Source organism: Chiloscyllium plagiosum, unplaced genomic scaffold, assembly GCF_037043375.1.
Source record: "Chiloscyllium plagiosum isolate Xiang-an unplaced genomic scaffold, Cpla_swu_hap1 HiC_scaffold_45, whole genome shotgun sequence".
Taxonomy (NCBI): Eukaryota; Metazoa; Chordata; class Chondrichthyes; order Orectolobiformes; family Hemiscylliidae; genus Chiloscyllium; species Chiloscyllium plagiosum.
The window spans coordinates 103,762,272-103,834,360 of record NW_028270183.1 but is presented as its reverse complement, the minus strand read 5'-3'; the positions used below and the strand labels follow the sequence as shown (position 1 = coordinate 103,834,360).

The 72,089-nt window shown below is 41.9% G+C and overlaps 1 long non-coding RNA gene and 1 gene segment (V, D, J or C); both read right to left on the bottom strand.

The window, feature by feature from the left end:
* Positions 1–8,116: 8,116 nt before the first annotated feature.
* On the bottom strand, positions 8,117–8,844 carry LOC148136846 (uncharacterized). The gene is made up of 2 exons (XR_015754492.1): positions 8,722–8,844; positions 8,117–8,582 (listed from the first exon to the last, which is right to left on the bottom strand). It is a non-coding gene; the product is annotated as an uncharacterized LOC148136846 (long non-coding RNA).
* A 2,763-nt stretch (positions 8,845–11,607) lies between these two features.
* Positions 11,608–66,844, bottom strand: LOC148136845 (Ig heavy chain C region-like). The segment is given in 4 exon segments: positions 11,608–12,008; positions 12,482–12,790; positions 14,758–15,069; positions 66,766–66,844. Coding segments are annotated over 4 exon segments (1,092 nt in total).
* Between the last annotated feature and the right edge of the window lie 5,245 nt (positions 66,845–72,089).

Here is a 72,089-nt window from a genome sequence, read left to right as displayed (position 1 = left end):
GAAAAAAAATGATGTCTGCTAGAAGACAACTACAAAGCTCTCTTGCGATAATGTGACACAGAATCAAGTGAAATTTGGAGTTCTCCTTATGGGGCTTCTTTCATCCTTTCAAGTGGCAGCTGAATTTGGTGATCAGGTGTCAGTTACTATCAAATTGGATGAAATCTTGATAGTGATTCCTTTATTTACATTTCCCTATCTCTGAGGTTTGCCCCATTTCTTTATTAAAGGGCCAATGTGTGTGAGATCTCTTTAGTGCTGTCCCTAGGATAGCCGTGCTCCTGCCACTGTTCAACTTCATATTGATATCTGCCTTTAAAAACAATCTGAATCTATGGTCAAATACTGGTGTTGGAACTAACCGGGGTTCCTAATAGAATGACTAATTCTTCAACTGCTGTAAACCAATATGGGCTAGATTTTCAAACTGTCATTATCACAAATGTGCTTTTGGTGCCACATTCAGTATTCAGAATGAAAATTAGGTTTTCTGTTAGTGTAGAATTTCTCTCTATTACTTTAAATAATAGTGTGCTGTGTGTATGTGCATGTGGTTTGTTTCTATTTATTTCTGTTTCCTCAATGACATTGAAATTGCTGCTGTATAGGATCAAAGGCAAAGTATTGTCTCCACAAGGACATTGTTGCTGGTTTAACTCTGAGACCAGTGCAGAACTTTACCAGTTCATTGTAGGCCTGATACATTATCGTTAAGTGTCACCTCTGCCAACTTATACAACATGGACATTTGAGCATTGATGAAAATAAAGTTATTTTATTTTAGTCTTTAATATTGTACTTATCAGGACACTCTCAAGAATTCCAATGGAAAGGGAGAAAGCATTTAATCTATCTGGGTAATGAGTGCTGATTGGTAAAGGTATGGAGAGTGGACCAGGTGATGGTTGGCAGTTAACTGCCAATGCTTGTTGTGATTCGACTAAGTTGGTAATGGCCATTCTCTGCATCATTTGGCATGACAATAGCTTGACCACTCAGGTAACCTGCCAATTGAAAACATAACAAAGTTCGGTTGTCAACTGTCCATCACCATCTGACCAGTCCATTTTTCCATTGGGAACATCTCGATCAAGCATTGTGCACTTTCCAACGCATCAGAACTCTTTTCCTGTTCAGTATAAAATGTTGTTTCCCTTTAGGTCAAAATATTTCTGTATTTGCAAACAATCGTTTGAATTTGGGAACCTTAGGTGAATGGAGTATCCAACATCCAGCTGATATGATTAAAATGGAATCTAGTTTTCGAATTTGAAATGATTTAACCCCCTGACAAGCCCATTTTGTTCATGAAGATCCTCTTTGAATATTGTATCAGTCTGGCTGTTGAAAGACAGCTTTGGAAAGTTGTTTACTTTGGTCAATTTCTATTTAATGAATTGCTGAAACGGTGCAAAATGCATTCTATTGCATTTACAAAACTAAGATATCTTGTGAAATCAGGAGATGTGCACAGTGCAAATAAAAATCCAATTTAATGCTGGCCTGGACAAGACTGGTAAACTTAAACTTGTACTTACAGAGAAAGAACTGAGATCGTAACTTGCTCATTATCAACTAATGTATTGAGTTTAAACTTATGTCTATCTCTAAATTCTTCAAGTCCTTGATCCACGCTGACTCTTGTACCCCTTATATACACACTCTGTTCTTTGGTTCTCTGATTGCTTTATATGTTTTTGTCCATGGGTATTGCCAAGCCCCCTTAATTAGCTGTACTTTACTGATAAACTTACTCAGATGCCCTCTGGTACTCATTCTTTCTTTGAAAGCTTGCTTAAAAGCCGGTTTCATGTTTTTGGCATTGGTCCTAACTCTTCTGATACATGCCAGTAAACTTCTCCTGTTTGGCATTCGTTGCATCCTTTTCTCGTTTGGAAGGTCGGACTCGAATAAATATAGGGTTAAAGACAGGATTCTTGGCAGTGTGGAGGAACAGAGGGATCTAGGTGTGCAGTACATAGAGCCCTCAAAGTTACCACCCAAATGGATAGTGTTGTTAAGAAAGCATTTGGTTTTTGGCTTTCATTAACAGAGGGATCGAGTTTGAGAGATGCGAGGTTTTGCGACAGCTCTACAAGTCCCTGGTGAGACCACAGTTGGAATATTGTGTCCAGTGCTGGTCGCCCTACTATAAGAGAGATGTAGAGGCTTTGGAGAGCATGCAAAGAAGGTTTACCAGAATGCTGCCTGGACTGGAGCTGAAACTTTATTGCTGGAACAGCACAGCAGGTCAGGCAGCATCCAGGGAACAGGAGATTCGACGTTTCGGGCACAGGCCCTTCTTCAGGAATTGGAGAAGGGCTGGACTGGAGGGCTTACCTTATGAAGAAAGGTTGAATAAACTGAGACGTTTCTCTCTGGAGAGAAGGAGGAAAAGAGGAGACCTGATTGAGGTATACAAGATAATGAGAGGAATAGATAAAGTCAATAGCTAGACACTTTTCCCCAGGACAGGATTGACTGGTACAAGGGGTCATATTTTTAAGATATTAGTAGAAAGGTATAGTGGAGACGTCAGAGGTAGGTTCTTTACGTAGAGAGTTGTGAATGCATGGAATGCATTGCCAGTGATGGTGGTGGAAGCAGAGTCATTAGGGACTTATAAGCGACTGCTGGACATGCACATGTTTAGCAGTGAGATGAGGGGTGTGTAGGTTGTTATTATATTTTACATTAGGATTAAACCTTGGCACACCATTGTGGGCCAATGGGCCTGTTCTGTGCTGTACTTTTCTATGTTCTATGTTAAAGCATCTCATAAATGTGAGTATTTAATGTCCACTTTGGCAGATTTAATTGATTCTAATTGGAATGTATCTGCCAAAGCTTTAGCAAAACTGAATCAGCAAACAGATTCAAACTGTGCACACATCCACCATGTAATATTGCTGCTCCACATTAACGTTTCAAATGCACTGCTACATTCCAAATAGCGGACCACCCGTTCCCATTCATAGAAATTTGTTACTGATGGATGGAAGTGGTTGTTTCGATACTTCTGCCATTTTTATTGAACTCATCTCAAGTTACACTTTAGAATTTAACACTGAGGGCAAGACTGTTTGTGTTAAGCTTTATCAATTTTGACCAGTTTGCCAGCTCTTCATGTTCTTGAATATTGCAATGGGACTGGGTTCTATCAGCCCTCTCGGGAGAGGCTGCAAGGTCATTAGGTGGATAATAATAAGGGAAGGAAGGAGTTTCAGTGGCTCTCATATTTCCACCTCCGTAGTATTTTATTGATCCAAAATTAGGGAAAGGATGGCCACTCAGGTGGTCAATGTAGAGCCTGTTCGCCAATGCTGGCAGTTTGTTAGCAGTAGGTGGGTACTCCATTGTGTGGGAGACCTCCTCCTGCATCCTAGAGACACACCTGCAGGATGTTCCTCCTAATGAAGTACCTTATGGCTCATAACAGGGTATCCCATCTGCATACTGGAACAGTCTTCTGTCCATGGTGGCGATCATCACGGGAACTGGAAATCAGAGTAAGTGAGTGAAAGAAGCCGTGAGGGCTAGAGTGTTCATAACATTCCCAGGACCAGGTTAGCAGGTCCTACTGAGACCATTAATAAGTCATTAAGATCCCCCAATTGGTGCATGGACACTGGGTTACTCCTACTCCTAGTAAGAGTACTGTGATTACTGCTGTTTCAGTGCTAGCAAGCAAATAGTGAAGTGTGGCCATCTGATAAAATCATTTTCATTCAGTGCTGAATACTTGAGACTTTTTTGTGAGAAACTTTGTAATTCTTCTTGATGTTCTTAATACACTTTTTGTTTCATACAATGGCGTTTTTCTACATAGGATTACAGAGGAAAAACAGACCATTTGGCACAATCAGTTCATGCCAGCGCTTATGTTCCACTCAAGATGTTTCATATCTTTCCTCATCTAAATCGCCCATTGTAATTCTCTATTCCCATCCCTTCCAAGTGCTCGCCTTGAAATACATCTAAACAATTGATTTCTACTATTCCGACTGGTCACATATTCCCCGTTCTCATCATGCTTTCAGTGAAGAGGTTTCTTCTGAATTCCCTTTTGGATTTCTTGAGGTACTGTCTTATATTGACAGTCTGCAGTTACGTTCTACCCCGTCGTGAAATGTTTTCTCTGTACCTTCTCTTTTCAAAACCTTTCATAATTTTAGAACTGTCATCCTTCTTTTCAAGAGAGAAGTGAACAGCACAACAATTCTTCCTTGATATACACAGCCAGAAACTTGTGTAGCATTCTTATAAATCTTCTCTTCACTCTCTCTCATACATTCTATAATATGTCAACTCGAACTGCATGCAATACTCTTTATTATAGTCAACCAAATTTCTATAGTGACCCTACTTTCAAATCTATGCCTTTAGAGATAAAGCTTAGAGCCTTGTTTGCATTTTTATGGCCTTTGGAACCTGTGGTGAAATTGTTAGTGACTGATGTAATTGTCTGAAATCCCTTTGTTTGTCTCCCTCACTTAGCCGTGCATCTTTGAATAAATGACCTGCACATTATTCCTACCAAGATGTAACACCTTACGTTTATCTGTGTGGATATTCATTTGCTAATTATTTGAACATGCCATAAATTAATTAATGATCTCTTGCAACTTCTTGTAGTCCTCCGAATTGGCTACATTTCAACATTCCTTTCCAATTTGGTGTCATTGAATTGCTAATTATTTTTCTCGGAATTATATACAATATTAATTTGCCGTTTTACATTATTTTGTTTTGAATTTTTAGAGAGATGCAGTAATCCACACGGTAACTATAACAACTAAATGAAGAATGACAGATAGATGAAAAATATTACACACTCAGGACTAATTAATAGACTCTATTAACTTCAAGGTCAAAACAGGGAATTATTTTTTACACGAATGATATGGTGAGATTATCCGTAGTGCAATCACTTTTGTCCATTTTTTTTTGTTGCAGTTTATTTCCCCAGGTCTTTCTGTGCTACTGGTATGAAATTGAAAAGGCACCCATCCTCCATTTTAAACTCAATGATAATAAAAAAAAACAGCGTTTATATAAATTGTAACATGATTTATGAAACCATCCCTCTCGGCTTATACATATTCACAGCCATGTAGAGTTATATAGGGAGATGCTGAATGAGCTGGGGCTGATTTCCCTGGAGCGTTGGAGGCTGAGGGGTGACTTTATAAAGGTTTATAAAATCATCAGAGGCATGGATACAGTGAATAGACAAGGTCTTTTTCCCTGGGGTGGGTGGAGTCTCATCTAAACCTATACTCGTGAGTATAGGTTTAGAGTGAGAGGGGAAAAAGTTGAAAGTACCTAAGGAGTAACTTTTTCATGCAGGAGATGATGTGTATGGAATGAACTGCCACAGGAAGCAGTGGAGGCTGGTGCAATTTCAACATTTAAAAGGCATCTGAGTGTGTAGACGAATAGGAGGGTTTCGAGGGATATGGGCCAACTACTGGCAAATGGGACTAGATTAGTTTAGGATATCTGGTCAGCATGGGCAAGTGAGACTGAAAGATCTGTTTTCAAGTTGTACATCTCTATGACTCTATGATCTACCCCTTTGCTCTTAATGTACTAGTCGAATCTCTTTGGATTATCTTTAACATTATCTCCCAAGGTTATCTCATTTTCCTTTCTTGCCCTCCTCACTTCCCTCTTTACAATGTCCCTGCACCTCTTCGGGATTCACTTGATCTTATTTCTCTATATCTAATAAACGATTCATTCTTAATCTGAACCAGAGCCTCAATATCTTTATTCCTCCAGTGTTCCCTCCTCTTACCAGCATTATCTTCATACTAACAGGAACATCACGCCTCCGAACTCTCGTTATCTCACTTCTGAAAGCCTCACTCTTGCCGGCCGTTCCTTGAGCTGCAAACAGTCTACTTCAATCAACTCTTGAAAGATTTTGTCTCATACTATCAAAATTTGCCCTCGTCCAATTAAGAACTTTAACTTATATATAATGCCAATCCTTTCCATAAATATTTTACAACTAATCGAATTATGACCCCGGCCCCAAAAAGCTCCCCTACTAACCATTCAGTCCCTTGCCCTGCCTTATATTACAAGAGTAGGTCAAGTTTGCTCCTTCTGTGATAGTTACATCTGCATATTAATGAAGAAAATTGACTTTAGCACTTACCAAATTTCCCAGGTAAGCACTTACCAAATTCCTCACCATCCAAGCTCTTAAGACCATGGCTGTCCCACTTTATGTTCGGAAGGTTGAAATTTGCTATTATTACAATCCTATTATTCTCACGTATAAACAAGATCTTTCGACATATTTGATACTCAATTTCACTCTGACTACTGGGGGGACTATTACAATCGCAGCAAAATAATCATGCTTTTCTTATTTCTGAGTTCCATCCACATAGCTTCACTAGACCATCCCTCAGAAATACCTTGTGTGAGAAGAGTAGTAATGTTTCACCACAAGAAAAATTGACTCCAATCTCCTTCTAGCTCTTCCTCCTTCTGCCGTACCTTTGATGGTGGGAGGGGCTTTGAACATAAATTATTCAATTTACTGGTGATGGTTAGTAGCTGAAAATAAAGATACTATGGGTGACTTGGGTGATGGGAAATATAAGGTTACATTGTATGGAAGGAAAATTCTGGATAGAAACAAGAATTTTAAAAAACGAACTCCATTCAGTGTTTGGAGTCCTTGTTGGTTCAACCTGTGCTTTGGTCTATAATGCAAAATTACAGAAAAATATTAGTATCAATTTAAAATAAAATGTTAGGATATTGGAAGAACAGCTAAGAGCTTCAAAGCTTGACAGACGGCTTGTGGGAAAGGGCATGGAAAGCAGTCGGGTTTCCAGAACTTCTCATCTCTGCCTTCCGTAATCGAAATCAACCTGTGATCTATAATTTTTGAGGATTGTTATTCGTTAATATCGGTGTGTCAGATAGATCTCAGTCTCAGGGAGCGGTGACCTGCTTCTTTGTTTTGTTATGAACTCAGGGGAACATACAATAGTAAGGGGTTAAACCCAAAGGGGTGCAGGAGCAGATGATCCCCCGTGTGTACGTGCACAAATCAGGGAATGTACCATGACACGTGGACAGAAGAGCAAACAAGCCCTACTTCATCACCCTACGCTGTAGAGAACAAACACACAGCAATTATGTTAAACTGAAATAAAGCAGTCTCTTGTCTCACCTGGAATGTTGCATCTAGTTTCAGGTGCCATGTTTTTGAAAAAAATGCAAAGTTATGAGATTGGGTGCGTGACTGATTCACAACATTATTCCCGGGATGATACACCTCACCAACTCTGAGAAATTGAGAATGTTCTCCTCTGCTGATAGTTTCCCGACTCTGTGAACAGTTGCTATGATTGGTTCTCAATTCTGTCTTGCGTCATATAGATCTCAATGGCTGAATATTTCAAGTACTCATGAGCTGTTCCTTGCCTGATCACAGCGGCCTCTGATTTATTATTTTTGAGGGTTGCTGTTCAGTAATATCCCTGTATCAGACAGATCGCAGTCTCATTCCCTGGGATTTGACAGGTGTGCTGTGACAAGTAGATCCCAGGAATTGTGCTCCATGAGATTTATGTGTGAGAAAAACTCCAGTTCTGAGAATCCGCCCTTGGATTGTGCACGTGTTGTTGTCTGAATACCTGACTGAATGTAGACATTTTTGGCTGATGAATGTTTCGTTGGGCGCTTTAGGTGGCGATTTCTGCATTACTAACCCAGGCTGCCCTGACATTGGGAGTACTTTTAGTTTAGACAGTGTAGAGTAAACTTTCAAACTCAGTTGGCTGCCTTTTATAAGCTTCTGGTGGAGCCTATAAAATTATCATTAGGTGACCCGAGGCCGTGACCCTTGGTGCATAAGCGGAAATGTTCTCTAATCTTTCTGTCTCTGGAGTGTTCCATCAGGCATATCGTGTGAAAGATATATTTACATTAGTGGGCTGCATGGTAGCGCAGCAATAAACTAAATGACTGGATGAAACACAACCAAACAGAACAAGTGAAAGTATTTGGCTGGGAAAGGAGGAGGATGTGGGAAAATGTATTATTACTGACTGGCCTTGAAGAAAGAATTAAGCAAACTCAAGGTTAGTGCATATTCAAACGAGATTTATTAACCATTTCAGAAAGCATTTTTATCCAAAAGTTGATGTAAAAGCTAACAGAAGTGAATATAATGGCTGGATGCCACATTGAGACGAGAACACATGCGCTGTGAGCTGGGAATTGTCTGTACTTCAGTAACAGTCACAAGAAAGGGAATACAAAGGCTCATCAGAAAGGGTAGGCAACCATTCTGAGTAAGGAACAAATAAAAACAAAACAAATGGGCTTCAAACAACTGGGAAGCTAAAAATTCTCCAACCACAACCATCTCAAAGATATCAAAGTAAAAAGGAAAATCCATCAATAATTGTCTCAGTTACACGCTGACAAACTGAAGTAATCTCAGAAGTAATGTTAGAGTCAGCAACCCCAGGACAGATTGGAGATTGGGAATTCAGACCTTGATAAGCAGATCAGGAAAATCATAGGGGTCCACAACTCATTCACTTAACCTGGAAAAGAGAGAGAAAGCAATGACGCAGATATTTATGATCAGGGACTTTCAGATATAATGTTTATTCAATGGCACACTTAGAGATTTCACAAAACATATTGAGCTGCTTGGCGTGAGAAAGATGTGATTATTCTCACCTACACCAGAGTGACGGCAGCGCTGTAGAAAATACTCAGGAAGAACAAGGTGATGAACGTGGAAGTTGTCCAGATGTTGCTGTTATCATCCTCATAGTCTTCAATCCAAGTGCGATCTATTGAATCTGTGAATATAAAGCCGAGAGAACGCATTTAGATTGTATATTGATCCAGATAGATCTATCTGCATCCAAGTCATGTAATTTGAGAGCATTACATCTTCATAAAGCAGTCAGGTATTTCTCAAGTGTGACTCTTATCTGTATCTATTAGTACGTTATTGACTCTCAGCAAGAAATTACAAATACTACCTGCATATGTTCTTTCTTCATTGTCCATGTCAGAACGTTTTAAATTATTTTTCTTTTCATCTATTATTTAAGGATATTATTATTTGAGGAATGCTTATTACGAATGATGATTTTAATTATATCATTATATTTTAAATATAGGCTGTGACAGCACTATAGTTGAAAATTGTGGCCATCACTGAATAAAAGTTCAAATGTGATTCTCATCTTTTGTATTGGTGACCAATTGCTTGGCAAATCATGAATATAAGTGACATCACAATCAGGACATTGCTTCATATTTTAGTTTGTAGGATCTGTATATTTAGGAATACGTTTTTGTACGTGTGTCCCTTAATTTATTTGATCTACTGCTTGGTGTGTTTGTTTTCCCTTTAATGTTTGTGTATGTGGTTATAAGAGTCTCTTACTTCACTCTAGCCCATGTTGGAGTCTGTGCATGAATAAACATATTCCTGTTCCTTTACTGCTGGTGTGCTCATGTGTTTGTGCACCTAATATTTTGTCTTTTCACAGTGTGTAAGCATCATCATGCTAATATGCCACTTCGTTGCTGCCTATGCTTATCTTGTAATGTCTTTGTGAGTGTTCACTTTTCATGAGTGCTATCTAAAATGTATGCTTATGTGTCTGTTTCAGATCCTACATACTCTGGGTTATTTTCATGTTTATGCTGAATAAATGTTAGCATGCAATGTTATGTTTTGATGGATGTTTATATTTATATGATGATAATTGCTTGTGTGGCAATCTTTCCCAAACCATCTCCTGATAAGCTTGTTTGTACTATTGTTTGTGGATGCTTGCTGATCCTTGTGCCCATTATCCTTTTTGAATGAACGCCCCTCTATTTGTTCATCTATGCACTTGTGTGTCTGCATGTGAGACTCTGAATTTGTGTGTGCGTGTGATATTGTATACATGCTGATCAATGTGGTTTAAAAATAACTAATTAAGCTGCTTCTGTCATCGTATGTTTGTGATTCTGAAAATGGGAAAGTAATGATATTAATGTTTATCTCTGTGCACGTACGTGCCTGTGTGAGTTGACATGTGGGAGGAAATTTTTCGGAATTTGTATCTGTGAGTTCATGTGTGTATGTCTGTACGCATTGTGCTGTATGAATGTATATGTATTCATGCCCATTTGTGTGTTACCGTGTGTCGATGTTTCTCATGGTTATATGTGAGTCCTCCTGTTCATTTGTGCAAATGATTTTCTTTTGGTGTATGTGAGTTTTTGTATGAGCTTAGGTGAGTGTTCAAGTACCACTTGCATGTGTGGCTCTGTGCGAGTATGCGTGTGTGACATCTTATCTATATGCACATTTGAGTGTGCACATAAATATGTGTCTTTAGGTGAGAGCCCGTATATGTGTCATTGCGTGTGTATTTGCGATCATCTCTCTGCATCTGTTCTTATACCAGACTGTAATTTTCATTATTCTAATTTATTGTTCTAATTTTAATGCATTGCCCATAATTAGATTTGACCTTGGTGTTGCAGGAAACGTTTCCCATCGTCGTGCAGAGATAAGCGTTTTATGAGCAACTCTTCTGTTGCAGTAATAGAACTTCTGTCTATGAGAGAAAAGGCATGAGTTCAAATCCCCACTGCCCCAGAGATAACATTTCTGAATATGTTTATTAGAAAATATCTACTTGGGTTCTGTATGTGAAACAAAATGATATCAGGTATTCGAATACCAGAATTGATCCCATGTGCTCCAGAAAACTGAGACAAAACTATGGAATTCAAACTGGGACGATGCAAACACCAGTTTCGGATTATGGGAATCAATGTTAATCATTTGTTAACAGAGCCAAGCGTGTCTAACATGCTTCAAAGGTATTGTTTTGCATGGAAATGTTAAATCTTTGGACAGTAAGCAAGAAGCTGACTGTCCCTGTTAGCAACTGGGTTACATTACTGAGGACATCTACCATGAAAACTCTGCACAGGGAGCAAGAGGACAGACCATTCATTGTTCCCCTCCCTCTGCTCCACAACAACTTAACTGTTGATTCTCTTTGGTGTGAAAGTGAAGATACATTCTGTCAACTCATGCGCTGGCGCAAGATCCCTGGCAGTTCCCCAGAAACAAAGGTTACATTCAAACTGTTCTGCACTCTTTACGATTCGTATGTTCCAATCAAATTTAATTTTAAAATGTCTTAAATTTACATTTCCAATTGGTGCAATTTGGCAGTTTAAAACTGACATGAATTTTGTAAGAATGTCAAATGGGGGGAATCAAAAACATCAAGTTAAAAACTCGTGCCCTACCCTTGACATAAAATGGACATTGTCAGATTTTGACACAGAGGGATTTAGGATGGATAAGGTACTTGGTGGAATCCTGCAATGAGTGAGCTTTACTCTGTCTCTGACCCAGGGTGCATCTGAGCAGGGAACATTAACTGCACAAGACACTCGTCCTAGACCTGTTAATAATCCACTTTAACTACACAGATGGAATGTAAGTCAAAGTGAGAAACAACTAATTCAGTATTTAACTCACAGCTGGAGGAAAAGAAACACTTCATTACTTCCGTTCAACTATTAAATGCAACTTTGAGATTTTTATTGACATGAATTCACAGTGTCCATCAGTGCAAGTGAAATGTTTACGAAACTCGGTTTACCGCTGGATTTATCGACTGTTCTGTTGATGATCTTCAATGGAATCGCTTCATGTCCCACCACACAGGAGTAAGAAGCACCGCTGGCCCACTCCTCCGCTGTAATGGATAACAGGCTGTAGATGAAGAAGGAGGTGTTGTCGCTCTCCGCCATCATTTCGGTGTTCTTGTAGTTACTGGGATTCACCGGCTTGTCATTGATTGTCCACTTAACGAAGATCTCTCGGTGGGAGAAACCTCTCACTAAACAGGTGAGGGAGAGAAACCTCTGAGCGGAGATTTCTTCTGTTGGTGGCAGGAGGACCGACACTGATGGCTCCAGCGGATTAATCACTGCAGAATATTGGAGACAAATATAAACTCAACCGAAACATCCTGAACCAATATCACAATTTCACTAAATATTAAGATAAGCCATTTTTAATTTGGGATTTATTCACTTTCGTTTTCTAAAGGAGCAGTATGGTTCAGTCTGCTCCTTTAGAAAACATTCTGTTCAGTAAAAAAAGTAAAGTTTAATGTGAAAGTTGCCTCCATGTTTTCAGCCCACAACAAGGGCATTCTGCCCAATTGTCATTGCTGATGGTGACGTCACGGCCCAGGCTTCTTCCCATTATATCTGACTTAATCAGAATACAATATCCTTTGGTCCATCTTCTTCTTAATCAGCTACTTAGCTACCCTGCCTTCAGATGCATCATTAATGCCCCCAATGGTGTTTGTTCATTCCCAATCAAAGCCTGCCATTGATGTAACTGGATCTGGATTACACATGGGATCCTTTGTGTTTTAATCTCACCGCTCACCTTTCTCCTTGTGGATGGAGTCTCTCAGCGGAGTCGGCAGATTCTGATGGTACACCACACATTCAAAAGTAACGCCACTCAGCCAGGCTTCAGTAGAAATGTCTAATTTGCTGATCACGCTGTCGGGATTCTGTCCATGCTGCTCAGCAATCTCTGATTTCAGAGGCTTCTTTTCTTGTTTCCAGGTCACGTTGACTCCAGAAGGAAGATTGGACACAACGCAGGTTAACGTCACCGTCGCCTCCAGTAAGACTTGTTCTACTGGCGGTGGGAGGATTTTAACGGTGTTAGGGTGGCACTCGGTATCTTCTATGAAACAAAAATCAAAGTCAATGAAAAATGCCCCTTTATGATATAAACACCCAATCTTCAGATTACTTCTTCACAGGGTGAAGACACCACCTTCAAAATGGCAACTCCAACTATTGCTGAAACGATGCTTACTATTGTTGATGTATTTTGATCTGTGAAACATTTGTGATTACCTATGCCATACCCTGTGTAAGTATTCCGAAAGAACACTGGCTTTGTAACAAGCGAAACCTGTGAAAAAAGTAAAATCATCAAAGATACCATTATGTAACCCATGGAATGACCATTCTTTCGGAGTTTGTCTCTCACTTCAGACCATCTATTGATACTTGTGACAAGAGTAATCTGAATATAATGAGTCCATTTCCATGTTCATAACCCTTAGGTGCAAGTGCTGCTGGTCACGTTGAATGCTAAATCACATCCCAAATTTTGGACAAATTATAATAAATAATAATTATTCTCTTTGCAGAGTTCTAAAGTGTTACAGGAGCGGTGAACAGCCATGGCAATACTGTTCATTATATTTAACGTGATCAAAAATACTTTGCGTTATTGGTGTGATGTCATTCTCGAATTTATGTCATTGTTCCTCGTGGGCTGTGTTTCGAGTAGATCTGAAAACAAGACATTGAGTACAGCATTGGATATCGAGAAGGACACCCATCTCCTTAAGTCTTTCCCTCTATTCAGTTAGTTCATAACTGGTCTGTACTTTCACTTTATTTACCAAGCTGCATTTTTTAATTTCTTCATAGAGCAGGGGAGAAAAAAAACAAACAAAAGCGTCTTAAATTAATCTACAAACGCGATGGAAATGTACACTAATTTTATAGACACCCACTACTCACCGTGTAAACATCGCCACCCCAAACCAGGCAAAATCAGTATGTTTCGAGTTCCTAGTTCATTCATCCCTATTGTAGCATTCTTAGCAGAATTTGTTCTCCTGCCGCATCCACTCATTACAGAGAGCATCTTAAAGCAGCTCAGTGAGATCACGTTTATCCCAGTTCATCAAATGTGATACCCACTTGGTCTGTGGTCTGATCCCATAAATGAAGTTAAAGAGCTCAGTATCAGATAAAAATTGATGTCGTACAATGTGCAAAGCCAACAGGTCATTCCTGAGCATGGAATGAAGCATTGAACGCATATTGATTTATTTTCAAGTAAGGGTCACTGCATATTTTAACCACGTCATTTTGAGACCCCAACATCATAAGATAGAGGATCAGAATAAGGCTGTTCGGCCAATTCAGAGTTTAGATCAGAATGATGCTGGAAAAGCACAGCAGGTCAGGCAGCATCCGATGAGCAGGAAAATCGATGTTTCGGTCTAAAGCCATTCTCCTACCTTCTCCCCGTACTAAACAAGAGCCGATCTCTTTCTGGCTTGAGTACACACAATGGCCTGGCCTCCAATGCCCTCTGCAGCAACAAGGTCCACAGACTCATCACCCTCTGGGTGAAGAAATTCCTCCCCATCTCAGTTCTATAGGGTGCAACTTTGACTTGGAGACTGTGCCCTTGGGTCCTAGTCTCGCCTACCAGTCAAAACATCTATACCACGTTCACTCGACCTCAGTCTCTCAGTATTTTCTATGTTTCAATCATATATCTATCCAATATCCCCCTCCACCCCCAAACTTATCCTTGAAGCGGCTATTAGGCAAGGATTCAGCACTGTGAATGCCTCTCCCAGCATGGTCAGGCAACAAACTATTTAAAAAAGCTCACTGTCTATATATCTATCTTCAACAGAGAGGAAACATGCTTTTCTGACTTGCCAAAATGTTGAATTATAAGCAATGCTAATGTAACACTCAAACTGAAATGAGATCCGTGGCATGTTGGGAAATGTGAAGCTGTACTGTGCTGTTTACTACGCCTGATAAATTCGTGTGTTTGATTCACATCAGAGTTCAGAATGATTTGTAGCTCTCTCAGTATGTGTCTCTTACCCTGGAGTGCGGTGATGTTTTTACTTTGAATGTTCTCTCCATGAGTGACCTGGCAGGTATAAACCGCGCTGTTGAACCATTCACCATAAGGGACCATCAGCCGACTCGTCACCGAGAAGTTCCCGTTCGCCTCACACACGGGAGACGTGAAGAAGCCAGAATCCAAGGGTCGGCCATTTTTCAACCAACTCACGGTGATTGACTTCGGACGGAACTCGATGATTGAACAGACGACGGTTGCAAACTTGCTGCTTGCGATTTCTTCACTGGAGCTCACAGTTAGGAGAAGGGTTGCTGGGAGAATATTTGGACCTTTAGGAAACACATCGCATACATTATCCGACGAATTTCATAACAAAGAAATCAGTTCTCATATATCATGGTTTCTTGTGGTTCATGGATACAAGAATCATAATTGTGCAGAGTGCTGGAGAAGCTGGGATCCACACAGAAAGATAAGCAGGACAAATGTGAAAGGCTAAACTTAGAGGACACAGCAAGGGAGTCAAGGAGGCACAGAAACAACAGGCCGGTAACATCAGAAGAAAGATAGCAACGTTGGATGGTATTCGTTTTAATGACAGAGTATGATGAACAAGGCAGACGAATTACTGGCATAAATGAAGAAATGATGCTGTTGCTATCACGGAGACATATTGAGAGCCTGGCAGGAGTGGCTATTCAATATTCCAGGATTTAGTGCCTTCAGGCGAGACAGGGAAAGATGGAAAATGATGGGGGCGGGGGTGAGCGGTACAGAATGTTGCGTCTGTCGCAATTCTGACAAGAGTATTTTAGGCTGTAAAGAGAAATGAAATCATGGATACCTCCTCGAACAAATGCAAATGGACAGTACTTCAAAACCAAAACACAGCAAACATAACTACTGGGAGAGCACGATAGACTTTACTATAGGTCCAAAAGACCAAGTGAAAATACATGGGCAAATTTCAGAGAAATGTAAATTAAATAGAGGAATGAGAAAAGAGGTTTTTAACTTCCTCAGCATAGGCTTGGATATTCATTTTGTCAAAAATTTAGAGGGAGCACAATTCTGAAAATGCCCCCAGGAGAATATTTGAACAAAGTATGTGTTTAATACAGAGAATTTTAATCCAGACCTTGCAATAGAGGGGTGAATCTGAACTTAACTTTAGAGAATGAAGTCGACCCAGTGGGTAAAACATCAATGGTGGAGCACTTTGCAGACAGTGATGGTAAATCAGTTGGATTTCAGATTGTACTGCAAAGGAATAGAAATTGGCCCAAAGTTCTGAAAAGGGGAAGGACAATTTTAGTTAGATCAGGTAATGACTTGACCAGAGTGGACTGGAAGCTGACACTTATCGGTAAATCTGGGTCAGAGCAGTGTGACACATTTAAGAAAGAGATAGAAAAATCACAGGGTGGTCATTTCCCAGGAAGCCACTGCGTGGGACCAAGAATGCAGCGGGCTCTGGACACCAAAGGGCATGGAGGGTGAGATAAAGAGAAACAAGGGAGGCTTCAGGTCTATACTGAAATCTCAAATCAATAGAAATTAGTATGGAGTACAGAACGTGCAAGGGGGAGTTTGAAAGACAAAGGAATTAGAAGAGCAAAAGGGACCATGAGAAAATAATAGCAGTCATAATAAAGGAAAATATTTTTAAAAGTTACAGGCTCATTCATAATAAAAGAATTATTTGGGAATCAGTAATGCCCATTAAGTGTTATTATTGGAGTGGAGTCGGAGGATTAGGTTGTGGTCAAAACGAATGTGTTGTGTCAGTGTTCACTAGTAAGAGGGACAATGTGGGGACCGAAATCATGGAGGAGTGTTGTGATGTAGTTTTCAGAAATTAGGACACATGACGTGATGTTCTGTGTTGTCTTGCTGAATGAAAAGTGGTTATATTTCCAGGGCAGATGAAAAGTATACCAAGCGGTTGAGCGATGCAAAGGATGAAATAGTTGGGTCGCTGACAATAATTTAGAATTCCTGTCTGGCCACAGCAGTTGTGCCAAGTGAGTGTGGATCAGCCAACATTGCACTGTTATGCAGGACGAAGGAAGGGATAAATAATGAAACCACAGATCTATCAAGCTCGTCTCAGTGGTAAGGAAACTATTGAGTAGTGAAATTAGTTTTCATTTGGAAGATAAATCTACAATTTTCAGCAAGGTTTTATTGAGAGGAAGTCATGTGTAACAATTTGATAGTAGTTTTCAGATAGATAACTCGATGTCCAGATGATAGCAATAATCAGAGCCAATGGGATCCAAGGTAATTTGACAGATTGGATCTAGAACTGGCTGAGTGGTGGGAGCAGGGGATAATAGTCATCGGGTGTCTGCGTGACTGGAAATCTATGTCTCCTGGTGTTCTGTAGGGATTGGTGTTGATTTCTTTGCTATTTCGCTTCCATACCAATGATTGAGACTCAAATTTAGGAGGATTAACCAGTGAATTCACAGATGAAATGAAAACTGTCATGTTGGTAAGTCATGAGCATAATGGCTTTAGATTGCAAGAGGATGTAAAAGGGTTGGTTGTATGTGAAGAGAAAAGTTGCAAATGGAAATTATTCTGGATAAATGTAAGGTGATGTAATTCGGCAGAAGAATCTGTGAGGTATGACGTTTTTAATGATGGAACCCTGGAAAGGCCTGAGGATCTTTGGTGCATGTACCCACCGATCCCCTACAGTACTGTGTTTCCTGGATAAAGAGGCTAAGAAAGTGGGAGGATATTTGCTTTTATTAGCCTAGACATTGACAATGAAGAGTGGTGAGACGATACTGGAACTTAATAAAACACTGGTTAGGCCATACTGAAGCGTTGTGTGCATATTATCGAAGGAATGTGATTACACTGAAGGCAGTATTGATGAGATTTGCCAGGATCGTGCCTGGGTTGGAGAGTTTTAGTTATGAAACTAGATTAGATAGACAGGGGTTTTCCTTGGAGCAGAGGAGAATTAGGGAGAAGATTATCATGATGTCTAGAATTATTTTAGGCATAGACAGGGTAAACTGGATGAAACCTTTCCCCTTGATGGAGAGATCAATACCTCAGGGGCACAGGGTGAAGGTAAGGCCAGGAGGTTCCAAGTGGACCTCAGGGGAAAACAAAATCAAATAGAGGGTGGTGTTAGCCTGGAGCTCAGCACATATAAGTCATGTAGAGACTGAGCCCCTCATAATAAGTATGAAGTATCCTTGCAAGGGCAAGTCACACAAGGCAATGGATCATGTGCTGGCACATGAGACTGGAATAGTTAGGTGGCTGTTATTGATAGGTGGCTGTTATTGGATGGATAAAAGGGCCTTTTTCCTGTGCTGTATAAGGTGATTCTGTGAAAATGGTTATAAATAATGCCTTGTTCATATTAATCCCAGATGCTCTGTTTATCTCAGTTCCCACAACACGTACCTGGACATGGAATTTCTTTGCTCTTGTGTGACCCGCTGTGTTGAACCTCACAGGAGATTTTGCTGGGGCAATCTACCGCTGACTCGGGCAGGGTTAACTGGCTGCTCAGGGTGTAGGTTCCCTTCTTGTTTCTCACTGATGGGTAAGTCTTCAATCCATTCTTGATTAGCTCCCCACCTTTCTTCCAGGTTACCTTGGTGACGTCAGGGGAATAGTCCATCGCCAAACAACCAAAGATCACAGAACCAGTGTTGTGCTCCTGACAGGAGGAGACCAGGCCATAAAGCGTGGGGAGCGATGGTGTCTCTACAATAGAATGACCAATTGAGCATGTTAATTTCTGTTAATTTGACCTTATCAGTTACTCAAATGTATCCTCAGCTGTAAACGTTTGCCAGTATGCTCCCGCTAAGTCTACAGCATAACTGGAGTTTGTTTTTGGTTCCTACCAGTTGCTGATCATGATCATTGGTTCCCTCTTTAGAAACATGCCCTCGACCTTGACCGTTACCACATAATTTAGGAAGAAGAACATCCTGATCCCACCCCAGTAACTGTTTGAAGATCTCACCAACTAACACTTTCACTGGATTGCTGTGAAGAGCAGTGAAGTTTCACAAAATACAAAACAAGGAAATGCAGATACATCGAAATTCTACAGTGTGTGCAAACAGGCCATTTGGCCCAACAAGTCCACACCCACCCTCTGAAAAGTAACGCATCCAGACCCATTCCCCTATCCTATTATGCTACAGTTAACCCTGACTAATGCACCTAACCTCCCAATCACTGAACACAACATTTGCAATTCCCCCAGCTTGCACATCTTTGGACTGTGGGAGGAAACGCACACAGACATGGGAGAAAGTGCCAACTCCACACAGACAGTCACCCGAGGCTGGAATGGAACCCGAGTCCCTAGCACTGTGAGGCAGCAGCGCTAACCACGGAACCAGCGTGCTGCTCCACTAGGTACCGTGCTGCTGGGAATACCCAACAGCTGGCAGTAACCCCGGTGAGAAATCAGAGTGAATCATAGAACATAGAACATTACAGCGCAATACAGACCCTTCGGCCCTCGACGTTGCGCTGCCCTGTCATATTAATCTGAAGCCCATCCCACCTACACTATTCCATGTACATCCATATGCCTGTCCAATGACGACTTAAATGTACATAAACTTGGTGAATCTACTACCGTTGCAGGCAAAGCATTCCATACCCTTACTACTCAATGAGTAAAGAAACTACCTCTGACATCTGTCTTATACCTATCTCCCCTCACTTTAAAGTTGTGTCCCCTCGTGTTTGCCATCCCCATACTTGGAAATCAGGCCCAGTGAGCCTTCCTCACTTATCAATGCAAGGCAGAATGTTCTCTCTGGGAGGGAGGTCACTGCAGCAGCAGCACGGTCAGGAGCTGAGCACTGGGACTTGGAGGATGGCTGTCATGGCTGAACTCATGCCAATTGTCTGGAAGTTGAAACATCTAATTTACAATTATCTGAATTCTGGAGGCCTCTGAGAAATGGAGGACCATTAAGGTTCAGAGACTTTGGAGTATTACAGCTGAGTATTTACGTAAATATGATTTGAGAAATGAACAAGTAATCTTTAACATTAATAACGATCAAACTGACACGCAGTTCACCACCAAACCTCATCTTTCAGACTAACCACTGCACGTACTCTGTCTAGACCGAAATTTCCACTCACATTGACAAACCCTACCCTGCTAGACATCCATTCATGCCCGGAACACACAACCCCTATCAAACGAAACACATCCAAGGCAATCCATATTGGTAGTGCAGCTGAGCAGAGAGATCTCGGTGTCCATGTACTTGGATCCCTAAAAGTTGCCAGCCAGTTTGATAGAGTTGTCAAGAAGGCATATTTTGTGTTGGCATTCATCGATAGAGGGACTGAGTTTCAGAACCACGAGGTTAGGCTGCAGCTGTACAAAACTCTGGTGTGGCCGCACTTGGGAGTATTGTGTACTGTTCTGGTCACCACATTATAGAGAGAATGTGGAAGCTTTGGAAGAGTTCAGAGGAGGTTTGCCAGGATGTTGTTTGGTATGGCGGGAAGGTTTAATGAGGAAAGGATGAGGGTCTTCAGGCTGTTTTTGTTTGAGAGAAGAAGGTTGAGAGGTTACTTCATTGAGACATAAAAGATAAACAGAGGGTGGACAGTGAAAGTCTTTTTCCTTGAATAGTGATGGCTAGCAGGAGAGGACATAGATGACAGGTGTCAGAGGTTGTTTCTTTACTCAGAGAGTACGAGGGGCATGGAGCGCACTGCCTGCAATAATAGTACACTCGCCAACTTTAAGGGCATCTAAAAGGTCATTGGATAAACATATGGATGAAAATGGAATAGTGTAGGATAGATAGGCTTCAGATTGGTTCCACAGGTCAGCACAACATTGAGGTCTGAAGGGCCTGTACTGCACCGTAATGTTCTATATTCTATATTGCAGATGGACATATGATCTCAATTCCTTTCACTCATTTACACTCCTGCCGCCCTGCACTGGCCCATAGTGAATCTGGCCCTGACTGGACCTGACACCATCATTTTCACAACCTCTGACAAAAGCCCACTACCCAAGACATGACCTCAGCCCTTGATCACTGACCTCTCATCTTACCCAAGTCAACATGTGCACATTGCATCCCTGCTCCTTTCACATCTGTGCTTTACCACCTACCATTTTGCCAGACTCCGAGCTTTGCATTTTGACAACACGTCCACCTGTCACTTCATTACAGTGACCTTCCACCCCCGAAACATCCTGGCACACTGCCCACCTCTACACTAACCAGCCTGGCATCCTGCCCACCTCTCCATAAACCAGCCTGGCAAAGACAGACCTCCTGCATTTCAGCTCAAACTACCCCTCACCTACCAAGCACAATTCGACCAAATTATCCTGTGACCATTACCATTTACCCGATGCCACCTTGCCAGACAGAGTGCATGGAAGCTTACCCAGCAGCCAGCCAACACCTCACAGCCTATCAGCCCAAACTCTCCCACATGCCCAATCTAGCCCCTCACTTGCTCACCACCTTCCAACTATGAGCCTACTCCACCATAAAGTCAGTGAGTCATAAAGTCGTACAGCACAGAAACAGTTCCTTTGTTCCAGCTCATCCATGCTCACCAGAGTTCCCAAATTAAACTAATTCCACTTGCCTGCCTTTGTCCCATATCAATCCAGACCTATACAGTTCCTATAGCTGGTCAAATGTCTTCTAAATGTTGGACCTATCTCTACATTTACCACTTCCTCTGGCAGTTCATTCCAATGTTTTGGACAGTTACAACATGAAGCCCTAATTCCTGCACTCAATGCTCTGACCATTGAAGGTAAATATGCCAAACACCTTCAACACACTAGCTACTTGAGACAACACTTTCAAGAATCTATGAGTCTGAACCCTCAGGGTTCTCAGTGTTCAACATCACTACCCAGTGCCCTAACATTAACTCTGTAAGACTCTATGAGTCTGGACCTTCAGGGTCCTGTGTTGAATATCACTATCCAGTGCTCTTCCATTAACTCTAAGTTGTGACCTGATTTGTCTTCTCAAAAAGCAACACGTCGTATTCATTTAAATTAAACTCCATCTGCCACTCCTCAGCCCATTGGCCCAGCTGATCAAGATCTCATTGTAAGTTTAGATGACTTACACTGCCAATTATACCACCAATGTTGGCGTTACGTGCAAACAGACAAACCATGCCCCATTCAATGTCTTCATGGCTTTCAACCAATATTGCAGCCCGTTTCCCTTTCTCCCACATATCCGTAGCATTTTTTTAAGGATTGAAGGAATCTATCTCCTTATTGAAATCATTTGATGTTTTATCCTCAATCAATTTCTGTAGTGGAGAATTCCAAAGGTTCACCATTCTTTTGCTGAACAGAAAACAATCAGGTTCAATGTTATCAGTGTGTTGGGAAGACTGGTGAGCAGCAAGATTAATGATGATCCCATGAATGGAATAGCATTCTAGAGGGGCCGAGATACCTTCTTCAGCTTCCATTTTGCATGCTGATATGTCCCTTCGGCAGCATGTTCCAAAATTGTGATCCTTGAGGATAAGGGCGCACATGCTTGTAAATGCTTCTCCTGAAAGCTCTCCTCCAAATCAGACTTCAACTTGACTCTCACCTAGTTCCCTGCCCGTTTCCTCTTCCTCAATCACAGCCATGGGGCTCACTTCCTAACAGCGCTGTGAATGTGTTAATACCACACAAACTTCAGCAAGTCAAATAGGCTGATGACAACTGGTTTCTCAAGGATATAAAAAGTTTGACACTTCCACCTGTCTAGACACCTGTCTAGAGATTCAAACAACCGCTGGAAGAATTGAAAATTAGGTTTGTGTCTACACAGGATGACATGGTTTCCTTTTGTGTGATTTGACTGTGTTTTCACTGAATGAACAGAGCTATTTCTTAATCATACAATAGGAATGAAGCTTCCCTCATTTTTAGCAAGGCAATCACACATTATATTTCTTTATTCCAGGGAAGTACAGTGTTAAATTAAAGAAATATGATGATTGGGATGTTTCAATTGGAAATTGTCAGAAATTTAAAGTTTACTTTCCTGAGCAATTAATTCCAGCCTCATTGTGTCACAGTACTCACAGGAATGTCTTTCAGAAATGGTGTCTCCCTTTGTTATGGGCAGTCGAATCAGTAAATCTGGGATAGTATTTTGCTTGTTAATCAAAGCTGTTGAAGAGTTTTAGCCAAAGGGAGACCTGTGGATTTAACTCACAGATGCACCATGATCTAAGTAAGTGATGGAACAGCTCGAGGGGCTGAGTGCCCTCCTCTTGCTCCTACCTTCCTATAATTGTGTCATTCATTAAGCTAGCACTGGCTGTGAATATTTTTTAATAAAATATTTCAACAAATTAATTGTTTCACATGCTTTAAAAAAATACTTCTGTTGATTATTTGGAACGGGATCATTGGCATTCTCTATTTGAGTTATCAAAAGAACTTCCACCCACTTACAGCAGCCACTGCACTCTGGAGTGTGTTGTTACTTCATAATAGTTTCTTGTGAAACTACAGCTCGAGATCAGGGCGCTCAAATTCAATGATTCTTTGATATTTAATATCTCTGAACATTCGCAATTTGTTCAAATGTATCTTTTCTCTGAAGAACGTGTTTAATCGAACAGAACTTTTTTCAATGAAACAACAAACTTTAAATGCTTGAAAACCAAAATGAAAGACAGAAATTTCTGAAGAAACTCAGCAGGTCTGGCAGCTCCTGTGGAGAGAAGGCAAGGTTAACCTTTCGCACACAGAGACCTGCTCTTCAGCAAATTGTTTTCATGTTTTTGGCACAAGAGCTCACACCTGTTGAGATAAACAGTGATTACGTTGGCTTGACTCCTGTTGGAAAATGAATTCTTAGCAGAGGTACTGGATGGTCTGAGATAGCAATTGACGACCAACTGAAAAGCTATCACCATCTGCTGCAAGTGTTGGATTCAGCAGAACCCCCATCGTACTGAACAATCACATTCAGCTAAAGCACTGGTTTAATATAAGGTAATACGGCCTAAGCATAATCTCATCAAATATGCTTCGAAAATGATTCATTCTGGATTAGTTATAAATGATATTGTTAGAGCAGCAAGTCAAAAGCTGGGATTTCTTTGAGCACTTCCTCCATTAACCCCATCTAGTAATGCCCAAAAGCTTGTGAACAAATATTGATCTGGAAAAAGCTGCTAACCACCAAAATTCTGTTTAATATCTAAGAGACACAAGTCAGGATAGCGATTGAATAGATTTCACTGGCCTGTGTGAGTGGAATTCCAACAAACACCCAAACATGTCAATCTGCTTTCTTGCACTGAAGTAACCTGATAAGAGATGTGTTACATACCTCTCTAACAGGTTGTAAGTGAACACAGGTCACCTGGCACAGAATCAGGGACCCTACTACAACTTCACAACACAATGAGCTCGACACGATCACGGAGAACACAGCCCACCTCTTTTGACAGTACATCAACCATGTTAGTTATTAACACCTTCCATGAACCAGGGATTGTTCCAGAATGTTTGTACAATGAAAGTAACATTTCAACATTTACCAAGAATGCTTTGACAGCAGCTTCAAATTGTTCAAACTCTATGGGACCTACAGAGGAATAAAACTAGGAATTGCATTGCCATCAAATCACTGTCACTGGATTCCAACCTCGAACTCCCTTCCTCTTTCCCCCGTGAATGTTGCTGCACCAGACGGTCTACTTAGTTTGAAAAAGATTAAAATGTTTTGAAGTGGAATATGACCTTTGCCAGTGACAGTAAAAGCTGATAATAGGTTTTCAAATAATAAGATGCAAAAAAATTCTGATTCTACATTGTGACACGAAACATGTCCTGCATAACTGAGGCACAAAGAAAATATACAGCATATTTCCCTCTGCCTCGCTCAATCAAATATCTCTTGTTGCCAACAACCAATTTCAAAACTCTTGCTAACTGCCTTTGTTCCTGAAACGTTTGTTCTGATTGGAACAACTTAGTCAGGGCTCTCAATTCTGAGGCACGTAATTGAATATTGTAATTCTGGCAGATAAAAGTGGTTTTGAAGCGCGAGATGAAATTGAACTGTCTGAGATTCAGGTATCCGAACTGGACAATTTACAAATGGTCAGGACCGTTGACAAGTTAGACAGAGATAGTACTGAAACAAACTGTACAACAGAGTTAATCCTAGAGGATACATTGCTCAACTCCTCACGTCAAATATATTCACTGTAATTGAACATTCATCAGAGAAACTAACTGGTGGATTAATGGGAACGAGAATGTGTTCACAATAACATAAATAACCACTGAGTTAATAAACTTAATAAGTATTTAACAAAATTATTCAGGTGGGAAATATCGCCAATTAAAGCACAGGTCCGGAGGAAATGGATTAATCTCTAAATTATTTTTACAATTTCTTAAAACGTTCTGTGAACTGTGGAGATTTTGCATGCACTGCATAAAGTCAATACTGAATTCCAGTGTGGAAAGCATTTCTGTTGAAGGTATTAGGGCAAGGTCATTTTCTTGTTAACTGCTTTTAATGAACGAAAATGTTTAAAAATGTATGAATTGAAAACACGCTTCTGTCTGGAGTTGCCCGCTTTAGCGGATGTCTAAGTAAATGTGGGCACTGCTGCCTCACAGATCCTGGTACCCAGGCTCGGTTCCCGCCTCGGGTGGCTGCCTATGTGAAGTTTACACAATCTCCCCTGTGTCTGTGTGGGTTTCCTCCCACAATCCAAAGATGTGCATGTCAGGTGAACTGGTCATTGTATATCGTCCATAGTGTTAGGTGCATTAGTCAGGGGTAAATATAGGGTAGGGGAATGGGTCTGGGTGGGTTCCTATTCAGAGGGTCGGTGTGGACTTGTTGGGCCAAATGGCCCGATACATACTGCAGGAAATCTAATCTAAATGATTGTCACACTTAACTAATGTGAGCAGATTCCTTCCGATCGCTACATTGCAATAAATCGGTCAAGTATATTTATTAAAATAAATATTACTCTATTTTAAGTGTCTGAATAAACAATGTGCTCTGTTATCCTCTAGTTCATGTCTTGTGCAAATTTGTGAACTCTGCATCCGTCTGAACACACCGATGTAAAATGAACTCTCTGGGTTTTCAGCAAGCACTCCCATGGTTTTAAGAGTAGAGTTCCTACAGTATAGAAACAGGCCATTTGGCCCAACAATTCCACACTGATCCTCTTGACAGTAAGTAGCCCACCCAGACCCATTCCCCCTAATTTATATTTACCCCTGACTAATGCACCCTAACCTACACATCCCTGAAAACTGTGTGCAATTTAGCACAGCCAATCACCTGACCTGCAAACCTTTTGGACTGTGGTAGGAAACCAGAACGCCCGAAGGAAACCCACGCAGACACAGGGAGAATGTGCTAACTCCACACAGGCAGTCACCCGAGGGTGGGATCGAATTTGGGACCCTGGCACTGGGAGGCAGCAGTGCCAACCACTGAGACACCAAGCTGCCCTGCGAGGTCATGAGTGGATTATTTTAATTAATTCGAAATTTGGCCTTGGTCACATAATTCACGATAGCAGTTGTTTCCAAAAGAATGACTCTTCAGTTGATATTGTGTTGTACAATGTAACTATTTATTTAAAATGCACAGATTGGGAACACCTAAAGCACTGTGCAGATTAAATAATTCAGTTAATGTTTTATTTTTATCCTGTAAATCCAGTTTAATCAGGGACATAACAATTAATTAACTCAAGTTACGTGTGGAACTGATCAAAGCAGTGAAATTGACCTGTTCTTCATAGAATGGAGCAGAATTTCCAAATGGTTTTTGTCAATGATCTTTTCCAGCCAGAAAAATATGTATGTAGTGTACAGCGGAATTGAAAGGTGTTTCTTGATTAATTATAACACAGTCATGGCATTTTTGCTCAAGAGCAAGAACTATTAGAACATTAGACTTTTCAAGTTCTATTTATATTTCTCTATGACTTGTAAACTGTTTAAAGACAGACATTGTGATTGAACTAGATAGTGGAGTTCTGAATGTGGATTGTAAAGCATGGATTAGATTAATCCTTAATTATTACTTTTAAGTAAAAATGGCACCCGAAGGTGTCTGCTTTCCCTTCATTTCTAAAACCTTTGCGATTTGCCTTTCACTTAATAATAGGCTTTATGAAATTTAAACTCGCATGCTGATTGCATTGAATGAGGAACCTGGAGCGGTTAACATTGCAAAAAACAATGTAGAAACCAGAAACTGTTTGCCAAATATAACACATTTAATGTTACCCAAGCACAGTCCCTCCTCAACAGGTCAATGATCACCAGATCACAACACGGTGTGTTTGCAGCAGAACTAGCTCTGCAAACATTTTCAACAGAACCAAGAACATGATGTAACCTCACAAAACAAACCCAGATTGAAGTCAAACAAAGCTGCTCAGAATCCAGCAAACTAATGATTAAATTGAATAGAAATAACAAGTCATAACAGCAACCTTGTTTGTGAGGGGACTTAACACTTAAAGCTGTAACGTTTCTGGCAACAGTTCAATTTATTTCCAAACTGTACACCCTTCTGGATCGTGACAATCTTGTGCAGCGCACAGTAGAGCGGTTGAAGGCATATATTGATTAATCACTTCATTGTCAAAACAAAATTATTGAATGGACAAATATTACCACATTATAAGTTTAAGTTTGTTTCAATTACATAATCTGATCAATTCTGCAGTTTCAGATTTTAGTCCCAAATTTTATTTTGAATGAGGCTACTCAAAACAAAATTCAGTTAGTTTACAATTAGAACTGAGGTTTTTTTTTAAGTCAATGCATTCAAAACTCGTTTTTTTTTTTCATTTCTCACACTTCGGGGTTTCTGCCTTCAGTTGTTTTTCAGACCGTTACAAATGGATGTAATGTTTTCAATCAAGCAGAGAAAAATGTGTCATATAAGTTTAACAAATGCAGAAATGATTCATGAAATACCAAAGAACTTCACAAATATTGGTAATGAAAACTAATCCAGAGAGTCAATCTCCTCACCAGAAAGAAAACACCGATTACAGAAAGCATGAAAATGCTGATCAATTTCACAAACTGAATAAGATCCAATCAACTCAATTCAACAGAATCAAGGAAAATAAAATCAGAATCCAATCAACTAAAAACAACAGATTTGAATGAAACATAATCAGAATCCAAACAATTCAATTCAACAGAATCAAATAAAACAATTTCAAAAGCCAATCAACACAATTCAACAAAACTAAGTAAAAACAAATTCAGAATCCAATCAACACATTTCAAAACGAATCAACTAAAACAAAGCCAAAATCCAATCAACTAAATTCAACAGAATCAAGTAAAACAAACTCAGAATCTAATCAACAGAATGCAATATAGCACCGCAAGAAAATTTTATGACAGTTTCTAACCTGCTTGTCATCAACAAAATTAACAAAATAAATGAGAAAATATAATCAGGGTAAGAACATACATTCAAGAAGTGAATAATGATATTTTGGCATATTTTAATCATGTTTAGTAATATCTCCAACATCTTTGAATTCTTAGCGTTTGTTGTTGATAATAAAACTCACAATCAGGATGTCACTGACATTGAACATTATTTGTAGCTGACTGATTAAGAGACATTAGGTGTTTCAAGTAACCCAGCCACACAGAATGCCCATCTGATCAAAAAGAGATACACCGAGTAACTGACTCCATCATCCCCATTGTAACTATTTGCTGAGCCTTAACTGAAGTCTATAATCAGTCTGAACAAAAATCAATCCGAACCAAACCAAACTCAGCACAGAATCTGAATTTCATTTAATTCAGAAATTAGTCACATGAATAGAAAGTTTTTAAAAAGTCACTAAGAAAGTTTAAGGGTCTTACCTCAAGTCACTGTCACCATGGTCCCTTGGCCCCTGTATTCAAGATAGTCACAGTGTTACATTCTCTGGACTGGGTCACACAATAACTAGCTCTGCATAAAACAAATCAAAAATCTACCATCATTTTAAATTTTCAGAACCACAGGCAAAATAAAGTCACGATAAATCTTCATCACATAATTGCGCTAGTGAATTCTGATCATTCTTGATAAATTTTAATACTGTTTTATACTTCACAGAGTAACACATGAGCTGATTCTCAAAATCCCCAACTGGTGTATCGAAAATTACCCAACACTTTTACAAATTAAATAGTGATACTGGCATTAAACCGCACAGAACTAATACTGCAAGTTAAGACGGTTTGTAGAAGTTACACTGACTAGTTTCAAACAATGGAGGCTGAATAGGTTTTTGTATTGATCATAATTGTTGTGTCACCCCAGTTATATGACTGTGAGACACGTTGTGTCAAATACTATGACAGACTGTAAACTGTAAAATGCAGAGAATTTCTTCACTTCCTAGAAAGAAGTGATTCAGACACCTCTAAAAATGATTTGGTGCATTATTCCAGCTTTTACGAACGTCATTGCATTCAATGTCCTGTTTTCTGATAGTCATACAGTGAATGCTGTATTCAGTGACTTTCCTTTTAAATGGAGAAATACCAAGTGAAATGCATCCATTGTGAGTAAATGGGAAAATATAATTTGTTTGGTAGGATTTTACTTTAGTTGATTCATTTTCCCTTTAATCGGCCAGATACAATAGTTGGCAGCAATTAAGCTGACTACAGAAAAGGTCCTTGAGTTCCCAGTTTCATTTACTGGAAGCAGGTGGAGTTTCTGCAGTGGATCAAAGATATTTTGTCTCACTGTTGACCAGTTTGTGGAAAGCCAACTGCAAACCATAACCACCACCTCCGCAAAAAACAAATCAACACAGCAACAATGCTGGAGAAAAGTATATTTTCAGTTGTGTAACTTGGAGAAGTAGTCACTCCTCTCATTGAAGGAAATGTTCGCAGAGTCTCAGACACAACCTTAACATCAACAGTTCATTCAAGGATCACTACAGCACTGTTTAGTATTGAGAAAAATTGATAAATAGTCAGAGAGTCATGTAGTGATACAGCATGGTTACAGACCCTTCGGTCCAACCAGTCCATGCCAGTCATAATCCCAAACTAAACTAATCCCACCTGTGTGTACTTGCCCCATATCCTTCCAAACATTTGATATTCATTTACTTATCCAAATGTCTTCTAAAGGTTGTAAGTATCCACCACCAAATCATCCCACACACAAACCATTCTCTGTGTCAAAGGTTGTCTCTGATATCCTGTTTAAAATTGTTCTCCTCTCATTGGAAAAACATGTTCCCTATTGTTGAAATCCCCCACCATAGGGGAAAATACGCCAATGTCTTAGTCAAAAATTGAAAACAATCCCAGCTCCAAACATTTACAAAATATCACTATGGATCTTCCTCGAGTCCAAAAAAGATTGTCCCCTTTGATCAATGATTTGTAAAATTTACTCGCGTATCTACTGTGATAGACGTTTTCAAACAACTTCTTAAGTGCAATTTTTTTCACATCAATCGGATTAAAGTAACATTTCGTGTGCTACCCCCACACACAAAAGAAAAACAAGTTTGTTAACACGAATTGCTCTGAGGAAGTCTACGATGGATTCTTTTATCAAACAAAATCATTTCCAATGTTGTGAGCGCTCGTCTATCTTCTGTGCAATGGTCTGAATTTTAAGTTGTGTCTGAAATTGGCTGATCTGGGTAAAAGTACGGTTTGTGCCTTTCACATTGTGAATGTATATTGCTGACTTTAGTTGAATAAAGAGATGTTGTCCCAGACATCATCTGACACCATTAATTAGACCATTAATTTCCACATCGCTAGTCGTAGGGTCAGGTGGGGTTTATTGATATGTGATATTTTTGAAACGAAAGCTTCGTACATTTCCAGTATTAATCATGTCAATTAGAGCCATTCACCTTTCCACTCATGGCTTTATAAACTTATATGAGGTCACCCCCCCACCCCCCGAACTCTCACCCTCCAGTGACAAAAGTTCCAGTCTATCTGGATTTCCAACAGTGACTCTGTTCCCTCACATTCTGCTGTGAAAGATCCTCCTGCCACCCCAGGTCCACACACAGTGTCCCTTGTTATTAGTTCAAAGAAATGAAAGGAACTTCTCCCACCATATAGTTCAACTTTATTTGGCTTCAAACACCATCAAAAATAAATGTTCGTGTCATTGCTGATTTATGGGAGAATGCTGTGTACACAGTATCTGCTGAAATACCTGCAGTACCATCCTGAATCTGGTTCGCAGGTTCATATGTTGCTCACAAACGCAACCAGACATCAGGGAATAGTGAATATCGCCCACCCCCACCCCTCCACCCTTCCCCTCTGTACTTTGCACTTTGTGAAATCCGTGTTGTCAATAATCAGTTAAAAGAAAGTTTTTTTTTTAAACTTGCTAAATTCATGTTGCTGATCTTGGCTGAATAAAGGTATGTTGCTGTCAGCATTTCTGGGGAACATGTCTGCATTTTTTTCATGTCAGTTTACAATGATATTAAGTCAAGAATAGTCAAAATGTCCTGAGGAACAACGTTTAGAAATGGGCCTATTAGCTCCTCAGGGCTGGACCAACTGTTTGAGTATTGATACAGTTCTGCCCCTACTTTTTCCCCATACGCCAGGATTTACAGCATTGGAGATCATATCGATGTTGATAATGGATTAGACCCGACATAATGTTCCCGAATGTTTACAGTGCTATCACCTGCAGGGTTATGGACAACATGCTATAAATTGGGTGTTGGCTGGAAGGCTCTGTCTTCACGTGATACAGGTACGATGGGTGAAGTGATCTGTCTCTGTCGTGAAAACTTCCTACGACTCGAAATTCATCTTTCCTACTTTGTTTCCAGGATGTTGCCTGGAATGGAGAATCGGTCGTACGAGGATAGGTTGAGAGTGCTAGGCCTTTTCTCATTGGAAAGGCGAAGGAAGAGGGGTGACTTGATAGAGGTTTATAAGATGATCAGGGGAATAGATAGACAGAGAGTTTTTCCCCGGATACAACAGAGTGTTCCAAGGGACATAAATTTAAGGTGAAGGGTGGAAGGTATGGGGGGATGTCAGGGGTAGGTTCTTTACCCAGAGAGTAGTGGGGGCATGGGATGCGCTGCCTGTGGGAGTGGCAGAGTCAGAATCATTGGTGACCTTTATGTGGCAATTGGATAGGTACATGGATAGTTGCTTAAGTTAGGACAAATGTTTGGCACAACATCATGGGCCAAAGGGCCTATTCTGTGCTGTATTGTTCTATGTCTCGTTCAGAGGCTCTACTTCACATGATTCATATCGGAAATATTCTAAGCATTCGTTTCAATGAGATCAATACACTCCACCTGATAGTCTGTCTAGTGATGTGGAAATTAATGGTCTAATTAATGGTGCCAAACGATGCCTGGGACAACATCACTTTATTCACCTAAAGTCAGCAATATACATTAACAATGTGAAAGGCACAAACTGTATTTTTACCCAGATCAGCCAGTTTCATCTGCAGTCAGACACAACTTAAAATTCAGACCATTGCACAGAAGATAGACGAGCGCTCACAACATTGGAAATTATTTTGTTTGATAAAACAGTCCATCATAGACTTGCTGAGAGCAACTCGTGAATATTGCTTGATTTCTTTTTGTGTGGGGTAACACATGAAATGTTACTGTATTCCGACTGATGTGAACCATTTGCACTTCAAATTATTTGAAAACGTCCTTCACAACAGATATGTTAGTAAATTTTAGAAATCATTAATCAAAGGGACAATTTTATTTTTGGATTCAAGGAAGATCCATAGTGATAATTTGTAAATGTTTGGAGCTGTGATAGCTTTAAATTTTTAACTAAGACATTGGCATACAGTGCACAACTTCACAATTTGCTGTAACATGAAACTCGCAACCACTGTGAACCTGGAAGGCGATGGTTCAGAATTTAACAAGGACCTCGCAAGGTTCGTGGAATGGACAAAGCAATGATTCATGAAATTTAACAAAGGCATTTCTGAAATGATTAATTTAGCTAGGAAGAATTTAGAGACACAAATTCACATCTCTGTTTGCATTTCAATATACTATAAATTACTTTTCTATTATATCCTAAAATACTTGTGTCTTTGTTCATATTTAATACACTCTATCTTGTTCCGGTGTTAAGATAGTTTCTTTATTTATTTCACTCAAGACTGCATGCTGTATTTTTGCCTCAGTATTGACCAAACTCGGTTTGGTGCCAGCTTATATCACTTGAGCTGCTTTTACAGGAAGCGAATCTCTCCACCTGTTATGTCAAAATAATCTGTTCATGCTTAGATCAAAATAAATCCTGTTAATATCATCCCAAATTCAGGCTCGGTTATTTTGTATTTATTCATTGGAAATGAACAGAATATGACCGGCCTTTTCTTGGTGGAGTGGGAGAGGGAGTTAAAGTGGTCAGCCACGGGGCCGTGGGGTTGCTTGGCACGGGTGTCCCAGAGATGTTCTCTGAAATGATCAGCAAGTTAGTGTCCTGTCTCCCTGATGTAGAGGAGACCACATCAGGTGGAACAGACACAGTGGATGTTATTTGTGGAAGTATAGATAAATTTGTCCGGGATGTGGTAGGATCATTTGAGGCCTTGTCGGAGGTGAGGGGGGAGGTGTGGGCGCAGGTTTTGCACTCCCTGTGGTGGCAAAAGAAGGTGACGGGGTGGGGAGTGGGCTGGTAGAGGGGCATGGACTAGATGAGGGACTCGCGGAGGGAATGGTGTCTCTGGAATGCAGATAGGAGAAGGGAGGGAAATATACCCCGAGTGATGGGGTCTGTTTACAGGTGCTGGAAGCAGCGGAGGATGATATGATGTATGCAAGGTTGGTGCGGTGGAAGATGAGGACCAGGAGGGCTCCCTGTTGCGATTGGAGGGATGGGGTTCAAGGGCATCGTCGACCTCATGGGAGAGGAAATTGCAGTCTTTGAAAAAGGAGGTTATCTGGTATGTTTATGGTGGAACTGGTCCTCCTGGGAGCAGGTGCGGTGCAGGCAGAGGTATTGACAATAAGGGATGGCATTTTTACAGGAGGTTGGACGGGAGGAGTGTAGCTCAGGTAGCTGTGGGAGTCAGTGGGCTTGCAGTAAATGTTTAGTCGGTCACTGGAGATAGAGGTGGAGAGGTCTCGGAAAGGGAGGGAGGTGTCCGAGATGGTCCCTGTGAAGTTTAGGTCAGGTGGAAGGCTTTAGTAAAGTTGATGAACTGTTCAATCTCCTTGTGGTAGCATGAGGTGGCGTTGATACAGTCATCAATGTAGCGGTGGTAAAGGTGGGCAATGATACCAGTGCAGCTGTGGAAGATTGACTGTTCCACATATATGACGAAGAGGCAGGCATAGCTGGGGTCCATACAGGTGTCCATGGCTACCCCTTTGGTTTGGAGGAAGTGGGAGGATTGAAAGGAAATGTAGTTGAGGTTGAGCATGTACTGCTTGGGTTGGCGTGACAGAAAGAAACGGAGGGCTTCGAGGCCGACATCATGGCGTTTGGATGTGTACAGGGCCTGGACATTCTGTTCTCTCTGGGGATTATCAATCGCTTGCAGTTATTGTGGAACTGCAAGTGCAATGGCTGGGAACTCGGAGAAACCAATGTTTAAGTCTTCTGCTTGAAGCACATTTTGAGCAGAACATTTAAACACCACAAAGCTCACTGTAGGAAATGCCAGGGCTGCAACTTTTAATAATATTTGAAACTTTGTTAAAAATAGGGATTTTTAGTCATAGTTTCTGAAATAACCAAGAAAATAATTGACCGTTAGAACAAGCTCTTTCAAAGAGAGAGGATTTGCAAAGTTTGAAACCATACAGTGCTGTGGTTTATTTGAATTCAATCTCAGTCAGAATTAGATACAGCCAAGGTGATCTCTCCATATATTGAGTATGTTGATTTGACACACTGAAATACCTGTCTGTACAAAACTGTATTATTTGTTTAGTTGATCAAAATTTCGGAAACAGATCAAACAGAATGTATTCGGCTGGGAAGGTGATGGATACAGAAGACAGAATCAAAAACTGGGAACATTAAATCTGAAGAGAGAGTAACAAGTTGAACAAGATCAAAGACATGACAAGGTGCATGTCGATATGTCCCAGACGTTAGTGAATCGAATGAGCTTGTTAGATGGTCGAGAGACTCGTCCAGTGATGTCCTGGAATCAGACCCTGAAACAGAGATCGAAAGGTCGATTTGCAAATGTCACTTCAATGTGATCGCTTCATACTCTGTGTCCTGATATAGGCCACATTGGCAGATGTTTCCGCCAGATTGCATCCCCTGGGTTTATTTTCTGATCAGAAGTGAGATGTGTGGCTTGCTGCTGGCACATAGAAACAGGAAGTTGTGCGCCAGCTGAGAATGATACATCAGGCGCTACTTTCCGTGTTATCAGCACAAAGTCTTCCTGCCTCTGAGGGTGAACACACACTGACAGTGTTAAGAACAAACACACATTGCTGTTGGTCTCAACATTGTATTCAATTCCATTCCCATTTCCCAAAATGAAACAGAAGAGACACAAGATTATTTCAGCTGGAGTAAATTATCTGTCAGAGAGATAAGAAGAGTTTTCATCGGGTGAAAGGAGCTAAATGACAATGTGTAGTTTCACTCATAAACCTATGTTTAAAAGTAGAAGTTAATAAGTAAATCTAAGAGACAGCATTCATTAAAAGTTGGAAATGTAAGTTTAAGCAATAAAATTCAGCATGGCTTTGGTGGAAGTGATATCATATCGGAAGTGGTTGATTCTGTTTACCGGAGAGGCAATGAGATGTGACATCGTGTGTAAAAAGTGGATGTAATGCTTCTTGACTTCAATCAGGTTTTTGACCAGATCTTGCATCTTTAATACGGTAAGGGTTCATGGGATGTGGTACAGTCTGGCAAATGCATCGAAGGTTTATTTGTTGGCAGAATGTAATGGTCGAAGGTAGTCATTGTAAAGACATCTTGTGTCCAGTAGCTTACTAAATGACTTGGTGCTGGATCCTTTGATGTTTGCAGCGTATGTGAACGATCTAGTCAAGAATGTAGCAATTGTGATCAGTAAGTTCAAAGATGAGGTGAAAAACGTGTGGTTTTGCAATTAGTGAGGAGGAAAGCCAGTGTGACAACGATGGCCTTGCCTGTCGGAGAGAAGAATTGAAACCAGAACATTATATCCTAAAGTCTGTGAAGTAAAGCATTTTCGAGACTAACAATTTAAGCGAATATACGATGCATTGTTGGAATCTACACAATACAAAGGATCTTCTGTTGTGAATATCCACATTATGGAGTGGGGGTTGGAATTATAGTCTGGAGATATTGTGGCTAGACCATTCATTCAGGAAACAGGGGTCTGAGCCCACAGTGTTGCCACATCAAGTCGTAATTAAAGTTGATAATTAACCAACTCATTGAAGGAATAAGCTCCACAGATATTCCCTTGCTCTGCTTTGGAGAGCACAGCACATCAGCGCAAAAGTTAAGGCTGAGGTATTCACAGCAATCTTCAGCCAGAAGTGCCAATTTTCTGATCCATCTCGGCATCTTCCATAGATCACCAATATCACAGATACCTGTGAGCAGGGAATTCGCCTCTCTCCATGTGAAATCAACGCACTGTTGGGCGGGGGGGGGGGGGGGGGGGATGGGGGCGGGTGCAGGGGTTACTGCAAGTGCTACAGAGCCTAACAAAATTCTGGCAATAATACTGATGACTTGTGCTAGCCAAGCAATCCCGGTACAGCTAAAACACTGGCATGGACAATGTGGAAAATAGACCAGGCACGTCCTGTGCACAGAAAATAGGTCAAACCACCCTGGCGAATTACTGCCCCATCAGTCCATGCTCAATCATGAATTAGATGTGGGAAGGTGCTATCAAGCAGCACGAGCTCAGCAATAACCTGTGTAAATGGGGGTTACGCAAGGCCTACTCAGCTCATGTCTGAATTACTGACTTGATTTAAACATGGACAAAGAACTGAATTCCAAAAATGAGGGGAGAGTGACAGCCCTTGACATTAAGATCGCATTCGACAGAGTGTGATATTATGGAGCCTAGCAAAACTGAGTTCAATGGGTATCAGGTGACAACCTCCCTGCTGCCTGCAGTCATACCTCACACATTGAAAGATGGCTTTGCTTGTTAGAGGGCAGTCGTCTCAGCCAAAGCAAATCTCTGTTGGAGTTCCTGAAGAAAGTGTCCTTGGCACAATCATGTTCAGCTGCTTCAGCAATGACCTTTCCTCCATCAAAAGGTCAGAAGTGAAATCTGCATTAATCTCGCACTTTTTTGTGACTCCTCAGTCCACATTCAAACACAACAAAATTTGGAAATTTCCAGACTTGAGCTGACAAGTGGCACATAGCATTCACACCACAAAGCTGCGAGACAATGACCATTGACAATAAGAGACAACCGAATCAAAACCCTTTGACATTCAATAGTGTTACCATCACTGAATCCCTCACCATCGACACCCTGGGTTTTATTGTTCATCAGAAATTGAGCTTGACACTCCACATAAATACAATGGTTGTACGAGCAGGCCAGAGGCTAGGAATACTGCAGTGAGTAACTCACCCTCCCGACTCGCAAAGCCAATTGACTGTCGAAGAGACAGAGGTCAGGAGGCTAATAGCACAGCTCGCCCCTTGCCTGGAGAGGAACAGCTTCAACTGCACTCAAGAAGCTTGGCATTGTCCAGGACAAAGCATCCCACTTGATCAGTACCACATCCACAAGCGTCCATTGCCTCCAAATCTGATTCTTAGTACCTGCCATATGCTCTATCTAAAATACTACACTGCAGTAACTTAGCCACTTTCTTAGACAGTACCTTCCCACAACCACTTGCATCTCGAAGGACAGGAGCAGCAGATACAAGGGAACAGCACCACTGTATGCTCCTCTCTAAAACACTCGGCATCCTGACATGGAAATATGTCACCGATACTTTACTGTAATTGGGTCAAAATCTGGAATTCCCTTCCTCAGGCCATTTTGGAACATATTATTTCAGAAAGGCAGCTTACTGCCATCTGCTGAAGGACACTTACGGACAACTAAAAGCAACCACCATGTTCCAGGAGTCAATAAAAAAATCATTGAAGCTAACATGACAGTTTGATAAAGTGGTTGAGGAGGAATTATGAGTATGTAATAAGCAATCAAAAGGTTTGGAGTCAAGTTCCAGAATCAGTCCCTACCATGGTAGCTTCAATTAATAAAAGAGTATGAAATGAAAATGCTGGAATAATGAACGATAATCACAGACCTACCAAAGGTTTGAAGCATGTTACATGGTTCAGTATTGTCCTTCAGAGGAGGTCGTCTGACCTTCCTACCTGGCCTGCCCTACCCGTTCCTGTGCCGAACCTCACTAAGAAACCCATCCGGAGAAAGTGACGACTGCAGGTGCTGGAGATCAGAGTTGTGAGTGTAGTGCTGGAAAAGCACAGCAGGTCAGGCAGCATCCGAGGAGCAGGAAAATCAACGTTCCAGGCATAACCCCTTCATCAGGTGTCCTAATGAAGGCCTCATGCCCGAAACGTCGATTCTCCTGCTCCTCGGACGCTGCCTGACCTGCTGTACTTTTCCAGCACTACAGTCTCGACTGAGAAGCCATTTGGCTGCAATAAAGCTTCTTAAGAAAGATCAACCATAATTAACTGAGCAAGATGGCAGGCCTTCAAAAAGGTAGCTGATGACCACCTTCTTGGGATATGTGACTAACTTTTTCATAAGCCAGTGAAGAATTCAAAAAAATGCAAATTATGGTGAGTCAGGCTCTTCCGACAGAGTCCGGTACACAGTTTAGATTGATGATTGGATGCAAAGTCTCCTGTGATGTTGCTGTGAACAGCAGGAGAGTTCTTGCCAGTATTGCACTCCAATATTTGTTCATAAAGTGTCAGATTGATTGCATTTCTGTTTGTGACCGCTTTCTGTGCATTCCCAATATTAGGATCACAGCGGTGACACCATGACACCAGTATTCCCAAACTCCAGTTTGATGCTGAATGGACGGGGTTTGGAATAGCAGGGTGAAATTTGAATTCAAAGAAAGCCTGGAATCGGAAAGAAAGCCAAATGGTGACCATGTCACCCGAGTCAATGGGAAAAATACAAAAACAGCTTGTTCACGAATGACAAGGCATCTGTCACCTTTCCATGGTCTGGCCGACATGAGATTCCAGACCCACTGTGTTCTGAAGTGGCTTTAGCAAGCTATTGAATGGGCAGTTGGGGATAGGGACTCATTGCTGACCCTTACCAGAAAGTAATATATGTAACAAAACCTCACAACAACTATATTAATTAAATGTAATTGTTACGCAGTTCCTGATGTCATTTCAAGTATTTCACGTGAATATTCTAAAATGCACTTTGAGTGATGTTGCACCATCTAAACGGACTACAATATAAATTAGTGGGACATTCAGAGTAGGAGAAAGTGAGGACTGCAGATGCTGGAGATCAGAGCTGAAAATGTGTTGCTGGAAAAGCGCAGCAGGTCAGGCAGCATCCAAGGAGCAGGAGAATCGACATTCCGGGCATAAGCAACACATTTTCAGCAGCGACATTCAGAGTAGATCCAGTTCAACATTGATGTTTAATTGCAGAATTTTCAGCACTGAATTTTTAACCTAAATTCAAGTTTTAAATTGTGTTTATCATCCAGAAATAAATAAAATCTGTTGCAATTCGTCTTCATAAATTTGTATTCACTTCTGAAAATGGTCAACATTCTTAAAATAAACTTGTTTCGATTTGAATCTTACCAACAAATCACTTCTTTCATCTGGATTTGCTGTCACCATCACTTCCTTGAAACCAATTAAGCATTTATGTAAATAAACACAGAAATAGAATTCTCAGAATAAATTACAGAACAACAAAACCCCAATTTATATTTCCCCACAAGCACAGCACACGAATTGTGGAAAAAGTGCAAATAACTCAATGGATTCCAATACTAATTGATGTTTGGACTTTTTAATACATAATTTGTATAATTGTTGAATGACAGAGGTATCAATTGTCATGTTTAGTCAAAAAAAACTATAATTAAGTGATACATTGGCACAGCTAATATTTCTGTCTCTCTTTTTCTCTCTTCTCGTCCTGCCTCCCCCCATTTTTCTCTATATCGGATGCCTTGTTTTACCTCTCCACAATCGGACAACGTTTTCCTTAATAACATGAAGCCAACACCTCCACAACATATGCTCTCAGCCAAATTCATCCATTTCTTTCCAGAGATTTGAGTCAGTACAACCAGATTTTCTCAAAAATCTGTCTGAGTATTGAGTGATCTGGAAATGCTTGATCGGAAAGACTTTACTGTGATAGTGTTTTCATTGTAACTCAGCAGTATTATTCTTGGCTGAGGAATGTTTAATGGTTCAGTGCAATGCATATTTAGTCTATAATTAACTTTTACTGCACATCTCATGGAATGTTTAATATTGTAGAGGGTAATTTATTCTGTGTCGACTCTGTGTTGTACCTGCTCTGGGAGGGTTTTTTTTAGAGAATCCTGGATGCAGCTCTACACTGTGTCTAAACCAAAATGTATTTGACATGTTTGCATTGGACAGCACAATATAGAGGGAGATTTACCCAGCACATTACATGAGCTGTACAATCACAGAAAACATTTGATGTAGCCGTATAAAGGGGCTTGAACTCCTACACTGTCATTCTGATTTTGAAATGCTTGATACCAGAATAAAAAGGGAACAATACTATGCATCAAAACTTTGTTATACAAGTAGATTGTCATCTACAAGCACAGACATACATACACACATAAGCAAATCATCTATGAACAACCCTTGCAGTGTTTAATGGATGAGCGCTGAGAGAGCTTTAATATGCAATGTGTGTATTCCAGTGTATACCGACAATGTGCTTGATATGGTAGTTTAAATGTAGTTTTGATCTGTCTTTAACCTTTTCTGTGACAGCTGTGGTTGTGTTTGACAAATATTCAACAGAACTGGAGGACTATAAATGCAGTCACTGCATTAGAGGCAGAATGCAATGCCATCAAACAGGGAGAAAGGCGATCCCTGTGTATTTTCATGATGAGGAGGGATTGAAGCAGCTGGGCTTCAAACATGCAATGGAGGTTAATTTACATGAGGCCGAAATAATTCTGAAAAGAGTAACTTAGAGCAAAGGTCAATGATAGGGAGCCAGAAGCAGCCGGTTCAGTCAATGGGGTTTGGTCTTCCAAACACTGACATCATGGCTGAACTGATAATCCTCAGATCCACTTTCCAGCGTTTTAACTGTAAGCATTGATTCAATTACCAAATCAAAATCTGTCCATTTCAGCCTTCAAAATACTGAATGACCCAACCTCGACAGTCTTCTGTGGTAAAGAATTCCACAAATTCTCTACATTCTGGGAGACAAAATTCTCTTCTGCCTGAAATTTGTGACCTCTAATTTAGACATTCTACTCCCTGGTCCGAAACTCTCCCACATGGGGAAACAACATTTCTGCATTTACACCATCAATTTTCCTGAAAATAATAGATGTTTCAGAATGTCAGTACTGAATCTTCTATGTTCCAATGAGTATAGGCCCAAACGACTCAATTTCTACTCTCAAGACAGTCCCTCCATCTTCAGGATCAGTCGGCTAAACCTCATGTGGATTGTTTCACATTCCAGTGTACCTTTTGTTTGTGATATGAGTCCCAAGATCAGGTCACAGTATTCCAGCTGTGGAAAGAATACAGCTTCTTTTCCGTTTTAACAAACATTATAGTCAGTTTTAACAAACATTATGCAGATATCCAGCACTGAAACAGACCCTTCGGTCCAACTGCACTGACCAGATATCCCAATCTGACTAAGTACCATTTGCCAAACATTTGGCCAATCTTCCTCTATATGTTACCTGTTCATACATCCATCCAGGTGCCTTTTAAATGCAGTAATTGAACTCGCCTCCACCACTACCGCTGGCAGCTTTCTCCATACATACACGTGAAAAGGTTACCCCTCAGGTTCTTTGAAAACATTTCTCCTCTCTTACTGAAGGGAAAAGAAAAGCCCCAGCCTATTCAGCTTCACCTTATACCTTAAACACTCCAGTTCCAGCATCATTCTTGGAAATCTTTTCTACACCCTCTCAAGTTGCACAAAATCCTTCATAGAAATGGTCAGTCAGATTTGTCTGCAATAATTCTAAATGCGGCCTCACAAATGTTCTGTACAGCTGAGACATGACATCTCGACTCCTACACTTAACATGATGACCAATGAATGAAATCATGCCAAACACCTTTTTCCCCACCCTGTCTCCCTGCAACTCCACTTTCAAGGAATGATGCATCTGCACCCTTTGGTTTTTTTGCTCGCAACACTCCCCAAGGCCCAGCCATTAATTGTATAAGTCCTGCCCTGGTTTGTCTTACATAAACGCAACATCTACATTTATTTAATGAAGCATGGGTTCATGAAAGGCAGGTCATGTTTAACTGATTTATTGGAATTCTTTGAGGTTATAACGAGTGTGGTAGACAATGCGGAACTGGTGAACGTGGTGTACCTGGATTTCCAAAAGGCATTCAGCAAAGTGCTGCACAAAAGGCTGCTGCATAAGCTAAAGATGCACAGTGTTACGGGCAATGCATTAGCATTGACAGAAGAATGGTTAACTAACAGAACGCAAAAATTGGGGATAAATGGGTTTTTTTTCTGGTTGACAATCAGTGGCTAGTGATGTGTCTCAGGGATCAGTGTTGAGACTGCAATTGGTTGCAATTGTTGGGGTTGCAGTTGTTTACAATGCTTCGAGATTGCTTCGAGTTAGAGACCAAGTGTAGTGTGTTGTAGTTCACAGAAGCCACTTAAATGAGTGATAGAGTAAAGTGTGCAGAAGGATATAGACAGGCTAAGTGAGTGGGCAAGGGTCTGGCAAATGGAGTACAATGTTAGTAAACGTGAGGTCATCCATTTTGGTAGGATTAATAACAAAGTGGTCTACTTTAAAATGGTGAAAAATTACAGAATGCTGCTATGCAGGGGGACCTGGGTGTTCTTGTGCATAAAACACGAAGGTCTGGTTTGCGAGTCCAGTAGCTAATTAGGAAGACAAATGGAATAATGTCCTTCATTGCCAGTGGATAGAGTTTAAAATTAGGACTTTCTGCTGGAGCTGTATAGGGCGCTGGTGTGGCCACGCCTGGAGTACTCTGTACACTTTTCATCGCCTTACATGAGATGGCACTGGGGTGGGGTTTGCTGAGGAGTTTGACTACGTTGATTCTGGAAATGAGGGGGGTGGCCTATGAGGAGAGATTGAGCAGACTGTGATTATACTCATTGGAATTCAGAAGAATGGGGGAGGGGATTGTAAAATTATAAATGGGATAGAAAAGACAGACACAGGGAGGCTCACAGTTTGTGAGAAGATTTGTAGCTTGGGTGCTCGTTGTTGTGGTTCTGTTCGCCGAGCTGGGAATTTGTGTTGCAAACGTTTCATCCTCTGTCTCGGTGACATCCTCAGGGCTTGGGGACCTCATGTGAAGCGCTTCTGTGATGTTTCCTCCGGCATTTATAGTGATTTGTATCTGCCGCTTCCGGTTGTCAGTTCCAGCTGTCCGCTGCAGTGGCCGGTATATTGGGTCCAGGTCGATGTGCTTATTGATTGAATCTGTGGATGAGTGCCATGCCTCTAGGAATTCACTGGCTGTTCTCTCTTTGGTTTGACCTATAATAGTAGTGTTGTCCCAGTCGAACTCATGTTGCTTGTCATCTGCGTGTGTGGCTACTAAAGATAGCTGGTCAAGCCAACGTCTTCACCCAAAGGGTTGTGAATCTCTGGAATCCCCTGCCTACTGAAGCAGCTGAGGCTAACCTGTTGAATGTTTTAAAGATGAAGATAGATTTGTGAACAGTAAAGAAATGAAGGGTTATAGTGAGCAATGGGTAAGTGGAGTCTCAGTTCATTGAAAGATGATCCACGATATTATTGAAAGGCAGAGCTGACTCATGGAGTCAGATGGCCTACTCCTGATTGTATTTCTTATGTTCGGATGTTGTTATGTTCTAACAGGCCTCCAATTCAAAACGTAATGCTCTCTAACTACTAAATAAAAACTGAAAAATCTGTGGATGCTGTGTATCAGAAACAAAAGCAGAAACTGCTGGAAATGCTCAGAATGTCTGGCAGCATCTCTGGTGTGAAAGGCTCACCAGTTTATGGTTCCCTTGCTTTTCCATACAACTTTCTTCAATAAAGCTGCCACATTAGTCACTCTCCAGTCTTCTGGCATCTCATCTATGATTATCAACAATACAAATATCTCGGCAAGTGGTCCAGGAATCTCTTCCCTAGCTTCCCACAAAGTTCTGGGAAATTACTAATCAGGTCTCCAGGATTTATTTCCATTTTTCTACTTTAAGACCTCCAACACCTCCTTTTCTGTAAAATAAACTCATTTTAAGATCACATTATTTATTTCCCAAGTTTCTTAGCTTCCATACTCCTGTCTACTGTAAATAGTGATACAAAATATTTGCTTAGTGTCTCTGCCATCTCCTGTGGTTACATGTAGGAAAGCCATGTTGATCTTTAAGGCCTGTACTCTCTCCTTAGTTATTCTTTTAAACTTAAAATAATTTTAGAATCTTTTCGGATTCTCCTTAATTCTATTTGCCAAAGCAATTTGATGTCCCCTTTTTTCCCTCCTGATTTCCTGTTTAAGTATACTCCGACTGCCCTTATATCCTTCTCAGGATTACTCCATCCCAGCTGTCTATATCTGATGAATGCCCCCTTCTTTTTCTGGACAGGAGTTGCAATGTCCCTCATCATTGAGCTTTTCCCATGCCTTACCCTTCACACAAACAGAAACATACCATCACTGAACTCTCATTGTCTCATTCTTAAAGGCCTCCCACTTGTCCGCCGTCCCTTTACCTGTGAATAACCTCCCTCCCCCACCCCCACCCCCCCAATCAACTTCTCAAAGTCTAATACCACTGAAACTGGCCACACTCTAACTTGAAACTTTCATTTTTAAATCAATTCTATCCTTTCTCATCATTATTATTAAACCAATAGAATTATGATCACTTTCCCTGAAGCGTGCCCCTGTGGACACCTCAGTCACTTGCTCTGCCTTGGTTCCCAACAGAAGGTCAAGTATTGCGACCTGTCGAGTAGGTGCATCCACATATTCAATAATAACGTTTTCTTGTACACACTTAACCAATTTCTCCACATTCCAAGATCTTAGCACTACCCCAAACTCTGTTTGGAAAGTTAAAATTCCCTATCATTATCCTTTTTTCTCACAGATAGCATAATCGCTTGTAAATTTCCCACTGACTGTTAGGAGGCCCATTTTACAATCCCAGCAAGGTCATCACCTCTTTCTTATTTTTAAGTTTCATCCAGAAAACTTCACTGGGCAGTCTCCAAGAAATATCCTCTCTACATCCAGCTGTAATGTTCTTTCTAACCAAAAACACCACTCCATCTCCTCTCTTGCTCCTCTGTCTATTCACTCTATAGCATCTATATCCTGGAACATTAAGCTGCCAGTCCTGTTCATCCCTGAGCCACATTTCTGCAATGGTAATGATATCCTTGTCCCACATTCCCATCTATGCCCTATGTTCATCTGTCTCACATGTCAGGCCTCTTGCATCAAAATAAATGCAGTTTAGCAGTCTTACCTCGCTCTTGCCAAACTGATGTCTGCCTTGACCCCTAGAATTGCTCACCGCATCTCACCTCAAACATTTCTCTTTACTCACTATCTTGTTGGTCCCCACCATCCCCCTTACTAGTTTAAAACCTTCAGCATACTTTTAGCAAATTTCCCCACAAGAACATCGTTCCCCTTCCAATTCAGGTCCCTCTTATACAGGTAATTTCTATCCCTGAAGAGATCCCAATGATTGAAAAATGGGAATTCTAACCCCTGCAGCAGCTCCTCAGCCACACATTAGCTGCTCTATCTGATTGTTCCTAATCTCAATATTCCATTAGTTTTTAAACAAACCCCAACATGACATTTGCCATCTTTATTGACAGTTGAAATTAAAAGCTAACTTTTTGTGGTTCGGAGATGCAGACTCCCAGTAGATTTTTGAATTCAGTCTCTATCTTGCCCGTTAAAATGCATAACTTCACTGTTTATGTCTGTTCTCATTTATTTCATCCACATTACATTATTATGCAAAGCTCCTTGTTCACTCTCTTGTCCTATCTGTATGCCTCCGCAAACTTCTTTTTGTGTTATACTCACCACTTGTCTCCGCTCCAATTTTTGAGTCATTCGCAAACTTGCCTACAATATATTCACTTGCCTCATCTTAGTCATCAAAATACTTTGTAAGTTTTTTTTTGTCCCCAGAACAGATTTATGTGGTACTCCACAGATTGACATTCTGTAAAATAAAACTCTTAATCAAACTTTTCTGATTGGGATTTCAAACATCCTCTCTCCATGTTAATACAGTACCTCCAAAGCCAAGGCTCCTATCTTATTCAGTAATCTTATGCATGAGTGCTATCAAACATCTTCAGAAAATCAAAACATGTTACAATTATGGTTTTCTCCATTTTCTCCAAGAATTCCGATACTTTTATCAGGCAAGATTTCCATTTTGTAAAGCCATTCTCAGTTTTCTGCTGTAACATCCTTTTTTAAAGACTCCACCATTTTTTTCAATAAATGATGTTAAACTAAGTAGCCTCAGTCAATCTTTTGTGTGCCTTAACATTTTATGAGTGAAGGTGTTGGGTGAAGGATCTACTATCAGCCCTCACTTCCAACTGCTGGAGAAGCACTGTCATTGCATCTACTGTGAAAATCTCAACAAAATGTATCTATGTTCATTTACTGAGAAAGCAATTCCACAAATGTTCTAGCTCATCACCTTCGCTGGCGGTCTCAGATTTTACGAAGCAACTCACTGAAAGTCGACAAGGCTAATTAGCAGCAAACCAAGATCAATATTTGAGCAAAAATATCTCAATTCCTGGTCACGGATTTTTGTTCATCTCTTTTTAGGACATTAGCTTCGACAATGTGGAATCTGTGTGGGTGGAGCTGTGAAATACCAAGGGACAAAAAACATTAATGGATGTCATACAGAGACCCCCAGACTGCAGTGGTCATGTTGGAATAGTATTAAACAGGAAATTAGCCAAGCATGTGATATGGAGACATCGGTGATCATGGGTGATTTTAACCTGCATCTAGATTGGACAAATCAAATTAGCCACAATGTCTACGAGGGGGAATTCCTGGCGTACATATGGGATGGTTTTCTTAACCAACATGTGGATGAACCAACTGGAGAGCAGGCCATCTGTGACTGGGTACTGTGTAATGAGAAGGGAATCATTGCCAATCTAGTTGCGTGAGACTCCTTGGGGATGAGTGACCATGACATGATACAGCTTTTTTATCAGGATGGAGAGTGAGCCAGCTGATTCGGAGACTAGGGTGCTGAATTTTAATAAAGGAAACTATGAAGATAAAAAAGGCATGCGTTGGCGTTGATAGATTAGTGGAAGTTGCTCAAAGATGTTACAGTAGATAGGCATTGGCAAATATTTAAGGAAATCATGGGGGAGCTGCAACAACTATTTATTCCTGTCTGGTACAAAAGCAAATGGGTAACAGGGCCAATCCATGGCTTATAAAAGAAATTAGATAGCATCCATTTGAAGGAAGTAGCATAGAGATTGGCCAAGAAAAATAATAGGTCTGATGTTTGAGAGCAGTTTCGAATTCAGCAAAGAAGGACCTAGGGATTGATTAAGATGGGGAAAGCAGTACAAAAGAAAGTAAGCTTGCAGGGAACATGAAGACTGACGCTACAAGGTTCTACAGTACGTGAAGAGAAAGAGATTGATGAAGACAAATGTAGGTCCCTCCAGATGGAAATTGGGGAAATGTATAACAAAGGACAACGAAATATCTGAGCAATTGTATACGTACTTTAGTTCTGTCTGCACAAAAAAATGACAGTTGTACAGGAGGTTGGTGGGGCTGCAGTTGGAGCATATGTTCTGCTTGGTCACCTTGCTCGAGGAAGGAAGTTATTAAACTGGAAAGAGTGCAGAAGAAATTTATCAGGATGTTGCTCGCACTCAGTGGTCTGAGTTATAAGGAGAGGCTGAACAAGCTAGAACTTCTTTTCTTGGCAGTCTAGGAGACTGAGAGGGGATCTTATAGAACTGTAAAAAATTATGACAGGCATACACTCAGTCTTTTTTGCCAGGGTTGGGGAATCGAGGATTAGATGGCATTAGTTTAAGGTTAGCGGGGAAAAGTACAAAAGGGAACCTGAGGGGCAATTAGTTTACACAGAGGCTGACACGCATATGTAATGAGCTGCCAGCGGAAGTGGTTGAGGTGGGTACGTTAACAACATTTAACGGAATTTTGACAAATACATGGATAGGAAAGGGTTAGAAGGATGTGGAGCAAATGCAGGGAAATGGGGTTAGCATGGGTGGACAATTTGGTCAGTATGGACCAGTTTGGGCTAAACGACCTCTCTCTGTGCTGTAGGACCCTCTGACTCGAAGATACAAATCAAGTACCAGAAATCCTGGAGAATGCAAGATTTAGTGAGAGGGAAGAACTGAGGGAGGTCAATATTAATAGAGAAATGCTGCTGGGAAATTGAGGGGATTGAACCCGATAAATCCTCAGGGCCTGATAAATCTACATCCCAGATTTTTAGAAATAGTGGATGCTTTGGTTGTCAGGATTCATTAATTTTTGGTACAGTCCTTGCAGATTGGATGGCAGCTATTGCCACTCCAATACTCAGAAAGAGAGGTACAGAGAAACCAGGGAATTATAGACCAGTGAGCTTCAGATCAGTAGTGGGGAAAATTATCAAATCCTTTATCACGTACTTTATGGCAGAGCATTGAGAATGCCGTGGCAAGATCAAAGAGAGTCAGCATGGATTTATGGTGGGGAAATTATGCTTGCCAAATCTATTGGAATTCTGTGAAGATGTAACTATCAGAGTCGACAAAGGGGCACTGGTCAATATGGTATATTTGGGCTTTAAGAAAGTGTTAGATAATGTCCCACTTACGACATCACTGTACAGTATTAATGCGCATGGGATTGGGGTAGGTGTACTGAGATAGATAGAAAATAGATGGGTAGAGAGGAAACTGAGTAGGGCTTAAGGGTCCGTTTCAAATTGGCAGCCAGTAGCTAGTGGGGTGCCACAGGGACCCCAGCTATTAGCAGTTATTTTAATGATTTGAATGAAGGAATAAAATGTAATATCTCAAAGTTTACAGATGATACCAAGTTGGATAGGAGGGTGAACTGTGACGAGGATGCAGAGACCCTATGGCATGGTCTGGACAGATTTGTTGAGTGGGCAAATCAATGGCAGATGCAGTTATTTTGGATAAATGTCAGGTTATTCAGTGTTGAAACAAAAGCAAGGTGGTGGATTACTACCTGTCTGGCTGTAAATTGGGAGAGGAGAGTGTGCTTGTGCATCAGTCGCTGAAGGTAAGCATGCGAGTGCAGCAGGCAGTAAAGAAGGCAAATGCGATATTGGCCTTCATTGTGAGATGTTTCAAGCACAGGAGCAGGGAAGTGTTGTTACAGTTATACAGGGCCTTTGTGAGGCCACACTACAAACACTGTGTGCAGTTTTGGTCTCATTTTCAGAGGAAGGGTGTTCTTGCTTGGAAATAACATACAATGATAGATTGTCCAGCTTAGGATTGTATTTGCTGGAATTTAAACGAATGGAAGTGGATCTCATTCTAACAGGACGAGACAGGGAGGATGCTCCTGATGGTGGGTGTGTCTAGAATCAGGGGACACAGACTGAAGATTTGGGGTGGATCATTTAGGAGAGAGATGAGGGAGACATTTCTTCACCCAAAGACTGGTGGGCCTGTGGAATTCATTATCACAGGAATTAGTTGATGCCAAGACATTGAATGCATTGAATATGCGGCTCAATATAGCATTTAAGACAAATGGGTTCAAAGGGGAGTAAACAGAATGAGGTTGTTGAGTTGGACGATGAGTCATGATCATGATAATGGGAGAGCAGGCTCAAAGGGCTGAATGACCTCCTCCTGCTCCTATCTTCTATTTTTAAGAGGATATTGCCCTGAGAAAACCATGGACAGTATTAGTGCTTCCCCATTAAACTCAAAATATCACTCAACCTCCCACCGGAAAAATAATATGGAGACATAACCTCTCAAATTTCAATGACACATCGACTTCCAAGTGTCAAGATGTGATGATTGAACTGCAGCTTTGCTCATTCTTAACACAATATGTCATTTTGTTCTGTGATTGTGTGTGTGTCTGCAATTCTGTGTGTGTGTGTGTGTGGTGGTGTGTTCCTGTGTGTGCATGTGTCCGTGTGCGTGTATCTGTGTATGTATGTGTCTGTCTCTGTGTGGTTGAATGTCCGTGTGTGTGCGTGTCTCTATATCTGTGTCTGCTTGTGTCTCTGGATGGGTATATGTCTGTGTGTGTGGTATCTGTGTGTACGCGTGAGTATGTGTGCATGTACATTTCTGTGTCTGTAGCCATGTGAAGCACATCATATTTCCTTGAAACTACTTTCTTTGCCAGAGGCCACCAGCATGCTCCAGTTGCTGGAAGGTGCTCTGATGTATTGCAGATTGCGTGCCTCTATGCAGTGTAACTTTGCTGCTTGATGAAAAGACTGATTCATAAGAGACATTTCCATCGCCAATTTCTCACTAACAATTACAGAATGTCATTATGAGTTATTGTCTTTAGTTTGAGCGTCTAAGGTCACCCTGATAGCTCATGTCAAACCAATGGAAATCTTCCCATTCATTTCTCTCAGCCAATAGGGACTCTCTCCATGTATAGTCGATGTTCAGGGCTATCATACCATTCTTCAGCATTCCTGAAGCAGACCCTTTGGTCCATCACTAGCTGCCTGGCTGTAGGAATCTCACCATGCAGGAAGTAAATTCACATGTCACATGCTTGCATTCTGTTGACATGCCCAAGACACACTTGTTGGATGATTTAGGGACTCTCCATTTGAGAGGACACAGAATTCAAGAAGTTGTCATGTCACCTCCAAATCTCAGCATTCCAACTGGGATACCCTCACCCACATCTCAATTCAACTCAAGAAACTCTGCATTTCTCTATACAACAGCCTTTTCACTCCTCCCTCTGCATGTTCCAGGACCACAAAACGCCTTGCAAGGGCATCCGTACCTCTCAGATTATTCCAGACCAGACATCCAAGGGAAAAGGAGCAAGAAAGGACTGCAGCTCAGAGTCAAAAAGATTGGCGCTGAAAAAGCACAGCGGGTCAGGCAGTATATTCAAGGAGAAGAGTCAACGTTTGGGGAATCAGCTTTTCATGGAGTGTCCTGCCAGAAACATTGACTTTTCAGTCATCAGTGGAGACTATTGTTGGGACAAGGTTTGCTGTTCGAATTGGGCAGTGAAAAGTTAGTTGTCACTCTAATAGAACGCCATAATACAACATTCTTGTGGATGGATTATCTCATGCTCTAAATAAAATACAATGAACATCATTGTTATGTGAATCATGAAACAAATTGGAGAACATTAACAAACTGATAACAAAGTCACAACGCCACCAGTTGACACAGGAGAAGAAAACAAAGAGTACAGTTAAGCAAGTTCAAGCAGAATGATCAGAGACCAGATTTGATTGAATGGCTGAGACAAAACAAGAACAGATGACGAACAAATGGATATTTTCAGTTCAGAGAAATTACCTGAGCTACAACGGAAAGATGAAACACTGAAGCAATATATTGAAAAGCATATACAGAAGTAAAATCTGAAAGCATTCCCAAATGTTACTAACCTAAATATGATGTCTTAATGAGGACATGGAGACGATCACATATTCAGACAGATGGGAAAGTTGCAGAAATTCATTAACAAGAGCTTATAGAAAGGAGGTGTGGCATGTAGCACCTGAGCTACCTGTAGGTCATTGTGGAAGTGATAAAACTCACCAAAATACAAGAACATTTTTACTGGCCTAGACTGCATTTAGATGGAGTTTAAAGTTAATAGAAATATCATACATGTCATGCACCTGGAAAATCGCAGGCAGGAATAAAACCAGCACCTTAATACCCATACCTGCATTTGAGGAACCTTTTACAATTCTTTGAAGAGATGACAAGTAGGTTAGACCAGGGAAACCCAGTGGATGTCGTCTACCTAGACTTCCAAAAGGCCTTTGATAAGGTGCCACACGGGAGGCTGCTGAGCAAGGTGAGGGCCCATGGTGTTCGAGGTGAGCTACTGGTATGGATTGAGGATTGGCTGTCTGACAGAAGGCAGAGAGATGGGATAAAAGGCTCTTTTTCAGAATGGCAGCCAGTGACAAGCGGTGTCCCGCAGGGTTCAGTATTGGGGCCGCAGCTGTTCACGTTATATATTAATGATCTGGATGAAGGGACCGGGGGCATTCTAGCGAAGTTTGCCGATGATACAAAGTTAGGTGGACAGGCAGGTAGTACTGACGTAGTGGGGAGGCTGCAGAAGCATCTAGACAGTTTGGAAGAGTGGTCCAGGAAATGGCTGATGGAATTCAATGTGAGCAAATGCGAGGTCTTGCATTTTGGAAAAAAGAATACAAGCATGGACTACTTTCTAAACGGTGAGAAAATTCATAAAGCCAAAGTACAAAGGGATCTGGGAGTGCTAGTTGAGGATTCTCTTAAGGTAAACATGCAGGTTGAGTCCGTGATCAAGAAAGCGAATACAATGTTGTCATTTATGTCAAGAGGGTTGGAATATAAAAGCACTGTTGTGCTACTGAGACTTTATAAAGCTCTGGTTAGGCCCCATTTGGAGTACTGTGGCAAGTATGAATCCCCACACCTCAGGAAGGACATACTGGCACTGGAGCGTGTCCAGTGGAGATTCACACGGATGATCCCTGGAATGGTAGGTCTAACATACGAGGAATGGCTGAGGATCCTGGGATTGTATTCATTGGAGTTTAGAAGATTAAGGGGAGATCTAATAAAAACTTACAAGATAATACATGGCTTGGACAGGCTGGACGGAAGGAAATTGTTTCCGTTAGGCGAGGAGACTAGGACCCGTGGACACAGCCTTAGAATTAGAGGCGGTAAATTCAGAACTGAAATACGGCGACATTTCTTCAGCCAGTGAGTGGTGGGCCGATGGAATTCATTGCCGCAGAGTGCAGTGGAGGCCGGGACGCTAAATGTCTTCAAGGCAGAGACTGACAAATTCTTGATGTCACAAGGAATTAAGGGCTACGGGGAGAATGCGGGTAAATGGAGTTGAAATGCCCATCAGCCATGATTGAATGGCGGAGTGGACTCGATGGGTCGAATGGCCTTATTTCCGCACCTATGTCTTATGGTCTTACAATGGTCTTAACTGATTCAGTGTGTCCCCTACATAAAACAAAAAGTGGGAATCAGTATTTGTTAACAATAATAGATGAGCACATTAGATTTGCAGAGGCTATTCAATTTGTGCAATACCACTGCTAGAAGATTGTAGAAGAGTTACTCCAGTGTTTAACTCAATAAAGACTACCTACAGAGATACAACCAGGTCAAGGATCAAAGTTTACATCAAATTTATGGCGGGGAGTGTTAGAAAGGTGGCATCAAACTTCAAAGACCATTAACAAATTTAGAGAAGACCATATTGAGGGCTTATATTCAAGATAATCTAACCAACTGAATAAAGGAATTCCATTTGCACATCTTACCAATAGGGATGTCCCAGCCTCCACTGCACTCTGCCCCGGGTACAACAGAGTGTTACAAGGGGACATAAATTTAAGGTGAAGGGTGGAAGGTATAGGGGAGACTTCAGGGGTGGGTTCTTTACCCAGAGAGTGGGGGGGGGCATGGAATGCACTGCCTGTGGGAGTGGTAGAGTCCGAATCTTTGGTGACCTTTAAGCGGCAATTGGATAGGTACATGGATGGGTGCTTAAGCTAGGACAAATGTTCGGCACAACATCGTAGGCCGAAGGGCCTGTTCTGTGCTGTATTGTTCTATGCTCTATGTTCTATGTTCTAAATGAATCTGCCTCATTCAGTCCATTTGAATGAGTGTTGGGGCATGAGCTGAGAGGACCACTGAAATTAAATAAGGAGAAATTAGTGAGTTAGAGTTCAGCTACCACATATTTGAACTGTGTATCAAATTTTAGGGAATGATTAAATTGAGGGGGAGGTGGCTAGATGGCATTTAAAAGTAGCACAGCACGTGATGAAGCAGGAAGCAGACAAGAGATTGAAAATTTGCAATTTTTTGAACATGGATAAAATGTTAGTGTTACTTCCAGTTGAACCTATAAAAGCAAGATTTAGTGGAACTTATCAAAGTGAAATAAAATTGAGTGAGGCGAATTACTTGATAGGACTGCAGATAGAAAGCAATCTCAGTGTGTCATGTGAATATGCTCAAATTATAATTTGATACTGTGACAAAGCTGTTACTTTAACAAGGTTAGGTTGTCATTCGGTCTTTGTTCTTCTGGAGGTCATAAAAACACAGGTTCGGAAAGGGTTTCAGGGCCAATTTGACAATAGCTAACAGATACTGCCTCAGGCAGAATGCTTTCAAGGTTAGAAAACAAACACTTTTATATTGAAATGGGAGCGGCCAGTTCTCCCAGCTCAGCTTATCTCTGGTTTAGTTTTTTTTTAGCAGTCGTGTGAAGAAAGACTGCTGGACCCAAAGAAGCAGGTCCAGGCTGGTAACCTCTCTCAGGTGTCTGTCCTGTGATAACTTGTGTTTGATATGACCTTGTATGCTAAGGGGTGCTTGTGGGGATGTTGCAAGTATCTTGGAACAGATACACTGTTAGGTTTTAGGATAGGATAAGTTATTCGGTGTTCTGTTTCTGTTCATTGTGTTTCATTCAGTAATCTTCTAAATAAATCCTGTTTGGATTACAATGAGGTGGCTTAACCAGCTGATTCTCTCCTTGAATATCCACTGTACACCTTCTCAAAACAACTAGCAAAGTTAGGGTCTGGGCTAACTTTTTGAAATGCTTTAAGGGGTTTGGTCTGTTCCATAACAATCGAGAAGGAAAGTAAAAAGATAATGTGTTCCTGGATACAACACGCGTGACGAAGTGAGTTCACAGGTTTCTGAATTGGATTTTCCTCAAATTAAAATGGACAATGAGGATGTTCTCAAAATTTGGTATAAATTATTGAGGTAGCTTCCACCAGAAATCAAAGTGACCTGAAAGAATTATTACTATTGCTTAGTGAGATATGTGGGAATAAGCTGGGAAATACTAATTTAATTATGCATGATATAGATATAGGAAATGCTGTTCCAATTAAGCAATATCCTTATAGATTTACACCAAATAAAGTTGGTATAGGTTCAAAGACAACTTGAACGCATGTTCCAAAAGAACAGCATGAAAGGGAGTTGCAGCAATTGGAGCTCAGTCATAGTAATGGTGCCACAACGAGATGATTGCGTGCAGCCGATTGCAACGTTAATGCACTTGCAGCGTCTGATTCATATCCAATTCGACATTGAGAAAACTGTATTGAAAAGGTAGAACAAGCAACTTATATTTGTAATTTGGACTTGCTCAGAGGATACTGGCAGGTACCTTTATCCGAAGGAGTGAAGACAATTTTGACTTTTGTAACAATGAATGGACATTACCAACTTAAAGTCATAGAGTCATAGAGATGTACAGCATGGAAACTGACCCTTCCGTCCAAATCGTCCATGCCGACCAGATATCCCAACCCAAACTTGTCCCAGCTGCCAGCGCCCGTCCCATATCCCTCTAAACCCTTCCTATTCATATACCAATCCAGATGCCTTTTAAATGTTGCAATTGCACTAGCCTCCACCACTTCCTCTGGCAGCTCATTCCATACATGTACCACCCTCTGTGTGAAAACGTTGCCCCTTAGGTCTCTTTAATATCTTTCCTCTCTCACCCTATACCTATGCCCTCTAGTTCTGGACTCCCTAACCCCAGGGAAAATACTTTGTCTATTTATCCTATCAATGCCCCTCATAATTTTGTAAACTCTATAAGGTCACCCCTCAGCCTCCGACGCTCCAGGGAAAACAGCCCCAGCCTATTCAGCCTCTCCCCATAGCTCAAATCCTCCAACCCTGGCAACATCCTTGTAAATCTTTTCTGAACATTTTCAAGGTTCACAACATCTTTCCAATAGGAAGGAGACCAGAATTGCACACAATATTCCAACAGTGGCCTAAACGTTGTCCTGTACAGCTGCAACATGACCTCCCAACTCTGTACTCAATACTCTGACCAATAAAGGAAAGCATACCAAACACCACCTTCACTATCCTACCTACCTGCAACTCCATTTTCAAGGAGCTATGATCCTTCACTCCAAGGTTTATTTGTTCAGTAACACTCCCTCGGACCTTATAATTTAGTGTACAAGTCCTGCTAAGATTTGCTTTCCCAAAATGCAGCACCTCACATTTATCCGAATTAAACTCCATCTGCCACTTCTCAGCCTATTGGCCCATCTGGTCCAGATCCTGTTGTAATCTGAGGTAACCCTCTTCGCTGTCCACGACACCTCAAATTTTGGTGTCATCTGCAAACTTATTAACTGTACCTCTTATGCTCGCATCCAATTCATTTAAGTCATGCAATTTGATTTGGAAAATGCGCCAGCCACATTTGAAAGGCTAACTAATAAAGTAATTTCTGGGTTATCCAATTGTACGGTGTACATCGACAACCTTGTGATCTTTTAGTCACACACAGAAGGAACATTTGCAGCATTTATTGGAAGTATTCAATTGACTTTGGGAGGCAGGCTGGTGAAAAACCTGGCTAAGTGTGAATTCGAGAGAAAGTGAGGGCTGCAGATGCTGGAGATCAGAGCTGAAAATGTGTTGCTGGAAAAGCGCAGCAGGTCAGGTAGCATCCAACGAACAGGAGAATCGAAGTTTCGGCCATAAGCCCTACTTCAGGAAGGTCTTATGTGTGAATTCTCCAAAGTCCGAGTCATGTTCCTCGGTCATGTTGTCAGGCATAGGCAGATGGCCCCGACCATGCCATTGACAACGACAGCAGGACTATGACTTCTGGGAGTGAAAAGGTTTACCAGAAGTTTGTACCAAATTGTAATAGCGTGGTTGCTCCACTGATTGACTAATTGAAGAAGTGCAGGAAATTTCAGTGGACAGCAGAATGTCAGAAGGCATGTGCCAACCTGAAAGCTGTGTTAACCATTGCCCCAGTGTTAGTTACGCCGAATTGCACAAAGCTACTCAAGATGGCTACTAATGTGAGTGATATGAGTGTTGGTGCTGTATTCTTACAAGATGACAATGTGAAGCTAGAAAGCCCCATTGGGTATTTCTTCAGGAAATTGAATATTCATCAGAAATATTCCACGATTGAGAAGGAGACCTTGAACTTGGTGTTCCAACATTTTAACATTTGTATTGTCAGTAATGGGTCTTGGTCAATTGTCTGTACTGATCATAACCCATTAAAGCTTTTGGAGAAATGGAAGGGCAGCACTTCCAGATGGTTTACATGGAGCTTGTCACTGCAGCCATTCAATTTGAAAAAGATACACGTGACAGGATGAGAAAATGTATATGCTGATGTCTTGTCACAACTTGGATAATGTAAGATGGAGGATTTGGTGGCAGGAGTAAATGGACAGAAACAGAATGCTGTAGTGAATACTTGCATGGTTACAGTTGATGCAACGTGTATATATTGTCACGTAATAATAGATTAAGACTAAGGTTTTTAAAATGAAATCATCTTTGTCTCTTATTAATATTGCAGTACAATTACAATACTGGTACCAAACCAACAATGTCGAAAATTTCCCAGGATGTCCTGTACATAAAAAAAGGACAAATTCCAGCCAATTAACGCCCCATCAGTCTATTTCTCAATCATCAGTAAAGTGATGGAAAGTGTCATGAACAGTGATATAAAGCTGCACTTGCTCAGCAATAAGCTGCTCAACATCCTGCGGGTTATCATTGACCAGAAACTCAACTGCACTTGCCAGAAACACAGTAGCTACAACAGCAGGATAGAAGCTAGGAATACTGCAGCAAGGAATACTGCAGCCTGTCCACCATCCACAATGTACAAGTTGGAAGTGTGATGGAATTTTCCCAACTTGCCTGGATGGGTGCAGCCCCATCAAGACTCAAGACGTTTGGCACCATCCAGGAAAAGAGCCCACTTGATTGTCACCACATCCACAAGTGTCCACTCCCTCCACCACACATGCTCAGTACTGACTGCTGCTGCTACTATCTGCAAGATTCACTGCAGAAATTCACTGAGGATCCTCAAACAGACCTTCCAAACCCACAAACACTTCCATATAGAAGAACAAGGGCAGCAGATGTGTGGGAACTCCACTATCTTCAGTTCCCCTCCAAGTCATGCATCATCCTGACTTGAAAATATAACGCCGTTCCATCACTGTCACTGGGTCAAAGTCCTGGAATTCCCTCCCTAATTACATTGGGGGTTAACCCACAGCAGTTCAAGAAGTCAGCTCACCCCCACCTTCTCAAGGGCAACTAAGGACATGCATAAAATGCTGGCAAGCCAGCGACACCCACACCCCATAAGATAAATAAAAGATAATAGTTCAGTGTGTGTGTGAGAGAGAGAGAGAGAGGGAGAGAGAGAGAGAGAAAGACCATACCTGAGTGTGTGTGTCTCTGTGTGTGTAAGAGAGAGAGAAAAACACTGTGACTGAGCGTGTGTGTGTAAGAGATTGAGTCAGAGAGACAGAGAGAGAGAGAGACCATGCATCTGCGTGTGTGTGTGTGAGAGAGATAGCGAAAGACTGTTTGTGTGTGTGTGTCGGGGCAGGGGGAGTGGGAGTGTGGTGATGTGAGGATGCTGTTATCTTAAATATGTTATTTTGTCCTGTGTTTTTTTGACGAGAGATTGTAAGGGCAGAGGTGCCAAAAAGTCCAGAGTGTTTGTAGCTTTTTCTTTAAAAAAGTTTAACAATGGAAAAGGAGTGGCCAGTTCAGGTTCTTCCAGTTTTGGTCTAGCTGTAGCATTCCCAAGATGTTTTGAGTATCAGAAGGTTGCAAGCTTCAGTAAATGATTCCTAACTGAGCACTCGGGCATTTCTCTGAATGTTGTTCTCTCCTGCCTGTTCGAATATGAGTTTGAATTTACGTTTTTGCAAAGGGGTGTGTTTATGAGATGTTACAACATTGGAACAGGAAATTAGTAAGTTACTGTATCAGGTAGTAGGTTATGTTTTCCGATCGTTTAGTTATTCTTAATGCCACTTTCTTTTGTTTGTGTTTCAACCGTAGTGCTTAAGTGAATTCTGTGGGGCTTTTTGCAGAGTGGTTTAACCAGTTGCATCACACCTGGAACATCAATGTCACATTTGCCTTTAGACAAAGAAAACCTTATTTATCCTATCCATGCCTCAATGATTTTACAAACCTCTGTAAGGTCACCTCTCAGCCACCGACGCTCCAGGGAAAACAGCGGCAGCTTCTTCAGCCTTTCCTTGTCGCTCAAATCGTCCAACCCTGGCAACATCCTTGTATATCTTTTCTGAAACCTTTCAAGTTTCACAGCATCCTTCCTTTACGAGGGAAATTGCACGCAATATTCTAACAGTGGCCTAAACATTGCCCTGTATAGCTGCAACATGACCTCCGAACTCCAATACTCAATGCTCTGACCAACAAAGGGAAGCATACTCAATGCCTTCTTCACTATGCTGTCTTCCTGGGACTACACTTCCACGGAGCTATGAACTCCAAGGTTTCTTTGATCAACAACACTCCCCAGGAAATTACCATGAAGTGTGTAAGCCCAGCTCTGATTTGCCTTTCCAAAATGCAGCACCTTGCATTTATCGAAATTAAACTCCATCCACGAACCTTTGGCCCATTGGCCCATCTGATCAAGATCCTGTTATACTTTGAGGTAACCTTCTTCGCTGTCCATTACACCAACAATGTTGGTGTCATCTGCAAACTTACTACATATACCTTCTATGTTCACATCCAAATCTTAAATGTAATGATGAAAAGCAGTGGATCCAGCACTGATCCTTGTGGCACATCACAGGTCACAGGCCTCCAGTCTGAAAATCAAACATCCACCACCATCCTCTGTCTTCTACCTTCAAGCCAGTTCTGTATCTAAGTTTCTAGTTCTCCCTGTATTCTATGAGATCTAACCTTGCTAGCCAGTCTCCCATGGGGAACCTTGTCGAAAGCCTTACTGAGGTTCATATAAATCACGCCTCCTGCTCTGCTCTCATCAAATCTCTTTGCTCCTTATTCAAAAAACTCAATCAAGTTTGAGAGACTTGATTTCCCATGCACAAAGCCATATTGACTATCCCTAATCAGTCCTTGCCTTTCCAAATACATGTAAATCCTGTCCCTCAGGATTCCCTTCAACTGAAATGCACCTCCCCCCCCCGCCCCCACTGATAACAGGCTCACTGGGCTATAGCACCCTGGCTTTCCATACCACCTTTCCTAAATAGTGGCATCATGTTAGTCAACCTGCTGCCTTCCAGCACCTCATCGTGACTATCGATGATAAAAATATCTTAGCAATGGGTCCAGCAATCACTTCCCTAGCTTCTCACAGAGTTCAAGCGTACACCTGATCATGTCCTGGGGATTTACCCACATTTATGTCTTTTAAGACATCCAGCACCTTCTCTTCTGTAATATGGACATTTTTCAAGATGTCACTATCTATTTCCCCACACTCTATTTCTTCCATGCCCTTCTGCACAGTAAACACTGACGCAAATACTCCTTTAATATCCCCATCCCATCTCTTGCAGTTTGTCACATAGGCTGCCTTGCTGATCTTTGAAGGGCCCTATTCTCTCCCTAGTTACCCTTTTGTCCTAAATGCTTTTTTTTTGTAGAATCATCTTGGATTCTCCTTAACCCCATTTGCAAAATCTATCTCATGCCCCCTTTTTGCCCTCCTGAATTCACTCTTAAGTATACTCCTACTGCCCTTATACTTGAAGAATTCACTCAATCTCTACTGTCTATACCTGACGTATGCTTCCTTCTCTTTCTTGAGCAAACCTTCAATTTCTCGAGTCATCCAGCATTCCCCACACCTACCAGCCTTGCCTTGCACCCCAATAGGAACATACTGTCTCATAATCTCATTTTTGAAGCCTACTCATTTTCCAACCATCCCTTTACCTGCAAAAATCCGCATATAATCACATTTTCAAAGTTCTTGCCTCATACTGCCAAAATTGTCCTTTATCCAATTTAGAACTTTAACAGTTAGATCCTGTCTATCCTTTGCCAGTCCTATTTTAAAACTAATATAATTATGGTCGCTGGCACCAAAGTGCTCCCCCACTGACACCTGCCCTGCCTTATTTCCCAAGCTTTGCACCTTTTCTGGTAGGTACATACTGAATCAGAAAATCTTCTTGTACACACTTAACAAATTCCTCTCCTCCGGTGCTCCGGTTTCCTCCCACAGTCCAAAGATGTGCAGGTTAGGTGAATTGGCCACGCTAAATTACCTGTAGTGTTAGGTGAAGGGGTAAACGTAAGGGAATGGGTCTGGGTGGGTTGCTCTTCGGAGGATCGGTGTGGACCTGTTGGGCCAAAGGTCCTGTATTCCACAGTGTAAGTAATCTAATCTAATCTAATCTAACCTTATCTAATCTAATCTAAACCATTCGCACTATTCCAGTTCCAGTCTACATTTAGAATGTTAAAATTCCCTACCATAACACCTTATTATTCTTATAGATAACTGAGATCTCCTTACAAATTTGTTACTCAATTCCCCACTGATTATGTGGAGCTCTATAGTACAATCTCAAATTGGTAATAGTCCCTTTCTTATTTCTCACTTCCACCCAAATGACTTCCCGGATGTATTCCCAGGAATATCCTCCCTAATTACAGTCATAATGTTATCCCTTATCAAAAATGACACTCCTCCTCCTCTCCTGCCTCCCTTCCTATCCTTCCTGTAGTATTTGTATCTTGGAACATGAAGCTGCCAGTCCTACCCATCCTTGAGCGACATTTCTGCAATTGCTCTGATATCCCAGACCCACGTTCCTAACCATGCCCTGAGTTCATCTGCCTTCCGTGCTAGGTCTCTTGCATTGATGAAAATGCAGTTTGATTTATCAGTCCTCCGTTGTTCTCTGCTTCGTTCCTGCCTGCCCTGACTGTTTGACTTGCTCCTTTTCCCAACTGTACCAGAGTCAGATTGATCTCTTTCCTCACTATCGCTCTGGGTCCCACCCCCCTGCCCACCTTATTAATTTAATTCCTCCCAAGCATTTGCAGCAATCTCCCTGCCAGTATATTAGTCCCTTTTCAATTCAGGTGCAATTCATCCCTCTTATATGGGTCATCCTACCCAAGAAGAGCTTCCAATCATCTAAAATGTGAATCTTTCTCCCATACACCAGCTCCGCAGCTACACATTAATCTCGGATACCACCTTCCCTCCCCTTCCTGGGCCTCTCCATCTCCATCAACAGTTTCGGACCCAAAACTGGCATCTTCTACAAACCCACCGGCTCCCACAGCTAAACAAGGACAGAATCCCCCTGATCTTCACCTTCCACCCCACCAACCTTCGGATACATTTCATCATCCTCCGCCATTTCCGCCACCTACAAATGGACCCCAGCACCAGAGGTGTATTTCCCTCCACACCCTTATCTGCTCTCCGTAAACACCATTCCCTCCGCCACTCCCTTGTCAGGTCCACACCCCACGTCCCACCAATCCACCCTCACCTCTTGGCACTTCCCTCTCTCACCACAGGAATTGCAAAACCTTTGCCCCCAAACCCAACTCTCACTTCCCAAATGCCCCAAAGCAGCCTTCCACATCCATCAGAGCTTTCGCTGCACTTCCACACATGTCATTTACTGTATCCATTGCTCCCGATGCAGTCTCCTCTATATCGGGGATACAGGTCACCTACTTGCTGAGCGCTTCAGAGAACATCTCCGGGACAGGCGCACCAGCCAACCCCACCACTGTGGCTGAAAACCTCTCAACTCCCCCTCCCACTCCGCCGAGGACATGCAGTTCCTGGGCCTCCTCTATCACTAAACCCAAAACCAATCGACACCTGGAGAAATAATGCCTCACATTCTGCCTTGGGACATTGCAACCACACACTATCAATGTGGATTTCACCAGTTTCCTCATTTTTCCACCCCTCACCATCCCCCCCCCCCACAATCCCAGCCCCAACCTTCAAAATCGGCACCACCCTCATGACCTGTCCTATCTGTCAATCTTCCGTCCCACCTATCCACTCCACCCTCCCCTCCGATCTTTCACCTTTACCCCCAACTCCATCCATCTAATGCACTCTCATCTACCTTTCCCCATGCCCACGCCACTCCCATTTATCTCTCCAACCCTTGGCTCACAGCCTCATTCCTAATGAAGGGCTTTTTCCGAAAATGTCGATTCTCCTTCTGCTCAAATGCTGCCTGACCTGTTGTGCTTTTCCAGCACCACGTTCTCGACTCTGATCTCAAACATCTGCAGTCTTCACTTTTTCCTAGACGTTCATCTGCTCGATCCTCCTATTCCTAGCCTCACTTGCTCACAGCATCAGGAGTAATCCAGATATTACTTCCCTCGAGGACCTCCTTTCAAAGTTCCTGCCTAACTTTCTATCTTCTCTCTTCAGCATCTCATCCTTTTTCCTTCCTGTGTCATTGGTTCCAGTGACCTGCTGCTGGTCCCACTTCCCTTTGAGAATATTCTGCCTTGATCCTGGAAACAGGGAGGCAACACACCATTCTGATTTCTTGCTGTCGGCCGCAGAAACATCTGTCTGTGCCTCTGACTAGAGAGTCCCCTCTCACAATCGATCGCTTGGTACCTGACATACCCCTCGTTACATTACAGCCTGTCTTGGTCCCAGAAACTCGGCTGTTCATGCTGCGTTCTCCTGAAAGGCCCCCTACATTTTCCAAAACAACATACTTGTTTGAGATGGGGTTAGCCACAGGAGACTCCTGCACAACCTGCCTCCCTCTCCTACTTTTCCTGCTTTTTCTCCCTTCCTTAAAACTCAGATGTCCCTAGTTCCTGTAAATTCCTCATTGCTCAAACTGCCGCTCCAACTGATCGATGAGATCTGATAGGATTCAGAACCAAACACCCTTACTACTGACATAATCATCAGTATTAAGGAAACTCTCCCTAATCTCCAACAGCTGACAGGAAGAGCACATCACTCCATTCAAGGCCATCTTTGTACCTTAACAACCTACAGAAAATAGCATAGTCTTATGCACTAAAAAAAAGTAATCCAGTCTAACTTAGCATCTATGTTGCATATTTTTAAATTTTAATCAAACGACAGATCTAAAAAAAACACTCACTATTAAAAATGACAGCAATATTACACTTACAAACCATGCATTTATCTGCTCCTGTGCTGTGTGCTCTCCAACATAGGTTCCTCGAATGTCAGCTGTGAATTTCACTGTTTGTCAATTTTCTTCAACGTACTCCAATATCTGGAAACACTTGAACTCAAACAGCAAAGGCAGTAACTGTGCATATTTATTGCTGTGTCAGTTAGCAGTGTAAGTTTCTTTCTTTCTCTCTCTCTCTCTCTCTCTCTCTCTCCCTGACCATGTGGTCACTACCTTTGTTCACTTCCTCCTTTTTAAATTGTCATTATTTTGATCTTTTCTCCCAAACTTCCAAAACAATGCAACAGCTTAAAAACAGTAATTACTGCTTGTGGAATTCGAAGAACTCACTTCCAACACCGAAAATACTCCAAAAGCGAGCAGTTCTTACAGCCAAAACTTTTCCCATCCTCCATCTTGGATTACCCAAATCCTGATAGTTTTTGTTCCACCTCCATATCAATCCTTATCACTCATCAATTGGTTTTCCCTGTTTCAGTTTGCTTACTTGTCTTATAATCCTGATGAGTGCAGGGCAGAAATGTTCAATTTTGTTTTTCTTTTAGCAACATTTGGGTTTTGTTCAGTTCTATAACAATAATTCACTACTTTTTTTAAAAAAAAAAGATCTTCCCTCTTCTCTCATGGCTACATTTATTGCCTTCAGTTGTGAGGAATATTTGTCCTATTCTCGAAGAAACTGAGCCCATCTTGTACCAACCTGGTTGAATGTCAGACAGATCAGGGAGTCAGGTATCATTCACCCCAGACGTACACTGACAAGGAAAGCCCAGACTTCAGTCAGGTTTTCTCTTGTTTCTCACCAGCTATTCCTTAAAATACTGAAACTTGACTGTCCTCCAATCCATTTCTGAAGTTCTTAATCCATGAACCTTAACCTTCAGTAGGGCCAATGGTGAAATGCCACAGTGTGGGTGATCCCTTCAAAAAGGAACTAACTTGATTCAGAGATGCTAAAATGGCTCAATATATCTAATGCAAAACTAATTTATTTGACTTTTATCCATAATATTAAACCTGTCTCACACAGGTTAATTAACCTGAGCATAAACAGACTCAGTGAACATGGCTTGGGCCTGGGTGTGGTTAACAGCACAATGTCATTGCTGTAGTTCCTTATGAACACGTCAGTGTCTCTGCAGGTTGAATGAGTGAGCAAACCCTTCTTACACACGGAGCAGGTGAATGGCCTCTTCCTGGTGTGAACTCACTGATGTTTGATGTCAGATGATTGACTGAACCTGGTCCTGCAGTGAGAGCCCCAGAAAGGTTTCTCATCAGTGTGAACATGTTGATGGAACATCAGTTTCCTGGAACCTTAAAAGCAATTCCCACAGTCTGGACATTTAAAAGGCCTGGTCTCAGTGTGAACTCACTGGCCTCCCAGTAGGGCAGAAGAGTGAGTAAATCCCTCCCTAAACACAGCGTAACGAAATAGTCTCACGCTTGTGTGAACTCACCGGTGTTTTTTGCACATAGGATATGGTACAGAATGCCTTCTCATTCGGCTCAGGGGAACAGTCTGGGTTTGCCGATATATCTGCAGTTGGATGACTGAACGCTGCAGTCAGAGCAGGTTCTCAGCCTCTACCCAGTGTGATCTCGCTGGTGTGTAGGGAGTTGAAATGATTGCCTGAACTTAATGCCGCAGTGAGAACTCCTGAATGGTCTCTCCTCTGTTCGAATACGTCAATGGCACACAGGTGCCCAGAATTTCTATGGCATTTTCCACAGTCTTGCCATTTTAAAAGTTCTTTTATCTGGGTGAACTCTATGGTCTGCCTGCAGTTGGGAAGACTGAGTGAATCCCTTCCCACACTTAGAGCAGATGAATGGCCTTTCCTCAGTGTGAGTGCATCGCTGAATTTCCAGTTGAGGTGGGGATTTGAATCCTCCTTCACCATCCTCATATTTCCACACTTTCTCCCCAGCGTGACTGTGATTATGTCTTGACAGTTCAGATGATTTCATCCACACACAGGACAGGTGCACAGTTTCTCCTCACTTGGTGTTTTCTCCTTCCAAGTTCAGAGTTGAACAATATTCCAAACATAAAATAACAATCAATCTTTCCAATTCTAATATGATACCTGGTTCTGTTTCCTGACCACAGACTGTCCCCTTCACATAATCTGTGAAGCTAATTAAAGAGAAGGAAAGTGAGTGAGAAGACCACAGACTGACTGAATGGTCATCCCTGAGACCTGGCTGCAGGATGAAGTTCTAGGACATCCTGAAGAGGGCGCACGATGTCTACGCAGCCCCCCTCCAAAGGACACCAGTGCGCAGGCGCTGGATTGAGCCTGTTGGAGCATGCGCAAATTGACTGAAGGCCCCTTTTTCAGTCTCCAGATCATGGCGGGGAGGGGGTAGTCCCGTAGGAATAATGGAGCCAGCGATGGGAGAGGTGGTGCGATCCGTCTTGGTAATATCCAGTAAAGGTCCCGCGAACCGAATAAGAATTACCGGGTCCCGCGGTTTCAGCCCTGAGTTTAACTCCCGGGACCTGGGCCGTGGCCGCCATTTTGTTTGGGACGAGGCGCATGCGCCGTTTTCCTGGTGACGCACCGCGAGTGGGCGGGGCCTGCGGTGCCAGTGACGGAGACAGTGGAGAATGGGAGGGGCCTGCGGGACTGACCCAGGGAGGAGGGAGAGCCTGGTGTGGAGGGGGGGGGGGGGGACAGGCATTCACAGCTCTGGGGGGAACAGGCATTCACAGCTCTGGGGGAGCGGGGGACAGGCATTCACAGCTCTGGGGGGACAGGCATTCACAGCTCTGGGGCGGGACAGAAATTCACAGCTCTGGTGGGTGGACAGGCATTCACAGCTCTGGGGGTTGCAGGCATTCACAGCTCTGGGGGGGACAGGCATTCACAGCTCTGGGGGAGTGGGGGACAGGCATTCACAGCTCTGGGGGGGACAGACATTCACAGCTCTGGGGGGGACAGACATTCACAGCTCTGGGGGGTGGACAGGCATTCACAGCTCTGGGGGGGGACAGGCATTCACAGCTCTGAGGGAGGGGGGGCAGGCATTCACAGCTCTGGGGGGGGCAGACATTCACAGCTCTGGGGGGGACAGGCATTCACAGCTCTGGGGGGGGACAGACATTCACAGCTCTGGGGGGAGGGAGAGGCATTCACAGCTCTGGGGGGGGGACAGGCATTCACAGCTCTGGGGGGGGGGCAGGCATTCACAGCTCTCGGGGGGGACAGACATTCACAGCTCTGGGGGGGGGGAACAGGCATTCACAGCTCTGGCGGGGAGGGGGGAACAGGACAGGGACAAATAATTCACCAGCACTGGAATGATTTGAACTTCTCTCCTGTCCTAACAGTGATCACTTTTATAAACTTCTTTTACAGGGGATCAGGAGACAGCCAGAGAAAGGCAACTCAAACCAAACCAAAAACAGTCCAAATCTGATCCAACACAATGAATAAGGAACTAAATGCTCTCGGTGTTTGAATGTGGAAGCAGGAGTGTTACAATCAGATGCACAGCCTCGGAAAAGCTTTGCACCATTCGCAGAACACACGACCTGGACAGCGTAGAGTTACAGAGATCGACAGCACAGTAAAAGGTCCTTGAGCCCTTCTGCAATTTAAACCAAAAGCAGAAAAACTCACCTTGCCTCATAATCTGTTAAAGGGACAGAGGACTCCCAAATTCCACTATTCTTTTTAAAAATATCAATGTTATTCTTTAACCCTAAAAGTGAACATTAAACATTTTAAAAAGTGAATATTTTAACTGGAGCAAAAGAAATTATGACGCGATCAGACAGGAGTTGCGACGTACAGACTGGGAGCAATTGTGCCATAGAAAGGGCACAGCAGACATGTGGGGCAGTTGTTGCGAGTGATGCACAAACATGTTCCTCTGAGACGGGTAAGAAGGGGGAATGAGAACAGAGGAGCTTCTCCTCAAAAGGAAGCAGGGAGCTTACGTAAGGTGGAGGAGGCAAGGATCTAACACAGCTTTAGAGGATTGCAGGCTTGCTAGAAAGGAGCTCAGTAATGGACTGAGGAGAGCGGGGATGGGGCACGAAAAAGGCTTGACAGGAAGGATTACGGAAAATCCAAAGGCATTTTACACAGACGTGAGGAATAGAGAATGATCAGGGTGAAGGTAGGGCCAATCAGGGATAGCATAGGGAACTTATGTGTGGAGTCTGAGCAGATAGGGAAAGCCCTAAATGAGTTTTTTTGCTTTGGTTTTCACGAAGGAAAGGGACCTTGTTGTGAATAAGAACTTTGAGGAGTTGGGATACAGGCGGAACACATCAAGATTGATGAGGTTGATGTGCTGGACATTTTGGCAAACATTTAGATTGATAAGCCCCATGATTTATCTTAGGCTACACGAGGAAGCAAGAAAGGAGGTTGCTAAACCGCTGGTGAAGATCTTTGCGTCCTCACTCTCCCCGGGAGTCATATAGGAGGATTGCTAGGAGGCAATTACCCTTCTTTTCACGAAGGGTAATAGGGGAATCCCCGGCAATTACAGACCAGCCAGTCTTCCGTCTGTGGTCTGCAAGGTTTTGGAAAGAATTTACGACTATTAGGAAAAGCATAGCGCGATTAAAGGCAGTCAGCATGGCTTTGTGAGGGGCAGGTCATCCCTCATAAATCTTATTGTGTTCTTTGAGGAAGTGATAGGACAGATCGATGAAGGTCAAGCTAGTGGATGTGATATATAAGGACTTCAGCAAGGCATTTGATAAGGTTCCCCATGGTAGGCTCATCCATAAAGTCAGGAGGTATGGGTTTTGGGAGATTTGGCTATTTAGATTCAGAATTGGCTAGCTGACAGAAGGCAGAGAGTGGTTATAGATGGCAAGTTCTGCCTGGAGGTCAGTCTTGAGTGGTGTCCCACAGGGTTCTGTTCTTGGGTCTCTGCTCTTTGTAGTTTTTTATGAGGAGATTGAGGGGTGGGTTAGTCAATTTGCAGATGGCACATAGGTTAGAGGTGCTGTTGATAGTATCGAGTGCTATTGCAGGCTGCAGCACAACATAGACAGGCTGCAGATCTGGGTTGAAAAATGGCAGATGGAATTAAACCTGGATAAATGCGAAATGATGCAATTTGAAAGGTTGAATTAGAACGCTGAACACAGGGTTAAAGACCATATTCTTGGCAGTGTGGAGGAACAGAGGGAACTTTGTGTTCAAGTACATAGTTCCCGCAAATATGCCACCCAAGTGGATAGGGTTATTTAGAAAGCATATGGTGTTTTGGCTTTCATTTAGAGGGGAATCAAGTTTAAGAGCCGAGAGATTTTGCTACAGTTCTACAAGTCCCTGTGAGACCACACTTAGAATATTGTGTCCGGTTCTGGTTGCCCGACTAAGGAAAGATACAGAGACTTTGGAGAGGGTGCAAAGAATGTTTATCAGGGCTGCCTGGACTGGAGGGCTTGCCTTATGAAGAGGGATTGACGAAGCTCAGACTTTTCTCTCTGAGAGAAGGAGGAGGAGAGGAGACCTGATCGAGGTATACAAGGTAATGAGATTAATAGATAGAGTCAATAGCCAGAGACTTTTCCATAGGGCAGGATTGACTGGCACGAGGAGGCATAGTTTTAGGTTATTAGGAGAAAGGTTAAACGGGTCGTCAGAGGTAGGTTCTTTACACAGAGAGTTGTGAACGCATGGAATGCTGTTGCCAGTGGTGGAAGCAGAGTCATTAGGGGCAATTAAGCGACTACTGGACATGCACATGGATAGCAGTGAATTGAGGGGTGCATAGGTTAAGTTATGTTATTTTACATTAGGATTAATCCTTAGCACAACATCGTGGGCGAAAGGGTTTGTTCTGTACTGTACTTTTTTATGTTCTATGTAAACAATAACTATTCACAACTCTGAACCACTTTTCTCTTAAAGATCTGTTTTCTATGTCCAACTATATAACGATATACTGATCCAATAAATCCCAATTAAAATGTGCAACATATTAATTTTCAAATCCGGTGTCAATCTTCCTGTTTGTAGATCTCCCTGGGTCGGCTTTAGACTTCTGCTGCAATAGTAAAAAAAGTACTTTTGATCGAGAGTGTTTTGGATGGCAGTCTCTCTCTCTCTCTCTCTCTCTCTAGCTAACTCTCAAAATGCTGACCTTTGATACCCCAAATATCGGATCATCTCACTGGTTCTAAGTTGTCAAAATGTTAAAATTCAAATTCCATTGGGTTTTAGTTTACTGGGGCATAATTTAAATTGATTGGTTGAATTCAAATAGTGGTCAAACTACTAGGTTTCTAGTTTACAACCAAATGTTACATATTTTCAAGTCATAGTCAAGTCACACGACAGTTGCTCTCACTGCCAAAACATCCTTCACTCTCCCTTAAAGGTACAGTATACACATTCAACTTCATAACAGCATCATGAATATTTGGAGAGTTTCTTCTTCTGTCACCCTAAAAGACAGTGAGTTCCCATTTCCCACCTCCCTGTGGCTGTGTTTGTGTGTGGGCAAGGCTTGAACTGATCACCAAACCTGGAAACAAGCAACAACACCAGTACCACAGGGAAACCATGTAAACATGGGGATTGTGGAAAGGCATTCAAATACTCACTCCTGTTGGAAATTCATTCGCACAGACATACTGGAGAGAAGCCATTCTCCTGCATTCAGTGTGGGAAAGGATTCACTCAGTCAACATCTCTGGTGACACACCAGCTATTTCACACAAGTGAGAGACCATTCACCTGTTGTCTCTGTGAGAAAGGATTCACTCAGAGTGACTGGTACATCAGGTTCATACTGGGGAGAAGCTATTCATTCCCCTGCTCCATTTGAGAGAGGGAGTTTCTCAACTGTCACGGCTACTGATCCATCAGCATGTTCAAACTGCGGAAAGAATAGTCATCTGTCGTGTGGGAGAAAGGGTTCCCCAATATATCTAAGCTTCTGAACCATCAATGAGTTCACCTTGTGTCAAGGTCATTCACCTGCCCTGTGTGAGAGAAAGGATTCACAACTTCATCCAGCCTTCTGACACATCAACAGATTCACACCTGGGAGTGACCTGTTCAACCAGTGCAAGTGGATGTAGTCAGCTCACACATCAACAAGTCGCATGTGACTGCAGAGGTTGGAATATTCCATCACTCCTGTTGCTCATGACATCCAGCATTGAATCAAGTACATTCTTACAGTTCGGGTTTGTTTCTGCTGAAGTTACTTCCTTATCACTAGAGTAGAGTTGAAGATTCTTGTCATTGCAGCTGACAGCGTTCTTTGGGGTATCGTGACCCTTTAAAATCAGCTCTCTGTGATCATTCTGTCAAATTCAGAAAAATTTCACAGGCAATTAGTGTGCAACTAATATTGAATTTCTGCTTCAAATGGAACTTGCTCCCTGGGAAAAGAACTGAAATTTGATATCTGAAAAGTTCCCTGGCATTAAAATCTCCAAAAAGAAAGTGTTGATGAATCCTTGCTGACAATTCTTACTGACTTGAACATTGCACACATGGCCCTACTTTCCTACCAGGAAGAATGGGAATCAAAGTTTATGTCAGAGCTGAAGAGATTGGTGTCAGTGACTGTGGGACTGGTTTATATCAGACAGGGGGAGATTGGTGTCAGTGAATAAGGGGCTGGTTTATATCAGACAGGAGGAGATTGGTGTCAGTGACTGCAGGGCTGGTGTATATCAGACGCGGGGAGATTATTGTCAGTTTCTGTGGGGCTGATTTCAACCAGACTGGCGGAGATTGGTGTCGCTGACTGTCTGGGAGAAAGTATGGACTGCAAATGCTGGAGATCAGAGCTGAAAA